General features: G+C 41.6%; 7 non-coding genes across 7 annotated transcripts; all 7 read right to left on the reverse strand.

Moving 5' to 3' along the window:
• Positions 1-23,918: 23,918 nt before the first annotated feature.
• On the reverse strand, positions 23,919-24,000 carry trnal-cag (transfer RNA leucine (anticodon CAG)). The gene has a single exon. It is a non-coding gene; the product is annotated as a tRNA-Leu (tRNA).
• Positions 24,001-25,650: 1,650 nt separating this feature from the next.
• Positions 25,651-25,723, reverse strand: trnav-cac (transfer RNA valine (anticodon CAC)). Its single transcript has one exon. It is a non-coding gene; the product is annotated as a tRNA-Val (tRNA).
• Positions 25,724-27,248: 1,525 nt separating this feature from the next.
• Positions 27,249-27,330, reverse strand: trnal-cag (transfer RNA leucine (anticodon CAG)). The gene has a single exon. It is a non-coding gene; the product is annotated as a tRNA-Leu (tRNA).
• A 1,650-nt stretch (positions 27,331-28,980) lies between these two features.
• Positions 28,981-29,053, reverse strand: trnav-cac (transfer RNA valine (anticodon CAC)). The gene has a single exon. It is a non-coding gene; the product is annotated as a tRNA-Val (tRNA).
• A 1,525-nt stretch (positions 29,054-30,578) lies between these two features.
• Positions 30,579-30,660, reverse strand: trnal-cag (transfer RNA leucine (anticodon CAG)). Its single transcript has one exon. It is a non-coding gene; the product is annotated as a tRNA-Leu (tRNA).
• A 1,650-nt stretch (positions 30,661-32,310) lies between these two features.
• trnav-cac (transfer RNA valine (anticodon CAC)) lies at positions 32,311-32,383 on the reverse strand. The gene has a single exon. It is a non-coding gene; the product is annotated as a tRNA-Val (tRNA).
• Positions 32,384-33,908: 1,525 nt separating this feature from the next.
• On the reverse strand, positions 33,909-33,990 carry trnal-cag (transfer RNA leucine (anticodon CAG)). Its single transcript has one exon. It is a non-coding gene; the product is annotated as a tRNA-Leu (tRNA).
• Between the last annotated feature and the right edge of the window lie 38,099 nt (positions 33,991-72,089).

Consider the following 72,089-nt stretch of genomic DNA (forward strand, 5'->3'; position numbering starts at 1 on the left):
AACTTGCCCATCGTTAGGCATTAGCCTTTCACACCCATGTCTTATTGATGAGGCAGGGCGGCAGCACGGAATGAAAGAAAAGAAAGTAATTCTTGTTCCCCATATCTCACTGAGGCTTGGATCATTTTCTCCAATGTGTCAAAGATTAGGGGGTTAGATAGGGTTGACAGTGAGAACCTTTTTCCACGTATGGAGTCAGCGATTACAAGGGGGCATAGCTTTAAATTAAGGGGGGGTAGATATAGGACTGATGTTAGGGGTAGGTTCTTCACTCAGCGAGTCGTAAGTTCATGGAATGCCCTGCTAGTAGCAGTAGTGGACTCTCCCTCTTTATGGGTATTTAAGCGGGCATTGGATAGGTATATGGAGGATAGTGGGTTAGTGTAGGTTAGGTGGGCTTTGATCGGTGCAACATCGAGGGCCGAAGGGCCTGTACTGCGCTGTATTCTTCTATGTTCTATGTTCTAACTGCTGTGTTCAGTCACATGAGCTCTCCAGTTGGAATCTCCTAGAAACCCACAGATGTCCCTCTGAGTTGACTGTTGATGCCCTCAAGGGTAATATGTACAGTAATCCTGGGCCACGAGGAGGGGATGGTGTGGGTTTCTAACTTGAACTGAGAGTGACAGATTTTATAAACTTGTATTACAGGATATTACAGGTGGACATTCAGATGGTAATCTCAGTAAATATTCTTCTAAACTCTGATTGAATTACTCAGTATATCAGGATCTGGATATTCACATTGTGTGTGTGAGTATTGTGTTCCAGATCAATCCCATTTGCTGCTTAAAAATTCTCCTTTGAATCATCGCATTCTCTCAAAAGGTTTCCCCAAACCTTCAGTGAGTCATGTAATCCTTTTATGATGACCTGATGTCTGTAAGGTTTATTATTCGAATGTGTAATTTTTGTATAAGGATTTCTCAGAGAGGGAGCAGAATATTCTTAAAGGGGAGAATAACCATTTTGAGGGGAGGCTATTGTTTATTGGTATCAATGACACAGGAATAGAAGAGTTCACATTATTGGATCATTGGAATCTCTTGTGCGGTAGAATTGACCTCCATCAGAAGGATGGATTGTACTGGCACTGGAAGGGAACAGTTGCTAGTGCTATTCAGGAGGCATTAAACCAGTGAAGGAATGTGGGTAAACCTAGAGAGAGAGAGTGAGGGAAGAGCTCAGTCTGACGCTGGTACAGTTCAGATGTCAAACAGTCAAGGCAGACAAGGGCAAGGCACAGAATGAGCAGTTACACTGCATTTATTTCAATGCAGGAGGCCCGATAGGTCGGGCAGAGGAGCTCAGGGTATGGTTTTGAACATCGCACTGGGATATTATAGCAATTACAGAGGCATGACTTAATGATGGATAGGACCAGCAGCTTAATGTTCCAGTGTATAGATGCTATAGCAAAGATAGAAAGGGGGCAACAGAGCAGGGGGAGAGGTATTTTTGATTAGGGATAACATCACAGCTGGGCTTCAAGAGGGTATTCCTGGGAGTACATCCAGGCAGGTTATACAGGTGGAACTGAGAAATAAGAAAGGGATGATCTCCTTATTGGGATGGTAATGTTGACCCCCTTCCCCAATAGTTAGCAGGGAGTTGAGAAGCAAATTTATTAAGAGATCACTTATCTGTAAGAACAGTATAGTTGTGGACAAGACTTGACCTTCTTTGTTATTCATTCACAGGATGAGGGTGTCACTGGCTGGGCCCAAAGGGCAGTAAAGAGTCCACTACATTGCTGTGGGTCTGGAGTCACATCTAGGCCAGACCAGGTAAGGATGGCAGATTCCTTCCCTGAAGGATATTAGCGAATCTGATGGGGTTTTTTTTTTTGCAATAATCAACAATGGATTCATGGTCTTTAATAGATTCTTAATTCCAAATTTTTATTGAATTCACAGTCCACTGTCTGCCGTGACGGGATCCAAACCCTGGGCCCCAGAACGTTATCAGGGTGTCTGGATTATCCATCTAGTGATAATCTCACTCGGCCATTTGGCAGGGTGAGTGACTGAGGTATCCGTGGGGCAGCACATCAGCACCAAAGATCCCATGGTCTCTGCGGAAGATAGAAAGGGCTGGGGAGGGAGATATATCCCTGGTGGTGGGGTCTGACTGTAGGTAGCGGACATAGCAGAGGTTAATGGAGATTAGTGGGTGGCAGGTGAGGACCGGGGGATTATATTCTTATTGTGGTTGGAGGGGTGGGAGGAAGGCGGAGGTACAAGAAGTGGAGGATATGCGTTGGAGTGCATTGTTGATCAAGTGGGAGGGAAATGCGGTCTTTGAAAGAGGAAACCTTTCTGGGATGTCCTGGAGTGGAATTGCTTCTTCTGGGAGCAGATATGGCAGAGGCAGCGGAATTGGGAGTACAGGATCACGTTTTTACAGGAATATACTCGAGGGTAATCAGGAGAGCAAAAAGGGGACTTGAAATATCTCTAGGAAATAGTTTTAAGGAGAATCCAAAGAGATTCTACAAATATATTAAGGATAAAATAATAACCAGATAGAGAATAGGACCCCTTAAAGATCAACAAGGCCATCTATGAACAACAGGAGGTGGGAGAAATACTATGCTCTTCTATTCTGGAGAGTTTGGAGAAATAAATAGTGATAACTTGAAAAGTGTCTATATTACAGAGGAGGAAGTACTGAAAGTCTTAAACAGTAGCAAGGTGGATAAATCCCTGGTACCTGATCAGGTGTATCCCAGAAATTTGTGGAAAGCTAGGAAGGTGATGGCAGTGCCCCTCCCTGAGGTATTTATATCATTGTTTGTGACAGGTGAGGTGCTGGAAGATGGGTGCCATTATTTAAAAAAGGTGGTAAGGAAAGGCCAGGGAACAAGAGAACAGTCAACCTAACGTCAGTGGTAGGTAAGTTGTTGGAAGGGATTCTGAGGGACAGGATTTACATGTATTTGGAAAGACGAGGATTGATTAGGGATAGTCAACATGACTTTGTGTGTGGGAAATTCTCTCTCTCTAACTTGATTGAGTTTTTTTGAAGATGTGACAAAGATGATTGATGAAGGCAGACTGTGGACGTTGTCTTTATGGACACTGAACGATGTTCCACAGAGCAGACTGGTTAGCAAGGTTAGATAACATGAAATGTTGGGAGAACGAGTCATTTTGGTACAAAACTGGCTTGTAGGTAGGAGGCAGAGGGTGGTGATGGAGGCTTGCTTTGCGGACTGGAGGCCTGTGAGCAGCATTGTCCTGCTGGAATGGATATTGGGTCCTTAAATAAATGACTTGGATGTGAATATATGAGATATGGTCAGTGGGTTTACAGAAGACACCAAAATTGGAGGTGTAGTGGACAATGAAGAAGGTTAGTTCAGAATGCAACAGAATCTTAACCAGATGGGCCATTGGAGCGAGGAATGGCAGACTGGGTTCAATTTAGACAAATGTAAGCTGTTGGATTTTGGAAAGGCAAATCAGAACAGGACTTGTACACTTCATGGTAAAGTCCTTGGGAATGTTGCTGAACATAGAGACCATGGAGTTCAGGTTCATTGTTCCTTGAAAGTAGAGTCGCAGGTAGGCAGACTAGTGAAGGTGGTGTTTGGTATGCTTATATTTATTGGTCAATGCATTGACTACAGAAGCTGGGACATCAAATTGTGGTTGGACAGGACATTGATTAAGCCATTTCAGGAATTATGTTTTAAGTTCGAAATTCCATGTTCTGGAAAGGATGTTGTGAATCTTGAAAGAGTTCAGACAAGATTTACAAAGACTTTGCTAGGGTTGGAGGATGTGGGCTACAGGGAGAGGGTGAATAGGCTAGGGGTAATTTCCCTGGAGAGTCAAAGACTGAGAGGTGACTTCATGGAGATTTATAAAATCATAAGGGGCATGGATAAGGTGAACAGCCAGGGTCTTTTCCCCCCAGTTATGTGGGTTCAAAACAAGATCACATGGACTAAAGTTGAGAGGGCAAGGATTTAAAATGGATCTAAGGGGCCAAGTTTTCAAGCTGTGTGTGGTGTATGTGTGGAATGAGCTGCCAGATGAAGTAGTGGAGGCTGATACAATTACAACATTTGAAAGGCATCCGATTGGGTACGTGAATAGGAGGAGTTTCCAATGATACGGACCAATAGCTGGCAAATGGGGCTCCGTTTGTTGAGGATTCCTCGTTGTCATGGACAAATTGGACCAAAGGTCTGTTTCTGTGCTGTACATCTCTATGACACTAATAAATGAAAATAAGATATGTTCCTCTTTTGTGGAGAGCTAGCAGAAGCACAGATAATTGTCCTTGGAGCTGAGAAGGTTAAGCAGTGATTTTGACCAGGTGCAAATTTGTTTCTAGGATCTCTAATCTGCAGAGAGAGGGGAATTGTTAACAATGTCACAATTTTAGTAACTATTTTCAGGTAATTGGCAAATAATGTGAATATGTGAACATTATTTTATTCAGAAAGTTCTGAGTATCTGGAAAAGTCTGAATGGCAGCTGGACACAGACTCAGCAGTTATTCATAAACAGATTTGGAATTTTGCTTTTTAAGGGAAGATTTGGGGGCTATGGGCAAATGGGAAGGGAATTGGGACAGATTTGCAGCATCTCCAGAGGGAGAGGGTACATCCTAAATGGGCTGAATAGCCCCAGCCCCTGTGCTCTGTGATATTGCCCCATTGACTGTGAATGTTGAAGCTCATCCCAGGGCAGAGAGAGGGAGGATCCCACCACCCACCTCGCAATGGGCCTCGATGATTGATGTCAGCGCAGGCCAATAGGGGGCAGAGAGCAGTACTGGAGGACCAGGTTGTACCAGTTTGTCCTCCAACCAATCTGAGTGAATGAGGACATCCTCAAGGCTGGAACTAAAGAAAGGCACATATCGCAGAGATCCTAGAAACTGGAGGACATGAGATAGGGAGCGTTCTGTGGCTGGTGAGGAATTATATAAATAAGGAAGAGTTGTGAGGCTGGATGAGGTGACAGTGATTGGGAGAATGGAGGAATTTAGAGTTAGTGAGGATTAGAGCCCTAATGTTATACAGCAAGGAAACAGGCCCTGTGGTCCAACCAGTCCATGCCGACCATAATTCCAAACTGAACTAATTGTACCTGCCTCCGCTTGGTCCACATCCATCCAAATATTTCCTATTTATGTACTTATCTGAATGTCTTTTAAATATTGTAATTGTACTCACAGCTACCACTTCCTCTGGAAGTTCATTCCACGTGTGTAATTTTTTTTTTTAAAAACCCTAATGTCTTTCCCCTCAAATCTTTCTCATTTCTTCTCAAAATGAATGCACCCGAGTTTTGAATCCCCCTCTCTCCTGGCTATTCACCTTATCTACACTCTTTCTGATTTTGTAAACCTCTAATAAGGTCACCCCTCAACCTCGTGCATGCCAGTGAAGAAAATTCCCAGCCTCTCCTTAGAACACAATCCCTCCATTCATGGCAACATGCTGGTAAATCTCTTCTGAACCTGCTCCAATTTAATAACATCCTTCCTATAACAGCACAACCTGAACTGGACAGAGTATTCCAGAAGAGGCCTCCCCAACGTCCTGTACATCCTCAACATATCGTCCCAACTCCTGGACTCAAAGGTCTGAACGATGAAGGTAAGTGTGCTAAGCACCTTCTTAACCATTCTGTCTTCATGTAACACACACTTCAGAGATCTGAAGCCCTCGGTCTCTCTTTGTTCCCATATCACTACTCAAGGCCCTACTTTTATTGAGTGTAAGTCCTACCCTCGTTTGTTTTGTCAGGATGTTATATTTTTTATTTATTCCAATCCAAAAAATTTTTGAGTATAAAGGCAGTCGGAGTATAATTAAGAGGGAAATCAGGAGGCAAAAAAGGGGCGTGAGATAGCTTTGGCAAATAGGGTTAAGGATAATCCAAAGGGCTTTTGTAAATACATGAGGAACAAAAGGCTAACTAGGGAGAAAATAGAGACCCTCAAAGATCAGCAAGGCAGCCATTGTGTGGAGCTGCAGGCGATGGGCGAGATAGGAAACAAGTATTTTGCATTAGTGTTTACTGTGAAGAAGTACATGGGAGATATAGAATGTGGGGAAATAAATGGTGACATCTTGAAAAATGTCCATATTACAGAGGAGGAGGAGGAGGTGCTCAATGAGTGGCTAAGGAGCTGGTGCAGGGGAAAAGGATTCACGTTTTTTGGATCATTGTGATCTCCTCTGGAGTAGAGTTGACCTGCATAAGAAGGATGGATTGTACCTGAATTGGAAGGTGTCTAACATCGAGGCAGGGAGACTTGCTGGTGATACTCGGGAGGCATTAAACCAGTGAGGGAGTGGGTGTAAACCCAAGAAGATAGTGAGGAAAGAGATATGTCTGAGGCTGGTACAGTTCAGAAGTCAAATAGTCAAGGCAGGCAAGGGCAAGGCACAGAATGAAGTCGGACTGAGCAGTTGCACTGCATTTACTTCAATAGAAGAAGCCTGACAGGGAAGGCAGATGAGCTCAGGGTGTGGTTTTGAACATGGCACTGGGATATTATAGCAATTACAGAGGCATCACTCAGGGATGGATAGGACTGGCAGCTTAATGTTCCAGGGTATAGATGCTATAGGAAGAATAGAAAGGGGGACAAGAGAGGAGGGGAGTGGCATTTTTGATTCGAGACAGCATTATGTTTTTGCTTAGGGAAGATATTCCTGGGAGTACGCCCAGTGAAGTTATTTAGGTGGAACTGGGAAATAAGAAAGGGATGATCACCTTATTGGGATTTTCTGCAAGGATTTCGTCCGGGTGCTCTGGTTTCCTCCCACAGTCCAAAGATGTACAGGTTGGGTGGATTATCCAGGTTGAATTACCCACCGTGTTCAGGGATGTGTAGGTTGGGTGGATTGTCCAGGCTGAATTGCCCACAGTGTTCAGGGATGTGTAGGTTGGGTGGATTGTCCAGGCTGAATTGCCCACAGTGTTCAGGGATGTGTAGGTTGGCTGGCCCTGGGAAATGCAATGTTACAGGGGGAGGTTAGGAGGCTCTCCAGGTCAGTATCAATGTGATGGGCTGAATGACCTGCTTCCACACTGTTGGGAGTCTCTAATAATTCTACTAGTTTTAAAATAGATACAGAAAACAATACACCAGATCTAAATGTTAAGGTTCTGAATTGGACAAAGGCCAATTTTGATGGCACAAGGCAAGAACTTTCATCTGGCCCCTTAAGCCTGCTCTGCCATTCAATAAGATCAGGGCTGATCTTTTCATGGCCTCAGCTCCACATTCCTGCTCTCTCCCCATAACCCTTAATTCCTTTCCTGTTCACAAATCTACATTTTGCCTTAAAGGCATTCAAGTTGAGAACGTCAAATGCTGCACTCGGCAGGGAATTCCACAGATTCACAACCCTTTAGCTGAAGAAGCTCCTCCTGAACTCAGTCCTAAATCTGCTCCCCCTTATTTTGAGGTAATGCTCTGTAGTTTGACCTGCCCTCAGTGGAAATAGCCTCCCTGCTTCTGTCTTATCTACTCCCTTCATAATTTTATTGTTTCCTCTCCAACCTCCCATTCTTCTAAATTACAATGATTATAGAACCAGTTTTCTCAATCTCTCCACATCCACCAACCCTCAACTCCCAACTCAAACTAGTGAACCTCCTCTGTACTCCCTCCAGTGTTAGTACATCCTTCCTGAAGTAAGGAGACCAAACCTGTACACAGTACTCCAGGTGTGGCCTCCCCAACACCCTGTACAGCTGCAGAATAACCATCCCTCTAGCAATGAAGGACAATATTCCCTTCACTGCCATAATTACCTGCTGCACCTGCAAACCAACTTCCTGTGATTCATGCACAAGGACACCCAGCTCCCTCTGCACAGCAGCATGGTGAACGTTTTCACCATTTCATCATCCAGTTAGCTGTTAGTCCGACCAAAATGGATGACCTCACATATCCCAACATTGAACTCCATCTGCCAGATCCTTACCCACTCACTTAACCGATCTGTATCCCTGTGCAGACTGACAGTGGCCTCTGCAGACATTGCTCTACCTCATCTTTGTATCAAATATGAACTCTGACACCGTACACTTGGTCCTCAACTCCAAAACATTTGTGTAAATTGCAAACAGTTGTAGTGCCAACATTAATCCAAACACCCGTTTATTCCCATTCTTTATTTTTTGTTGGTTAACCAATCCAGTATCAATGATAATACATTACCCACAATGCCATGCATTTTTACCTTATTCAGCAGCCTTTTGTGTGGCAACTTGTTGAATACCTTCTGGAAATCCATGTACACCACATCCACCGAGTCCGCCTTGTCCAACACACTCGTCGTATCCTCAAATAATTCCAGTAAATGCGTTAAACGTGACCTGCCTTTCATGAATCAATGCTGTGTCTGCTCAATGAGACAATTTCTACCCAGATATCTCACCACTACTTCCTTGAGAGATTCAAGCATTTTCCCCACTACAGAAGTTAAGCTAACGGGTCCTTTTTGAAAAATAGTGGCACCACATTTGCAGCTTCCAGTCTGTCAAAACCATCCCAGAATCCAACAAATGGTAGTGAATTATCACGAGGTCTATTTGTTCTCCCCCCACCATCTCTTTTAGTCCCTGCGATGCATTCCATCAGAGCCTGGATACCTATCTACCTTTAGGCTGTTATCTTTCCCAACATTACCTCTTTACTGAGAATGATTGCTTCTGTATCCTCATCTGCCATTGCCTCCATAGGCCTGCGACAATGAGAGTACACTGACAGTATGTTCCTGTTAAGGCCAAGGCTGGGAGGTGTAAAGAATGCTGCCTGACGGAAGATATTGTGGGTCTGGTCAAGAAAATGAAGGAGGCATATGGCAGGTACAGAGAGCTGTGTTAGTGTGAATCCCTAGAGGAGTATAGGGGCAGTAGGAGTATACTCGAGGTAAACCAGGAGGGCAAAAAGGGGACATGAGATAGCTTCAGGAAATAGGCTTAAGGAGAATCCAGAGTGATTGTACAAATACACTTAAGGACAAACGAGTAACCAGGCAGAGAATAGGTACCCACAAAAATCATCAAGGCTGTCTGTGGAACCGCAGGAGGTGAGAGCGATTCTGTCTGAGCGGAGAGGTTTTACAAACAAACTGTGCACGTTGGAAAACACAAATTTGAACGTCCCAGTCTCGTGTTTTCAGTAAACGGGGAATTGCCTCAGTGTGGCTGAAGGCATGAGTGTGTGCCGCCATCTTTATTCGGGGCAAGAATTCTCTGGACACATGTGGAGTCACCAGTTTTGTAGGGGGCAAGGTGCAGCCAGGCGCATGTGCAACCTTTCTCTGGTGCAGAGTCATTGGGCAGGATTTACACAGAGCACATTCAAACTCTGAGAAATGGATGTTTATTTCTGGATTTGTTTCGTCATTCATTTAAATAATTTGGTATCGTAAATGAGTTTACAGGTCATACAAAATTGGAGGTATTGTGGATAATGAAGAAGGTTACCTCAGATTACAATAAGATATTGATCAGATGGGGTTTAATTTAGGTAAATGTGATGTGCTGCATTTTGGAAAAGCAAATCAGGGCAGGACTTGTACACTGAATGGCAAGGCCCTGAAGACGTTTGCGCAACAAAGAGAGCTTGGACGGCAGGTTCATAGTCCTTGCAAGTCAAGTTGCAGGCAGATAGGATGATGAAGGTGTTCACTATGTTTTCCTTTATTGGTTTGAGCATTGAGTATCGGATGTGGGAGGTCATGTTACTGTACAGGACATTCGTTAGGCCACTTTTGGAATCGTGTGTGCAGTTCTGGCCTGCCTCCTATCAGAAGGGTGCTGTGAAACATGAAAGGTTTCAAAAAAGACTTACAAGGATGTTGTTAGGGTTGGAGGATTTGAGTTGTAGGGTGAGCCATAAAAGGCAAAGATGCTCCGGTGTTAGAATCATGAAAGTGTTGGCCCCTTAACAGCGCATCAATGAATATTCATGGGCTATGCATATATCTACATGAACACAGGCCACTCACAATATGAACACCTATCTCCCTCTCTGTGCCTACATTCCTTGTCTATGTGCCCTTTCCTGCTTCCCTTGTAACATTGTGGGTCTCATTACCCTCCCTGTACTGCAGCTATTCCCCTGTGTTTCTGTGTTTGCCTCAGCTCTCATGGCCCAATTCAGAGAGTGGTTAGAATTATCTCCCACTGGGAGTCCCATGTTTATAATTACAGTTAAATAGGGTCCCATGTCATCTTTTAAATGCATCAAACCGATTTCATCATCACATGTTGTGGTTTGGTAATCCCCCGTGGTCCGTACATACATCAGGCTTCCTCTCTGTATGATCCTCGATATTACCCTTGGTTCCCTGAGACACCAAGGTTATTTCAGCCCATTCAGCCTGTCCCCTCCCCAGTGTGTCCCTGTAATATCTGTAAATGCCTGGAGCCACTGATCGGCTGTGCATTGGGGGAACCGACTCTCACCCTCACCCTCTCATTGCAGGGACAGATTCTGCTGTACACGTCAGGGCATCTTGGCTCGAGGGAGGGTCCGTACATCATCTTCGGTGAGACTGTGTACCTCTACTAATTCATCCATATTGTCCCAATAAGGCCCATTGTTACCATTTCTCTATCAGGCTGGGTGTTCATTCACCAACATCTGTTATTCAGCGGGTAAACGGTTCAGGTTTCGTTTCTGTCAGTTCCCCTTGTTGCTCCCTACTGTCTGTCCAAGTTTGAGCTTTGATGCCCAGTGGAGCCATAGACAGGGCCTTCTGGGCCTTACAGGGTGGTGGGTGATCCCACCCATTGCCGTCCCTCTGTCCATTCGTGTGCGCTTTGTCATCATCCTCACTGCCTTCTGAGGAGAGCGGGGCACTAGGTACCTCCCCCCACTGTTACTACCACCTGGCCCTTGGCTTTAAGGCCTCACGTCTGAGAGCCACCACCTTCACTTGTTCCTGTTTCCCATAATAATTCAACACATCCTGTCATTCCTGGAATAAAACAGAGCAAAATGTGAATTTGGTTTTACTTGAAATAATTTGACATTCACTTTGACATATCTATAGAGGTGAGATTGTACTGTGATTATTTAAGTGAATTTAACGTGATCATACAATGAAAATAACTCTGATAATCAACGACAATGAATGAACAGAATAATATGTGATTATTTGTACCACTTCTTGCATTGAAAATTCAATTTTATTTTAATGCTTGTCACCCATATCACCGTGGGCATTGTTATTAGGGAATAAAGTAATGGAAGGATATCAGAGAAAATAAATAGACTTTAATTTTAGCTTCACTGCAATAATGAACCAAAACAATATTTGGAAATATGGTTAAACTACATAACAAAGTTTCCAGTGTCATTATTGACATGAAAACTATTTTAGTTTGCAAGTTGCTTTGCTCTAAAAATAATTGGAAATGAATTGTGATTATGAATTGACCATTTAAAATATATTTTGAAGAGAATAGTCAGATATATAGTTTTGGAGGCAACTTAGGAAAGGAAATAAATATGTATACATTGGTATTAATAGTTTTAAAATGTTTGGAAGTTGACTAGAATTATTTGATTGAGAGAGGCTGCATGATTATAAAGACTAACTCACCTTTTTCATCGCATTGTTGGTTTCACTAGAATCTGTTATGGTCTAAGCTCTTGTTGTGTGCAATGGACTGTCACTAACAGCTTAATTAACCGTCGAGTCCCTGATCAGGTTTCCTTTGTCTGTAAGTCAGTCTGTAAGTGAGCAACACACCTCCTTTTCTGAGGGGAAACAGAGATTCTTTTCAAAGGAAATAAGTGGCAGTTCTCACTGAGAATGGTTACTACCACACACCATAAACAGGGAAGGGTTTTTCTGAAGAATTTCATTGTCTATCTATAAATCTAATGGTATCTGTGTTTGTCAGTTTATGGAGGATTCCGCCCCTTTGTTCTGAGCTGTTTTTATACAAGCAGTTGGTTCATTCTGTCTTTGCCAAGAATGTTGTTTACTTTCCCCTTTTACTGTGATTCTGCAGGTTAGAATATTCTGAGAGTCAGTAATATTCAATAACTGAACGTTGAATGATTTTGACTCTAACAGAGCAGTGGCATCTCTCCCTACCTTCCCACTCTCTGTGGGTTAATTTTAAGCCTGGCCTGCCTGTTTAATATCTGAGGTCATGAGGTGTTGGAAAGATCAATGTGACTAACTCCATCAGCCATATATCGGTGGGATATAGTGGAATATTGTGGGATCCCTGAGGTAACTGGATCCAGGAGTACTGTTTTCCTCAGCCAGTAAATGCCAGCCTATTCTGGGATTCCAGGTCCACAGGTATGGACCAGAACCCATTCACAACATCAAGGACTTAGACTATATCCTGTTGCGATTTCAATCCATTAAATACAGTGGTGTGGTTCGCTAATGTAGGATACTCTTTAGTGGCGGATTCACTGAGGGACGTATACTCAATAGTGAGGTGGGATGAGCTGTCCGGCTTCTGTGAGTTAGTCTGGGATACTGCTGGTCTGACTATTCACTGCTTTTGTCAATCTGATACTGTCACAATTACTGCCTCCTCAGCTTTAATGGGATCCGGTTTGTGTGGGGAGTGAGAGGGCCCTTGATCTTTACAGGATCTACAAATAATAACCCACATTCCTGTTTGAGTTACCCAAACTGCTGCTTGGGTCCTAGCTATAACTCCCCAGATTCCCTGACTGTTCCAGTCTCCCTGCAAGGTAACTACTCTGGAGATGTCGACTCTCCTTTGCTTCCTGTCCCAGGCCTGTTCAGGTTGTTCCCATATTACAGTTTGTGTCTCTACATCAATAGTTGGTCCTAACTGTTCGAAATGGACAACTCCCAGAGTGGTCCCTTCCTCAGTTTCCCACAGCCCACATCTGAATATATTTTGCCATATGAATGATCTGCGTCGGGAGAAGTTTATTTCATCCAGCTTCCTTGATTCCTTCTTCGACTGCTCTCATTTTAGTAATTGAGGTGGTAAGGGACAAATCCATATCAGTCATTGATATAGATGCTCCTGTATTAATATTTGTTCTGCTGGTTCGCAAACACAGCATCAAAGAATATTCATGTGCCTACGTGAACACATGCACACACACAATGTGAACATCTATCTCCCTCTCTCTGCCTACATTCCTTGGCTATGTGCCCTTTCCTTCTTCACTTGTAACATTGCCAGTCTGGTTACCCTCCCTGTACTGCAGCTATTCCCCTGTGTTTCTGAGTTTGCCTCAGCTCTCATGGTCCAATTCAGAAAGTGGTTAGAATGATCTTCCACTGGGAGTCCCATGTTTATAATCACAGTTAAATAGGGTCCCAGTTTAAAAACAAAAAAAATGATATCATCATCACAGATTGGGGTTTGGTAATCCCCCGTGGTCCTTACACACCTCAGGCTTCCTCTCTGTATGATCCTCGATATTACCCTTGGTTCCCTGAGACACCAAGGTTATTTTAGCCCATTCAGCCTGTCCCCTCCCCAGTGTGTCCCTGTAATATCTGTAAATTCCTGGAGACACTGATCGGCTGTGCACTGGGGGGGACCAGCTCACACCCTCACCCTCTCATTGCAGGGACAGGTTCTGATGTACACGTCAGGGTATCTTGGCCTGAGAGATTTTGGCCTGACACCATCATCGGTGAGACTGTACCTCAACTAATTCATCCATATTGTCCCAATAAGGCCCATTATTACCATTTCTCTATCAGGCTGGGTGTTAACTCACCAACATCTGTCATTCAGCGGGTGAACTGTTCATGTTTGGTTTCTGACAGTTCCCTTTGTTGCTCCCTACTGTCTGTCCAAGTTGAGCTTTGATGCCCAGTGGTGCCATGGACATAGCCTTCTGGGCCTTACAGGGTGGTGGGTGATCCCACCCATTGCCGTCCCTCTGTCCATTCGTGTGCACTTTGTCATCATCCTCTCTGCCTTCTGAGGAGAGCGGGGCACTAGGTACCTCCCCCCACTGTTACTACCACCTGGCCCTTTGGCTTTAAGGCCTCACGTCTGAGAGCCACCACCCTCACTTGTTCCTGTTTCCCATAATAATTCAACACATCCTGTCATTCCTGGAATAAAACAGAGCAAAACGTGAATTTATTTTTACTTGAAATAAGAATAATTTGGCATTCATTCGACATATCTATAAAGGTGAGAATTGTACTGTGATTATTTAAGTAAATTTAACTTGATCATACAGTGAAAATAACTGATAATCAACGACAATGAATGAACTAAATAATATGTGATTATTTGTACAAGTTCTTGCAATGAAAATTCAATTTTATTTAATGTTTGTCACCCATTGCACCATGGGCATTGTTATTAGGGAATAAAGTAATGAAAGGATATCAGAGAAAATAAATACAGTTTAATTTTAGCTGCACTGCAATAATGTACCAAAACAATATTTGGAAATATGGTTAAACTACAGATCAAATTTTCTAGTGTCATTATTGACGTGAAAACAATTTTAGTTTGCAATTTGTTCTGCTCTAAGAATAATTGGAAATGAATTGTGATTATGAATTGACCATTTAAAATATATTTTGAAGAGAATTATCAGATATATTTTTGGAGGAAATTAGGAAAGTAAATAAATATGTACACATTGTATTAATAGTTTTAAAATGTTTGGAAGTTGACTGGGATTATTTGATTGAGAGAGACTGCATGATTATAAAGACTAATTCACCTTTTTCATCACATTGTTGGTTTCATTAGAATCTGTTGTGGTCTAAGCTCTTGTTGTGTGCAATGGACTGTCACTAACAGCTTAATTAACCGTCGAGTCCCTGATCAGGTTTCCTTTGTCTGTAAGTCAGTCTGTAAGTGAGCAACACACCTGCTTTTCTGAGGGGAAACAGAGACTCTTTTCAAAGGAAATAAGTGGCAGTTCTCACTGAGAATGGTTACTACCACACACCATAAACAGGGAAGTGTTTTTCGAAAGAATTCCAATCACTATCTATAAATCTAATGGTATCTGTGTTTGTCAGTTTGTAGAGGATTCCGCCCCTTTGTTCTGAGCTGTTTTTATACAAGCAGTTGGTTCGTTCTGTCTTTGCCAAGAATGTTGTTTACTTTCCCCTTTTACTGTGATTCTGCAGGTTAGAATATTCTGAGAGTCAGTAATATTCAATAACTGAACATTGAATGATTTTGACTCTAACAGAGCAGTGGCCTTGTTTTCAGCTCATTATTCACTTTCCATTTCCTGGTTGTGTTGAATGTTACAGAAACAGGCTCTGAGCAATGTTTCCATTCCCTTGTGTTGGAGTCACTGACAGCCATGTGGTCAGTCAGTTTCAGGCTGATGGATCAGTTTCTCTGTCCTATTAGATGGTGGTCACTTGCTCAGTTTCCGATGGCTCACCTCAGTGTCAGTCCATCAGCTGCTGAAACCCTGCATCCAGCATTTGTTCCCTCTCACCGTGACTACTCCAATACAGTCCCAGCTTGTCTCCCACATTCTACCTCCACATACTCATGATCACCTCAGATTCTACTGTCTGTGTCCTTGTAGCAAGTTGTGTAAAACACCTACTTCAGTTTTAACCTGATCTATATTATGTTTGGAAAGATCATTTCAAAATTTGGTTCACTGCTTCTTCAGGACCTTCCTGAAGCAGGGCTCATGCCCGAAATGTCGATTCTCCTGCTCCTTTGATGCTGCCTGACCTGCTGCGCTTTTCTAGCAACACATTTTCAGTTGTAATTGTATTAACCAGTTTATTACAAGTTACTGACAAAATATTTTAAGAGGAGCTGCTATTGGTGTTGGAAATGCTGCTGGATGGTATAATAGAGGGCTGGAGGAGAAAGTGAGGACTGCAGATGCTGGAGATCAGAGCTGAAAATGTGTTGCTGGAAAAGCGCAGCAGGTCAGGCAGCATCCAAGGAACAGGAGAATCGACGTTTCGGGCATGAGCCCTTCTTCAGGAATGAGGAACGTGTGTCCAGCAGGCTAAGATAAAAGGTAGGGAGGAGGGACTTGGGGGAGGGGCGTTGGGAATGCGATAGGTGGAGGGAGGTCAAGGTGAGGGTGATAGGATTCGAATGGAGTGGGGGCGGAGAGGTCAGGAAGAAGATTGTAGGTTAGGAAGGTGGTGCTGAGTTCGAGGGATTTGATTGAGACAAGGTAGGTGGAGGAGAAATGAGGAAACTGGAGAAATCTGAGTTCATCCCTTGTGGTTGGAGGGTTGAGGTGAATACAGTACTCGGTTTTGATGAGAAAGTTGAGCAATGTAAGATTCTTTTATCTTTGTTAATAAGAAGAGGCAGAGATTGCAGGTAGGACATCCACAAGCATCCACCCTCACCACCACTGATGCTCAGTAGCAGCAGTGCCAATCAAGCGGGCTGCTTTATTCCGGATGGTATCAAGTTTCTTAAGTGTTGTTAGGGCTGCACTCATCCAGGCAAGTGGGGAGTATTCCATCACACTCCTGACTTGTACTTGGTAGCGTTTGGACAGGATTTCAGGAGCCAGGAGTTGAATTACTCTTGTAGCCACTGTGTTTATGTGGTGAGACCAGTTCAGTTCCTGATCAATGATAATCCACAGGATAATGTTGATAGTGGATGTTCAGTCATGGTAACACCATCGAATGTCAAGGGATGGTGGTTAGGTTATTTCTTATACGTGATAACCTGCATTTATGTGGCATGTATGTTACTTGCCTCCTGTAAGCCCAAGCCTGGATACTGTCCAGGTCTTGTTGTACTTGGACTTGGACTGCTTCAGTACCTGAGGAGTTATATTTTATTAACATTAAATACTCATAAGATTATGCGAATTCCTTTTTCTATCCAATATCACGGACTGTATCTTGTGGTCACTCTCATATTCATTTTCATTATCTTTTTATTTACTTCCTAATTCAGACACAAATGTTTGAACATCGATCACAATAAAATTTCATAAATTAAGAACACATGTTTCTACAAGTAAACTCATTGAATGAAATGCATTACTTCTGTATTGTCTGCATTTTGACAAAAATATAAATTCTTTTCAATAACTATTGAATGGCTCATTTATTGTCCTCAATCCATCAATCTAGGTATTATAATTCAGTCTTCAGTTTACCGATCTTAGTGTATGTCTAATCAACATCAGAGCAAAGTGTTTTTAAAATATTGAGTCAATTTATTTGTTCAGAATACAACTTTTATTATGAATTCATTATCCTTATAATACTTGCAGAATAATTTGTTTGTCTTCCTAACATGTATCGTCAGATCCATATATTATTTTAATCCATATTTTAATTTAATCCATTGCAACAATGCTATTGTTTTCAGGTCAACTATCCCACAATGGAACCAATCATTTTGCATCCAACACGCTTTGTAAACTGACTTTTGCTCATTTGAATAATCACAGTAATTTCAGCCTTATGAATTCAGAGAACTGTAACTACTTTTCACTGCAAAAATTCCTGTTCATGTCTGCGCATTGCACAGTCATGTAGTGAAATTGAATCTCTCCTTCTTCTAAGTGTACTGATAGATTTTCGAAAATCTGAGTGTTGCTAATATCTAATTATTGTTCAGTTCAGTAGGGGGTATAAATGTGTAATAATGGCTCAGTACATGAAGTAATGTGAAGATATTGCAATGTACAAACTCACAATGATTGTGAATATCAATTTTTATGTTAACCATGGAAACACAGTTGAATTGATTTAATTTTATTTCACTTCAATGCTCACAATCATTGTATTTCTTATCACAATAAGAGCGAACTATTTCATGTGACAAAATTATTTAAAATGCATTTCACTTTTTTATGGACACTAAATAGAATTAACATCCGTTTGTTCTTTCCTTTACCAATCACAGTGAAGTTTGAGTTGTCGAATGCTAGACTGATACAGCATGGAAACAGGACATTCAGCCTAACTTGGCATTCCGGCCAGGTTTCCTAAACTAAACTAGTCCCATTTCCCTGTGTTTGTCCCATACCCCTTTGGACGTTTTCTATACAATAAACAGTCCAAAAGTCTTTTAGATGTTGTATTTGTGCCAGCCTCTGCCCTTCCTCTCACAGCTCATCCTAAAATGTGAAACACACTGTGTGGAAACGTTGCCCCTCAGACCCCTTTTAAATCTTTCCCCCTCACCTTAAATCGTAGAATCTTTAAGACTGCAAAGTTACTAAAAGTTGAGAGGTATTTAGAAGCAGCGTAATAACATTCATACTTTAATCAGTGATGTGAAGCAAATAAATTCAAGATGTTGTGATCATTATAATGACAACAGTTACAAGTTGAGACAATGTTGGTTGAAAAGCAGTTCAATCGACACTTAGATATTTTCTAATCAACTCTGAGGTGATTTGACACACCTCTGTTGAAGGTGGGAATTGAACCCATGCCACCTGGTCTACTAGTACAGACATTACCGGAGTCCTCCATAATATTCCCTTGCAGGAAGGGCAGGACTATAATCACATACTTACTGTGTTTATTCACAGGGAAAACTACTGAGATATTTATTGTTATAATTGGTCTAGGCTTGTATTAGACAGTTCCAGAGTGTAATGGATCGATAAAAAGAATTAGTTATTTCTAATAATGAAGGAACGAAGCAACAATGATCTTAAATAAACATAGATCTCATGATAATCAAGTAAGTCAATATGTTTGAAGCAGTTACTCATCTGCATAAATAAAAATTAACACGCTTTGTAATGCACATGAAATGGAAATAAAGCATTAGTCTTTCAATGTGACTATTCAGCGAAAGATAACTTTCCTCATTTTCAAAAAATTGTGATTGCTAAGAATTCAAGATTTATTGTTATAGCATAGAGCAAACATTTGTTAATTCTGGTTTATTTAAACAAGAAACTCGGAAAATTTAAATCATGTTTAACATGAAAAATATTTAGCTCTTATTGTCATAATCAGATATATAGAAATGTTAGAATTGAAGTGAAATATAATCAATACAAGAATGTAAACAAAACTGTGGATGCTGGAAATCACAAGCAAAATCAGTAATTGCTGGAAAATAACTCAGCAGGTCTGGCAGCATCTGTGGGGAGAAATCAGTGTGAAAACTTTGGGCCAGTGACCTTTCTTCAGTCTGCATTTTTGCTCACAACCAATTCAATCCATCTAAGCGTAAACACTTAAAATTATTTTTGCTAAGATTAAGAGATTGCAGAGTGCAATATTGTTTACGTCAGTTGATGTATTGAGCCATAGCTCCACATCGACAGCTGGAGATATTGGATTTCAACAATGTTTGCCGGTTAGATATTGTCCATAATTAGTTTTAAAATGGCTGATAACAAATTTAATAATGATAAGAAAACTCTTTTTGCAATGTAATTGTGCAATATGTTGGAAAAAAATGAAATATTTATATGAAAAATAGTTAGCCATCTCTTAATTGATAAGACTGTTTAATGATCCTTCCATTAATATGAGAACTCAAATGAAAGAGAATGAGATAGTTAGATGTTGGATGAGAAAACTTTGGTTGATTGCAGGTGAGTTGACCTGAAAAGAATGTTAATATTTCATTATGATACTGGCACTAAGAAATAATGGATTCAACTAAAATGTGAATCTCCTGATGGTGTGAGAATTGAAATAACAATTAAACAATAATTAACGTTAGAACTCAACACTTAAAATGATTAAATATTAACAAAGCAGCTTGTACTGGATATTCATTAAGATCAGTAAACTGAGAATTAAAACATTGGGTTAATTTAAAAACAAAAATCACACCTTAGAAGATTATTCATCAGAATTGTTCTGTCATTGAAAAAAAACCTCATTTCGTCAAGAATTCTGCATTTCCCTCATTACCTGTCTTTTTTCCACAGGTACCTGTACTGGAACCCTTCTGTTTGTGATACAATTATATAGAAGTGAAATGGATTATAATCGAATTGGGGGAGTTAATAAGTTCAGTGCAGTTGGGGACAATGTAGAGGGTTGTCATATAATGCAGCAGGAAAAAGATAAATTGCAGATATGGGCAGAGTAATTAAAGGTGAAGTTTAATCCATACAAGTGTGAGGTGTTTCACTTTGGAAGCTCAAATGTTAAGGAAAAGTAGATAGTTAATAGCAGGACCCTAACAGCTTTATTATTGAAAGGGATCTTGGTGTTCAAGACCATGGCTCCCTGAAAGTGGTTAGGAAGGCAAATGGTATGCTTGCCTGTATTGGTCAGAGAACTGGTTACAAGTGTCAGGAAGCCATGTTGTAAATTTATAAGACTGGTTAAGGCATACTTGAAGTATTTTATTCACTTTTGTTCTCCACATTACAGGACAGGGATGGAGGATTTGGAGAGGGTACAGAGGGCGTTTACCAGGATGCTGCCTGGATTCAGAGAGGCGAGAAAAAACTCAGATTGCTTTTTTGTGGAGTGGCGGAGACTGGGGGAAGACTTGATGGAAGTCTCTACAATCATGAGATACGTAGATAGGGTTGACGGTCAGAAAGTTTTTCCCATAGTTGAAGCATCAAAAACTATGTGACATGCATTTAAGGTTAGGGGGAAAGTTCAAGGGGCATGTAACGGGCAATTTGTTTTTACACAGGGAGTGGTAGGTGTCTGGAATGAACTTCCATGGTTGGTGGTGGAAGCAGATACATTAAGGCTCTTTAATGTTCATTTCGATAATTTGGAAGGATATGGACCAAGAGTTGGCAGAAGGGATGAGTTTCTTTAGCATTATGTTCAGCACAACGTTATGGGCCAAATAACCAATTCCTGTGCTGCACGGATCTGTGAGAGAAAACGAACGTCTAACTCATATGACATTTAATCTAATCCATATTTAGCCAATGGTGTCAGAAATAGGAAGGAAATAAGTAGAGAACGAACTTGACTACAATCTAAAAATATAGTCAACTAAATTTACAGAGGTAAGTTTTTGATATTTGTTCTGAATTATCAGATTAATAACTTTGATGGAGATGTGTCGAAATTGTTTGCAGTTACTGATGTTCTGACCCAAACTTCCCCTTGTTAAACTGAAGATTGGACCAGAAGCCTTTTAGAAAACTTGAAAATATTCAGTAAGGTGATATGCACATCATAATTTAATCCATTATTTCTTACTGCCAATACTACAATAACAAAATCTTTCAGCTCTGCACCAAAAAGCAGTGATTTCCATCCAATGCTCTTTATAAGTAACTGAATGCTACTCGTTTCAACAATCAAAGTATACATAGCCTCATTGATTAAGAGATGTCTAAGGCATTTCACTAAGAATTACTGTTTATATCGACACATTGCTCTTTCAAACAGCAATATGAGATTTCTCATTAATATTCAGTTCACTGACAGCATATTAATAATTTAGTTATTGCTAATATCTAATAATTGATCATTCCAGTAAGGGGTATAAAAGTGGAATTATGGCTCAGTACATGGAAAGATATTGTTGTGTCTACTCTCCCAATTGTTGTGAATATCGATATTTATTTTGATTTGAATTGATTTGATCATATTTTTCTTCAACATGAAGATTTATTGTATTTCTGATCACAGGAATAGTTAAATACTTTAAAGCTAAAAAAAATTCAAATTTGTGACTTTTTTGTCAACAAGAAAAAAGAATTTACATGCGTATGTTCTTTTCTTTATCAGAGTAAATTTTGAATTGTTGGAAGTTATACATATGTGTAAGGAAGGGGAGCTGCCTGCAGCTGAATAGTCACATTGAATGTTTTTTTTGCGATTACATCCTGCTGCTAAGCATTCTAGCTATCGTTTCATTATAAGAAAAACGGCTTTAAACACATTCCGCAGTCATATTTTTCATGAATTTACAATAAGCGCATGATATGTGCATTTATCTTTCTTTCAATTGTCATGATTTTAATTTTTAAGTAAGTGCATTTCTGCTTAGTACCATCATTATTGGGAATTATTATTTCATTCTCAGTCCATTACACACAGAAACAGTCTAATTAATTCCCAGCCCAATTATCGGAATGAATATTGATTAGTTTTCATTTGAGTCATCACAATTGATTATAATCCCACCCTTCCTTGTTAGGAACATAATGAAAGACACTTGTGGATCTCTAGTAGTGTCACTCTTATGAGACTAGGAGGTGTGGGTTCGGTTCCCTTCTCCAACAGAGATATGCCAGAGCAGCTTGGAATGGTGATTAGAATATATCTAAGCAGAGTTTGAATTGATTTTCAATCCAGTTTTGGATCTGCTTCTGTCTGTTGTTCATTCCAATAATCTCTTAATCTGCAATTTATTATTTTCAGGTCATTAATAACATTATGTATCATATTACATTATATCCAAATTTTAGATTTGAGGACACTGCAGTTTTTAAAATTTTAAAGTATCTAAGTAATGAAATTCATTTTATTAAATCAAAATACATTCGGGTATTATTCATATGGTGGGCAACAGGATTTTACTTCTAGTCAGCTCAAGAATGTTCAAATATTGTTTATTCTGTGAACTTAATTCTGCAGAAGAGTTTCAATAAACATTTAACACATCATTATGGTGCAGTTCAACTCCTCACGTACACCAATCCTTATTCTCTAGTCCGAGCGGATGAAGAGATGAAGGTCGCCCGATGAAGAGGCATCACCTTGAAAGTTAGGGCTTCCCAATAAACCTGTTGGACTATAACATAGTGTCACGTGATTTTTAACTTTCCTCACCCCAGTCCAACTCCGGCATCTCTAAATCACTGTTTCACAAAGGAATTCTCATAATTTTAAAAAAGAAAATATGACTTTAATTACGAACTTTACGCGATTATGAATCCCTTCCTGTATAAGCAAAATATCTCAATGTCAATGAAATCAATGGCACACAACATGGCATGGGTTTAGAGAGTTTGAGGCCAAATACTGGGGAACCGGACTTGTTTATATTTGGCTATGTGCTGAGCATGGACGAGATACACCGAAGTATCTGTTTCCACGCGGTGTCCCCCAAAAACGTTGTGTTGCTCACACCTGCTTTAAATGATTACTTTTTAGCGGAGCTTGCCGTCGCAGTCTGTGGCACAATCCTTTACTGTGTTCGATGCTCACGGGAAAGGTAGTATTGCGAAACACTGCAGAAAGGAACGACTTCCTTACTTTTGCTCCGACTGACCATACTCTGTGAAATTTTCCCAGATCCTCAGTTAAGGACTTTTGCAGCTGGAAGTTTCCTCAGAAACGCTGTTAACTCGTAAAGTATTGAGCGAATCGCAAAACAGAAAGCATTTGACACGGAACACAAACAAAGCTGGCATACCTAATGCATTTTCAGACACAGAGATGCATGAATGCTAAATGTGAGACAGTCCGAGGGCATGATTTATAAAGTAATCTCACAACTAACAACAGGACAATTCCAAACTACTCTTTCACACATACTGCAGCCTTAGGGAACCACCACTTCCCAGACAATACTGAAAAGAGAGAAAGAAAGAACCTAATAAGAATGGGCCATAAAAAGTGAATTTCACCAATCACAGTCTCGATTAGATTACCTTTCCCTTCCGATGTCTCCAGGACGGAAACGAAGGAAATGGGAGAAATTCAACAACATATCACATCGAAATTCGTTGGAACGATTTTCCCATTGGCCGAAAAACCAAATAACGACGAGTCGAGTCACCCCAGGACTTTGTTTCACAACAGCGATGAAATACCGGTCTCCATTCGGTTCCAGGACAAGCTCAACTTGCCTGGAAGAGCACAGCTGCTTGCGATTTTCTGCGCGGGAGGCGAACACGATCATGACAGACAGAGACACTTTGAAATATTCGGCACTATCCCACACCACAGTTAATTCCCCGGGAAGCAAAGCCATTTTACTTTTGTTTTCAACATCAATACAGTGGGGACAGAAACAGCATTTTAACAAAAAAGCTGCAGCGTTGGAGTTGATCTGCAGAAATGGCAGTGGTGGGATTCGAACCCACGCCCCTTTCGAGACTGGAACCTGGATCCAGCGCCTTAGACCGCTCGGCCACACTACCAGCCGGCCGCGCGCACCATTTTCTTGCGTTTCCAACTGTGCTCTCCTGCATAACAACAGATGCCAAGTCACATGAAAATGGTTCCATGATCCCTCTCCGACTCGCACAGCTGCTGGGATGTGCCCGTCTACAATATCAATTTCGCAGCAGATAATGAGAGCCCATCAATCCAGACAAAAATCAATGGTAAGCTGAGTCTATCTTCTCAGACTCCTTTCAGCTCCAAATGTATCTGTGAGAATATATGTTCGGTTATGATTTGGTCAAATAACCACGAGCTGCTTGACATTACTGCAATTTCGATTCTTGCTTTGCTAAATGATTTCACCCATTGCTTGAAACAGGGCAAGTTTCACGTTTACGCGGAACATGAAGCACACCGGACTACAGGGAAAATGCACAAAGCCGTGTTCCACATCATACCGTGCAGCGTAATTTCAGTCACTGTGTCTGTTTTGCAGAAAAAGAGTCCCAAACAATGTACTCCACCCTAAAACCGGAGGTCGCATTCCTATTCGAGAACGACAGATCGCATTGTGACGATGCTCTGACCTCGGAGCCAGTTCTAGATGCCACTTTCCTTGCCTTTTACCCTAACCGTGCAATTTGCTGCAGAGATGTTCACTCCTGGACATCAGCCACATGGATAGCTACTGAGTTGGAAACCTGTGTGGGAATCGACGAGAAGCGACTCAATAAATTTTGCTCAATTCCATGGTGCTTATTAGAAATGCATTTTCTGTTCACCTCAATCTAAAAGGCAGTTTCTCAACATAGTAACAAAGTCAAAAGGTAATTACCTCACCCCACCCCCACTCCGGAAGAGGTGCTAACTGCCCTTGATTGCTTTCTGTTCTCGATGTGAAGAGCTCTCACGCCTCTGAGTCACCTTCACGTGTCTGGTTGCTGAGTGAGTCACAAAGAAGGAGTTTCTCCAGAGCTGCAATTGCCTCACTTCCCCACTCGACTTCGCCGTTTACATTTTCCTGCTCCTCAGTGATTTCAAGAAAACCAAATGGATGCGATGTCATTCTGTAACCTCTCTGTCGATTCCTCCGTTTCAGTTCCAACGTGGCTTAGGTCTCGGGGCGCACCTTAATACTAGCGACACCATGAAAGCACAGGTCCAGAGGTTCCTCTGAGAGTGTAATTTCTTTCATTGCTGTTGCTGATTGAAAGAGCCACTCAAGTGCGAACTGCTCCAAAACATGATTCAGGACCTCTGGTGCCAATTCTCGTACGTTGAATAACGACAGACAGCTTCCAAACGAGGCCTTTCAGAGACGCCTTTGGGGTACATTTAACAGACAGACAAGTTCAGGAATCCGTGGTGCACTGTGACACCAGCGCATCAGCTTCTTCCCTGTCTTTGAACCGGGCCGCCTGCGCAAGGAATGCAAATGCGGTACTGCTTTTCGTAGAAGAATCAGAACGCGGCAAGGACACTCTCAAACAGAATGGCATATGCATCAGAACCAGTTTGGATAAAAACTTTACAATTCTTTGCACAGTCATTAAATGGAATTGCATTACATTTCACTACGCGAGCAGATTTGTTCAAGCAACTTCGAAGGCAGGTTTGCAGATGGGAAAGCAAGCAAGAAAGCACCGTTCTTGTCCATGTAAAAGGCTGCCGATGAAGAACAAAGCAGTTTCTGCCCAGTTTCGAACTGGGGACCTTTCGCGTGTGAGGCGAACGTGATGACCACTACACTACAGAAACAAGCCGCAGCCGCCCATCCGGCAGCTCAGGGGCATCCAGCACTGAAAGTTGAAGCCATTCTTCGTTTCACCTTTCTGTTTCCAATAGCTCGTTGTTGTCCAGCGTAATTGACATCTTCAAAACATAAAAAAAAGACACGTGAAATTGATGATAAAATATAGACAAGGATGTGGTCAATGTTTGGACCGTAGGGCGAGGTCGACTAAGCTGGGACGACTTTCCCTGCAGCGTAACGACTGCGACATGATCTAATGGAAGGGTTGGAAACTGAGTATTTACGTGTTTTACCCAAGTTGGGGTGAGTTGAAAACTCGAGAGCATAGGTTTAAGGTGAGTGGGCTGAAATTGACAAAGGACCTGAGGCACATTTCCCACACAGAAGGTTGTGCGTGTATGGAATGAGCTCCCAGAGGAAGCGGAGGAGGCTCAGAAAATTGCATGAGTTTCTGGATAGGATGGGTTGAGAGGGTTTGGGGCCAAATACTGGGGAACCGGACTTGTTTATATTTGGCTATGTGCTGAGCATGGACGAGATACACCGAAGTATCTGTTTCCACGCGGTGTCCCCCAATAACGTTGTGTTGCTTACACCTGCTTTAAAGGATTACTTTTTAGCGGAGCTTGCCGTCGCAGTCTGTGGCACAATCCTTTACTGTGTTCGATGCTCACGGGAAAGGTAGTATTGCGAAACACTGCAGAAAGGAACGACTTCCTTACTTTTGCTCCGACTGACCATACTCTGTGAAATTTTCCCAGATCCTCAGTTAAGGACTTTTGCAGCTGGAAGTTTCCTCAGAAACGCTGTTAACTCGTAAAGTATTGAGCGAATCGCAAAACAGAAAGCATTTAACACGGAACACAAACAAAGCTGGCATACCTAATGCATTTTCAGACACAGAGATGCATGAATGCTAAATGTGAGACAGTCCGAGGGCATGATTTATAAAGTAATCTCACAACTAACAACAGGACAATTCCAAACTACTCTTTCACACATACTGCAGCCTTAGGGAACCACCACTTCCCAGACAATACTGAAAAGAGAGAAAGAAAGAACCTAATAAGAATGGGCCATAAAAAGTGAATTTCACCAATCACAGTCTCGATTAGATTACCTTTCCCTTCCGATGTCTCCAGGACGGAAACGAAGGAAATGGGAGAAATTCAACAACATATCACATCGAAATTCGTTGGAACGATTTTCCCATTGGCCGAAAAACCAAATAACGACGAGTCGAGTCACCCCAGGACTTTGTTTCACAACAGCGATGAAATACCGGTCTCCATTCGGTTCCAGGACAAGCTCAACTTGCCTGGAAGAGCACAGCTGCTTGCGATTTTCTGCGCGGGAGGCGAACACGATCATGACAGACAGAGACACTTTGAAATATTCGGCACTATCCCACACCACAGTTAATTCCCCGGGAAGCAAAGCCATTTTACTTTTGTTTTCAACATCAATACAGTGGGGACAGAAACAGCATTTTAACAAAAAGGCTGCAGCGTTGGAGTTGATCTGCAGAAATGGCAGTGGTGGGATTCGAACCCACGCCCCTTTCGAGACTGGAACCTGGATCCAGCGCATTAGACCGCTCGGCCACACTACCAGCCGGCCGCGCGCACCATTTTCTTGCGTTTCCAACTGTGCTCTCCTGCATAACAACAGATGCCAAGTCACATGAAAATGGTTCCATGATCCCTCTCCGACTCGCACAGCTGCTGGGATGTGCCCGTCTACAATATCAATTTCGCAGCAGATAATGAGAGCCCATCAATCCAGACAAAAATCAATGGTAAGATGAGTCTATCTTCTCAGACTCCTTTCAGCTCCAAATGTATCTGTGAGAATATATGTTCGGTTATGATTTGGTCAAATAACCACGAGCTGCTTGACATTACTGCAATTTCGATTCTTGCTTTGCTAAATGATTTCACCCATTGCTTGAAACAGGGCAAGTTTCACGTTTACGCGGAACATGAAGCACACCGGACTACAGGGAAAATGCACAAAGCCGTGTTCCACATCATACCGTGCAGCGTAATTTCAGTCACTCTGTCTGTTTTGCAGAAAAAGAGTCCCAAACAATGTACTCCACCCTAAAACCGGAGGTCGCATTCCTATTCGAGAGCGACAGATCACATTGTGACGATGCTCTGACCTCGGAGCCAGTTCGAGATGACACTTTCCTTGCCTTTTACCCTAACCGTGCAATTTGCTGCAGAGATGTTCACTCCTGGATATCAGCCACATGGATAGCAACTGAGTTGGAAACCTGTGTGGGAATCGACGAGAAGCGACTCAATAAATTTTGCTCAATTCCATGGTGCTTATTAGAAATGCATTTTCTGTTCACCTCAATCTAAAAGGCAGTTTCTCAACATAGTAACAAAGTCAAAAGGTAATTACCTCACCCCACCCCCACTCCGGAAGAGGTGCTAACTGCCCTTGATTGCTTTTTGTTCTCGATGTGAAGAGCTCTCACGCCTCTGAGTCACCTTCACGTGTCTGGTTGCTGAGTGAGTCACAAAGAAGGAGTTTCTCCAGAGCTGCAACTGCCTGACTTCCCCACTCGACTTCGCCGTTTACATTTTCCTGCTCCTCAGTGATTTCAAGAAAACCAAATGGATGCGATGTCATTCTGTAACCTCTCTGTCGATTCCTCCGTTTCAGTTCCAACGTGGCTTAGGTCTCGGGGCGCACCTTAATACTAGCGACACCATGAAAGCACAGGTCCAGAGGTTCCTCTGAGAGTGTAATTTCTTTCATTGCTGTTGCTGATTGAAAGAGCCACTCAAGTGCGAACTGCTCCAAAACATGATTCAGGACCTCTGGTGCCAATTCTCGTACGTTGAATAACGACAGACAGCTTCCAAACGAGGCCTTTCAGAGACGCCTTTGGGGTACATTTAACAGACAGACAAGTTCAGGAATCCGTGGTGCGCTGTGACACCAGCGCATCAGCTTCTTCCCTGTCTTTGAACCGGGCCGCCTGCGCAAGGAATGCAAATGCGGTACTGCTTTTCGTAGAAGAATCAGAACGCGGCAAGGACACTCTCAAACAGAATGGCATATGCATCAGAACCAGTTTGGATAAAAACTTTACAATTCTTTGCACAGTCATTAAATGGAATTGCATTACATTTCACTACGCGAGCAGATTTGTTCAAGCAACTTCGAAGGCAGGTTTGCAGATGGGAAAGCAAGCAAGAAAGCACCGTTCTTGTCCATGTAAAAGGCTGCCGATGAAGAACAAAGCAGTTTCTGCCCAGTTTCGAACTGGGGACCTTTCGCGTGTGAGGCGAACGTGATGACCACTACACTACAGAAACAAGCCGCAGCCGCCCATCCGGCAGCTCAGGGGCATCCAGCACTGAAAGTTGAAGCCATTCTTCGTTTCACCTTTCTGTTTCCAATAGCTCGTTGTTGTCCAGCGTAATTGACATCTTCAAAACATAAAAAAAAGACACGTGAAATTGATGATAAAATATAGACAAGGATGTGGTCAATGTTTGGACCGTAGGGCGAGGTCGACTAAGCTGGGACGACTTTCCCTGCAGCGTAACGACTGCGACATGATCTAATGGAAGGGTTGGAAACTGAGTATTTACGTGTTTTACCCAAGTTGGGGTGAGTTGAAAACTCGAGAGCATAGGTTTAAGGTGAGTGGGCTGAAATTGACAAAGGACCTGAGGCACATTTCCCACACAGAAGGTTGTGCGTGTATGGAATGAGCTCCCAGAGGAAGCGGAGGAGGCTCAGAAAATTGCATGAGTTTCTGGATAGGATGGGTTGAGAGGGTTTGGGGCCAAATACTGGGGAACCGGACTTGTTTATATTTGGCTATGTGCTGAGCATGGACGAGATACACCGAAGTATCTGTTTCCACGCGGTGTCCCCCAATAACGTTGTGTTGCTTACACCTGCTTTAAAGGATTACTTTTTAGCGGAGCTTGCCGTCGCAGTCTGTGGCACAATCCTTTACTGTGTTCGATGCTCACGGGAAAGGTAGTATTGCGAAACACTGCAGAAAGGAACGACTTCCTTACTTTTGCTCCGACTGACCATACTCTGTGAAATTTTCCCAGATCCTCAGTTAAGGACTTTTGCAGCTGGAAGTTTCCTCAGAAACGCTGTTAACTCGTAAAGTATTGAGCGAATCGCAAAACAGAAAGCATTTAACACGGAACACAAACAAAGCTGGCATACCTAATGCATTTTCAGACACAGAGATGCATGAATGCTAAATGTGAGACAGTCCGAGGGCATGATTTATAAAGTAATCTCACAACTAACAACAGGACAATTCCAAACTACTCTTTCACACATACTGCAGCCTTAGGGAACCACCACTTCCCAGACAATACTGAAAAGAGAGAAAGAAAGAACCTAATAAGAATGGGCCATAAAAAGTGAATTTCACCAATCACAGTCTCGATTAGATTACCTTTCCCTTCCGATGTCTCCAGGACGGAAACGAAGGAAATGGGAGAAATTCAACAACATATCACATCGAAATTCGTTGGAACGATTTTCCCATTGGCCGAAAAACCAAATAACGACGAGTCGAGTCACCCCAGGACTTTGTTTCACAACAGCGATGAAATACCGGTCTCCATTCGGTTCCAGTACAAGCTCAACTTGCCTGGAACAGCACAGCTGCTTGCGATTTTCTGCGCGGGAGGCGAACACGATCATGACAGACAGAGACACTTTGAAATATTCGGCACTATCCCACACCACAGTTAATTCCCCGGGAAGCAAAGCCATTTTACTTTTGTTTTCAACATCAATACAGTGGGGACAGAAACAGCATTTTAACAAAAAGGCTGCAGCGTTGGAGTTGATCTGCAGAAATGGCAGTGGTGGGATTCGAACCCACGCCCCTTTCGAGACTGGAACCTGGATCCAGCGCATTAGACCGCTCGGCCACACTACCAGCCGGCCGCGCGCACCATTTTCTTGCGTTTCCAACTGTGCTCTCCTGCATAACAACAGATGCCAAGTCACATGAAAATGGTTCCATGATCCCTCTCCGACTCGCACAGCTGCTGGGATGTGCCCGTCTACAATATCAATTTCGCAGCAGATAATGAGAGCCCATCAATCCAGACAAAAATCAATGGTAAGATGAGTCTATCTTCTCAGACTCCTTTCAGCTCCAAATGTATCTGTGAGAATATATGTTCGGTTATGATTTGGTCAAATAACCACGAGCTGCTTGACATTACTGCAATTTCGATTCTTGCTTTGCTAAATGATTTCACCCATTGCTTGAAACAGGGCAAGTTTCACGTTTACGCGGAACATGAAGCACACCGGACTACAGGGAAAATGCACAAAGCCGTGTTCCACATCATACCGTGCAGCGTAATTTCAGTCACTCTGTCTGTTTTGCAGAAAAAGAGTCCCAAACAATGTACTCCACCCTAAAACCGGAGGTCGCATTCCTATTCGAGAGCGACAGATCACATTGTGACGATGCTCTGACCTCGGAGCCAGTTCGAGATGACACTTTCCTTGCCTTTTACCCTAACCGTGCAATTTGCTGCAGAGATGTTCACTCCTGGATATCAGCCACATGGATAGCAACTGAGTTGGAAACCTGTGTGGGAATCGACGAGAAGCGACTCAATAAATTTTGCTCAATTCCATGGTGCTTATTAGAAATGCATTTTCTGTTCACCTCAATCTAAAAGGCAGTTTCTCAACATAGTAACAAAGTCAAAAGGTAATTACCTCACCCCACCCCCACTCCGGAAGAGGTGCTAACTGCCCTTGATTGCTTTTTGTTCTCGATGTGAAGAGCTCTCACGCCTCTGAGTCACCTTCACGTGTCTGGTTGCTGAGTGAGTCACAAAGAAGGAGTTTCTCCAGAGCTGCAACTGCCTGACTTCCCCACTCGACTTCGCCGTTTACATTTTCCTGCTCCTCAGTGATTTCAAGAAAACCAAATGGATGCGATGTCATTCTGTAACCTCTCTGTCGATTCCTCCGTTTCAGTTCCAACGTGGCTTAGGTCTCGGGGCGCACCTTAATACTAGCGACACCATGAAAGCACAGGTCCAGAGGTTCCTCTGAGAGTGTAATTTCTTTCATTGCTGTTGCTGATTGAAAGAGCCACTAACGTGCGAACTGCTCCAAAACATGATTCAGGACCTCTGGTGCCAATTCTCGTACGTTGAATAACGACAGACAGCTTCCAAACGAGGCCTTTCAGAGACGCCTTTGGGGTACATTTGACAGACAGACAAGTTCAGGAATCCGTGGTGCACTGTGACACCAGCGCATCAGCTTCTTCCCTGTCTTTGAACCGGGCCGCCTGCGCAAGGAATGCAAATGCGGTACTGCTTTTCGTAGAAGAATCAGAACGCGGCAAGGACACTCTCAAACAGAATGGCATATGCATCAGAACCAGTTTGGATAAAAACTTTACAATTCTTTGCACAGTCATTAAATGGAATTGCATTACATTTCACTACGCGAGCAGATTTGTTCAAGCAACTTCGAAGGCAGGTTTGCAGATGGGAAAGCAAGCAAGAAAGCACCGTTCTTGTCCATGTAAAAGGCTGCCGATGAAGAACAAAGCAGTTTCTGCCCAGTTTCGAACTGGGGACCTTTCGCGTGTGAGGCGAACGTGATGACCACTACACTACAGAAACAAGCCGCAGCCGCCCATCCGGCAGCTCAGGGGCATCCAGCACTGAAAGTTGAAGCCATTCTTCGTTTCACCTTTCTGTTTCCAATAGCTCGTTGTTGTCCAGCGTAATTGACATCTTCAAAACATAAAAAAAAGACACGTGAAATTGATGATAAAATATAGACAAGGATGTGGTCAATGTTTGGACCGTAGGGCGAGGTGGACTAGGCTGGGACGACTTTCCCTGCAGCGTAACGACTGCGACATGATCTAATGGAAGGGTTGGAAACTGAGTATTTACGTGTTTTACCCAAGTTGGGGTGAGTTGAAAACTCGAGAGCATAGGTTTAAGGTGAGTGGGCTGAAATTGACAAAGGACCTGAGGCACATTTCCCACACAGAAGGTTGTGCGTGTATGGAATGAGCTCCCAGAGGAAGCGGAGGAGGCTCAGAAAATTGCATGAGTTTCTGGATAGGATGGGTTGAGAGGGTTTGGGGCCAAATACTGGGGAACCGGACTTGTTTATATTTGGCTATGTGCTGAGCATGGACGAGATACACCGAAGTATCTGTTTCCACGCGGTGTCCCCCAATAACGTTGTGTTGCTTACACCTGCTTTAAAGGATTACTTTTTAGCGGAGCTTGCCGTCGCAGTCTGTGGCACAATCCTTTACTGTGTTCGATGCTCACGGGAAAGGTAGTATTGCGAAACACTGCAGAAAGGAACGACTTCCTTACTTTTGCTCCGACTGACCATACTCTGTGAAATTTTCCCAGATCCTCAGTTAAGGACTTTTGCAGCTGGAAGTTTCCTCAGAAACGCTGTTAACTCGTAAAGTATTGAGCGAATCGCAAAACAGAAAGCATTTAACACGGAACACAAACAAAGCTGGCATACCTAATGCATTTTCAGACACAGAGATGCATGAATGCTAAATGTGAGACAGTCCGAGGGCATGATTTATAAAGTAATCTCACAACTAACAACAGGACAATTCCAAACTACTCTTTCACACATACTGCAGCCTTAGGGAACCACCACTTCCCAGACAATACTGAAAAGAGAGAAAGAAAGAACCTAATAAGAATGGGCCATAAAAAGTGAATTTCACCAATCACAGTCTCGATTAGATTACCTTTCCCTTCCGATGTCTCCAGGACGGAAACGAAGGAAATGGGAGAAATTCAACAACATATCACATCGAAATTCGTTGGAACGATTTTCCCATTGGCCGAAAAACCAAATAACGACGAGTCGAGTCACCCCAGGACTTTGTTTCACAACAGCGATGAAATACCGGTCTCCATTCGGTTCCAGTACAAGCTCAACTTGCCTGGAACAGCACAGCTGCTTGCGATTTTCTGCGCGGGAGGCGAACACGATCATGACAGACAGAGACACTTTGAAATATTCGGCACTATCCCACACCACAGTTAATTCCCCGGGAAGCAAAGCCATTTTACTTTTGTTTTCAACATCAATACAGTGGGGACAGAAACAGCATTTTAACAAAAAAGCTGCAGCGTTGGAGTTGATCTGCAGAAATGGCAGTGGTGGGATTCGAACCCACGCCCCTTTCGAGACTGGAACCTGGATCCAGCGCATTAGACCGCTCGGCCACACTACCAGCCGGCCGCGCGCACCATTTTCTTGCGTTTCCAACTGTGCTCTCCTGCATAACAACAGATGCCAAGTCACATGAAAATGGTTCCATGATCCCTCTCCGACTCGCACAGCTGCTGGGATGTGCCCGTCTACAATATCAATTTCGCAGCAGATAATGAGAGCCCATCAATCCAGACAAAAATCAATGGTAAGCTGAGTCTATCTTCTCAGACTCCTTTCAGCTCCAAATGTATCTGTGAGAATTAACCATACAACCAGAAAGACACTCGTATACCTGCACCATGGGAAACACTATGAAAACGGGATTGTTGTCAAGGAGTTCATTCTCGATCATGGATTGTAATCGATTTGCATTGTCATGTCGGTTCCAGCACCGTGGGGAAATAGTGAGAATATGATGAATGTAATGTATTTTCCTGTATGAAACAGTAAAAAGTGCAGAACATTTTAAAAGGATGTTGCCAGCGCTTAGGGGTCTGTGTTATAGGGAGAGGTTGTACAAGTGAGGATTTTACGTTTAGTGCAGAGGAAACTGAGTGGGTTATTTTCTAGAAGTGTATAAGACCATGAGGGTCATGGATAAGGTGAATGCACTCATCCTTTTCCCAGGAACTCAAGGATTGGACGGCTTGATTAGATCAGTTTAAGGTTAGAGGAGAAAGAATAAAAGGGAAGCTGAGGGGCAACTGTTTTAGACAGAGGGTGGTATGTATATGGAATGACCTGCCAGTGGAAGTGGGTCAGGTAGGAACACTCACAACAGGGAAAAGGCATTTGGACAAATACATGGATAGGAAAGGGTCAGAAGCAAATGGGCAAGTGCAGCGAAATGGGGTTAGTGTGGATAGACATTCTGGTCGGCATGGGCCAGTTTGGGCCAAAGGGCCTATCTCTGCTGTAAGATTCTACAATTCTAAGTGCATTTCCTATTTCTCCCACTAACTCTGGTATCCTGGGATGTATTCCATCAGGGCAATGAGACTTGTGTACCTTTCGCTCCATTAACTTGCCCAGCTCTAACTCTTTCACGATAATTGTTATTATCTAGGTCCTCACCTTCCTCAGTCTCCTTATCAATTCCTGTCCTGTTCTTCGTATCCTCCACTGTGAAGGCTGACTGCTGTGTACTCATATTCCTGAACCCTGCTGGATAGGAATAACTCGGCACAGAACTGTGAGAGGTCTTCTTTGAATCTTCATTTATGAGACATGGCAGATACCTGGATAGTGTACATACAAAATACCTCCAGACAGCATCAGGTAACTCCCTGCCTGTCGGATGTACAGCTCCCATTCGTATACCGTTGTGGTTTGGGACTTTGAATAGAGACTGTCTCTCAGTATTATCTCCATGGCAACGGCAGTTAGAAAGTCTAGTTCAGTTCAGCACTTTGTGGTTAAACCACATACCCTTCCCCCACACCCCTGTGACTCCCTCAAGTATCTGACAGGCGCTTCAGTTTCAGTGGGGTATCTCTCAGGATTCTGATGTCGAGGAGCCGGTGGTGGGGTGGACAAAGTTAAAAACCACACATCACCAAGTTGCAATCCAACAGGATTATTTTGAGGTACAAGCCTTTGGAGTGTGCTGTGATTTTTAACTTGATCAAGATTATCCTGGCGGATAGGATCAAGGATAACCCCAAGGCATTCTATGCGTACGTGAGAAACCTGAGAATGACGAGAACGAGGGTAGGTCCGATCAAGGACAGTGGTGGGAGACTGTGTATTGAGTCGGAAGAGATAGGAGAGGTCTTGAACAAGTACTTCTCTTCAGTATTTACGAACGAGAGGGACCGTATTGTTGAAGAGGAGAGTGTGAAACGGACTGATAAGCTAGAAGAGATACCTGTTAGGAAGGAAGATGTGTTGGACATTTTGAACAACTTGAGGATAGACAAGTCCCCCGGGCCTGACGGGATATATCCGAGGATTATGTGGGAAGCAAGAGAGGAAATTGCAGTACCGTTGGCAATGATCTTCTCGTCTTCACTGGCCACTGAGGTGGTACCAGGGGACTGGAGAGTAGCGAATGTTGTGCCCCTGTTCAAAAAAGGGAATAGGGATAACCCCGGGAATTACAGGCCAGTTAGTCTTACTTCTATGGTAGGCAAAGTAATGGAAAGGGTACTGAGGGATAGGATTTACGAGTATCTGGAAAGACACTGCTTGATTCGGGACAGCCAGCACGGATTTGTGAAGGGTAGGTCTTGCCTTACAAGTCTTATTGAATTCTTCGAGGAGGTGACCAAGCATGTGGATGAGGGTAGAGCAGTGGATGTAGTGTACATGGATTTTAGTAAGGCATTTGATAAGGTTCCCCATGGTAGGCTTATGCGGAAAGTCAGGAGGCATGGGATAGAGGGAAATTTGGCCAATTGGATAGAAAACTGGCTAACCGGTCGAAGTCAGAGAGTGGTGGTAGATGGTAAATATTCAGCATGGAGTCCAGTTACAAGTGGAGTTCCGCAGGGATCAGTTCTGGGTCCTCTGCTGTTTGTAATTTTTATTAATGACTTAGATGAGGGAGTCGAAGGGTGGGTCAGTAAATTTGCAGATGATACAAAGATAGGTGGAGTTGTGGACAGTGAGGAGGGCTGTTGTCGGCTGCAGAGGGACTTAGATATGATGCAGAGCTGGGCTGAGGAGTGGCAGATGGAGTTCAACCCTGCCAAGTGTGAGGTTGTCCATTTTGGAAGAACAAATAAGAATGCGGAATACAGGGTTAATGGTAGGGTTCTTGGTCAGGTGGAGGAACAGAGGGATCTTGGGGTCTATGTACATAGATCTTTGAAGGTTGCCACTCAGGTGGATAGAGTTTGTAAGAAGGCCCATGGAGTATTATCGTTCATTAGCAGAGGGATTGAATTCAAGAGTCGTGAGGTGATGTTGCAGCTGTACAGGACTTTGGTTAGGCCACATTTGGAGTACTGTGTGCAGTTATGGTCGCCTCACTTTAGGAAAGATGTGGAAGCTTTGGAGACGGTGCAGAGAAGATTTACCAGGATGTTGCCTGGAATGGAGAGTAGGTCGTACGAGGATAGGTTGAGAGTTCTCGGCCTTTTCTCGTTGGAACGGCGAAGGATGAGGGGTGACTTGATAGAGGTTGAAAGATGATCAGGGGAATAGATAGAGTAGACAGTCAGAAACTTTTTCCCCGGGTACAACAGAGTGTTACAAGGGGACATAAATTTAAGGTGAAGGGTGGAAGGTATAGGGGAGATGTCAGGGGTGGGTTCTTTACCCAGAGAGTGGTGGGGGCATGGAATGCACTGCCCGTGGGAGTGGTAGAGTCAGATTCATTTGCGACCTTTAAGCGGCATTTGGATATGTCCATGGATGGGTGCTTAATCTAGGATAGAAGTTCGGCACAACATCGTGGGCCGAAGGGCCTGTTCTGTGCTGTATTGTTCTATGTTCTATGTTCTAAGATTATCTCAATGGTAACAGTTAAGTACTTCAGCAATTACAGAGGCCATATATTCCCCACACAATATGTTCCCCTCAGCAGGGTAAACTGCTATTCCAGCCCAAGGGACAGGTATTAATCACTTTTCTCCGCCAATTCCATCTCGCTTTCTGTTGATCTTTAAAGTTTTTCTAATCTCCTTGGTCTTTGCCAATATTTATGTATTTTATTTCATTTTGATAGACTACCTTATTTCCTGAGCCACCCTTGCCAGATGACTCCTCTTCCTACAGTCCTTCCTTTTCCCTGCTATATACTTTTGCTGAGCACTTCGAAAAATGGCTTTGATATTCCTGCACTGTCCGCCAACTTTCCCACCATAAAGTCTTTGTTTCCAGTCCACATTAGCCAACTCCTGCCTCATTCTATTGTAGTCTCCTTTTGTTTAAGCACTGGATCTTGGGAGTGGATCTAATCTTCCAGCTTTCCATCTGTGTTCTAAGTTCAACCAGACTTCTCAGAATTCTTTTATCAGATTAAGAGGGGAGGCGATGTTTCCTGGGTGTTTTGGTTTTCATTGTCAGAGACCTTGGCTGTGTAATAAAGTACAGGATAGGTAATCACAACAGAGTATTCTGGACGGTGTGAATGTACCACACAGTCTAAAACCATAAATCACTCTCTCCCCTGAGTTTAAAATTGCAAAATCATTATCTCCTACACACTTCCTCACTATCTAAGCTTGGTATGCTAATGCACTTGACTATCTGTCATTTTCCGAAAATCTCCTTTGGTGAAGTTGGTGATTTTTGGATTCAGCTTTCCAGTTATTACCGTTAGAAGATAAGCACTGGGCACTGGAGAACCAGCCCCACCATTTAATACGGTGATGATTGAGCTCACATCGGTCTCAGCTGGATTTTCCAGCCTGCTCTCTCACCCTTCATCTCATTGCAAATTAAACATCTGTATCTCTTCATTAAATTGGCTCATTGTCCTGGCATCCACCGCATTTTGAATAGGGAATTCCACAGATTGAGATAAGTACCTTCTTCCTCATGAGAAGAGAATAGAGCCCCTGTTGTGGTTCTGTTGTGGAGCTGGGAATTTGTCTTGCAAACGTTTCGTCGAGTTGACATCCTCAGTGTTTGGGAACCTCCTGTGACGCGCTTCTGTGCTGTTTCTTCCGGCATTTATCGTGGCCTGTCTCTGCCGCTTCCGGTTGTCAGTTCGAATGGCCGGTATATTGCAGTGATCACAGTGTGTCTGAGTTTTGCGTTTATTTTGGGTGAGGGTAGTCTGTGTCTGAGACGAGCGCTTAACACCCAGACAACGGGAATGGTATCAGATAGCGAAGTTAGGACGGGCTGAAGTGAAGTGGAAAATTCTGTCAGAAGGTGGGTCAATACAAATGCATCACATCACCCAGACTGTAAAAGATTCGCAGAAGGAGCAAAGCAACTTCAATGCAGGCACAATAACAGGTAAATTAGAAAGAAGACAATTGAACACACTGAGATGGAGTGGAATTATTTATGAGAAAGGATTAAATTTAGAAGCTATTTTACTTACAGACTGTCGTCACATTGGAAAAAGGAATTTCCTGCAAAGTAACGGTGATATTTGCCTGCGACATCACAATTGCGAGAGACACTGACATATTATCTTCTGCAACAGCGTGGCCTAGTGAAAGCATGATCGGCCCATCAATCAGAATTCAATACTTCAAAGTTCTCCTATGCGCTATACAACCTATTTGCTGCTCCTGTAGTCAGATCCTAATCACTGCTTCCTGCCTCACGTAAATACTTGAAACATGATCCAATCCCCAGTGTTTCTGCTTTAACCCATATTTTGTAACTCCCGAGCTGACACAGGTACGAGTGACCAATTGGCCTTTTCGAGCGCTCTCACTCTGTATGATCTGAATGATAAAATGTACTGCATCTGATCCGCAGGAGACACTGCAGAAATTAACCCATCCCAGCGGACTGAGCTGCCTCTATTGATCGAGCTGTTTCCATTGGTATAGTATCACACAGTAACAGCCAACGTCTTTTGATGTCATCCGCGAAGGTACTTGCAACAAAAAAGCGGAAGACGGCTGGAAACAGCTGTCGTCAGTGCGATATACAGAAGCCCAGCGGGATCCTAGCTAGATTACTGTGTGCAGTTCTGCAATTCAGACTACTTTATCTTTTATGATTTTTAACCCATGAGAAGTTTGTTACCACCTTCGATGACAGCCATAATGCTCTGACCACTTTGACGGAGCCAGTACAAGTCAGTTCTAATAGTTATCAATAGATTGAATCTAAACAGGATGCCCCACAACAGGAAGTGCTCTGACACTCAATGCCGGTAAGCCAAGGTAATTTTCCTAAAACCACTCCCGTCTGGTAATACCATTGAAGATATTTTATACAGTAACCTTTCATTCTCAATTGCCAGTTCCAGTCCATGAAGCAGCCAGTAACATGCAGCAGTGAATTTAAATCTAACAGCAGCATTGCCCTGGCAGGAGAGATTAAGGAGCTTGAAGCTGTCTTCTCTGGAGTATCTAAACATGAAACACTTCAAAGGAACAAAAATCTTCAAGAGCTCGAGAGGATACATACAGGAAGGATGTGCTCCTAGGCTGGTGTGCCTGGAATAAAATAAACGCGAACTACAGTATCTTTACCCAGCATCCCCTTTAGCTGCGTAACTGTTTAAGATTTATTTGCTGCTCTAATTAGACTCCCAGTTTTAACTGCTGTCATGTTGATGACTATGCAAATGTATAAAATTTAATTTAATCTATCCCAAAACCTCTCTGTACTTGTGTCTCACTTGTGCTCACTGAGACCCTCATTCAATCTGACCTCTTTACAAACCCTGCCCAGATATTTCCTCATAAGGCTCAGAATGAAATATTCACAGAATTGTTACTGTGCAAAAGGAGGCTGATTGGCTCATCAGCTCTCCAAAGGATCACCTCACTGAATGCCAGTCTTCTGCCTTTACCCCATAAACCTTCCCATTCATCCTCTTCCAATAACACCGGCGAGTTCACAAGTAACCACAGCGATCAGATTTGTTTTGTTTGTTCGTGGGATCATGGCATCACGTGCTGGGGCAGCATTTATCATCCATTCTAACTGCCCAAGAGATGGTTCAGAGTCAACCACGTTATTCAATGTCTGGATTCACTTGTAGGCTGGACCAGGTCAGAATTAACAGTTTCTCAGACCCAATGACATGAAGAGTTGATTTCTGGCCTATTATCTTATTTCTGAAATGATAATGAATAATTTTTGCAGTTGAATTAAAAGTGAAAGACCAAAATGTGTTTTATTCTGATTGAGCACATCCTCCTATTTTCTAAATTGTTATTGACTGTCTCATTCCACTCGCACCAGAACCTATTCCAGAGAGTGTTGCAGAATGGTCAGCTGCAGGTGATCACTTGACCGGTCGCTGGACCCAAAGGTTCACTCTCCACAGATGCTACCAGATCTGGTTTTTTCCAGCAGTTTCTGGTATTGTTCCTGATTTCCCAGCATTTGCAGATGTTTAGTTTTTGAATATTGATCTTGTCTGGTGCAGAGTAGTTAATTGATGTGTTTGAATGGTTTTGAAAATTCCAACTTAGGCCACAAATCAGCCATGATCTATTGAATGGCAGAGCAGGGTTGAAGGGCTGAATGACTTCCTCCTGTTCCAATGAAAGTGATCCATCGTCAGCTTGTGGTAACATTTCCCCTCACTGCTCACTTCCCCTCCATGTCTAACACACTGTTACCGACTGAACAAACCTCCTGTGTTTGAACTAAACCTGCTCATGTTCAGTGACTCCCTCTCCTGCCACCCGGATTTAACTCTCATCATGGAATGCTGTCTCGTGTTACTGCGGGAATGCCCACAGGGAATAATCCTGGAGTCTGTATCCCCTGGGATCCAAAAATACTGTTTATTTCCTTCTTCCTATTTCATTCCGGCATTGAACTCTCGGTTTCAATCCATTCTCCTGTCATGCTCTTCAACATGCCCATGTGGGTGGACTCGAGGCAGCTGGCACCTGAAATTGTGGGAGGAGGCAGATTCAATCAGGGATTTGGGAAAACACTCAGACAATGACATATCCGTCTGATTGTTGACTCAGACAGATAGGCAGTAAGAAAGATGCACATTTAGATCGTACCTTTGATGACCTGGAGCAATGAAACATGCTTCAAACGCAATGATTTCAACCTCAAATCTCTTAAAACACAGATACAAAGCTTTCTACTTGTACCAGGTTGTCTCTCAGCCTCCTGTTTTCTTAAGAAAAGATTTTTAAGCTGTTATGCCTTTCCTGGTGATTATACCCACTGTTTCTCTGTCAGATTTATGACTGAACCTTTATTTTCCTGTTGTGAGTGATGCTCGTACCAGAAACAGTTCCTGACTTGTGAGGGGGTTCGGTTGGAGTATTTATATTTACATAAATTCCCACCCTCACACACAGTGTGAATTTGATGTAAAACAGAAGGAAAGGATTGATTGAGCACCCACAAAAACACAAAAGGCAGCATGTGTACCTGAGTTGAATGAACCTGGACTTAGGAAAATGTGACAACAATCACAACTAGTTAGAATTACAGAATCCCTTAGGCGCACAAAGAGACTATTTGGTCCATCCAGTATGCAATGACTTGCTGTCCTACCCTACCTTCATAACCCCACATTTAGCCTGGCTAACTCAACCCACCTAACCTACACACTATTGGCCATGTTAGCATGGCCAATCCACCAAACCTGCACATCTGTGGGAGGGTCACATATTATGTCTAAGTGCTCAGGATTGTGGGATGAAGGCTCAGAAATACTTGACTTTGACGCAAATCCTCTTTTTTTTCAAAATAAAATCTGGGAGAAACTGCAGCCAGAAAGATTTCCGATTATCTCATGAGAAATAGAATTCAAAACTCGTGCCACTGACCCAGGGGGCGCAGTGAAGTCACAGAGGTCTGGGAACAATCAGAACTGAAACAAGATGTGAGCAAGGTGGGAGGGAGACAAGGACAAAAAGACACTCTGTCACACGGGGGAAGACAGGAGAGATTAAATTACAGAAATGGTAGTCCCTCAAGGCCATGGGGAATGGAGTTAGAGCTGGGAAAGAAACCAGGAAACAAGGTGAGCAGCTGTCAAAGAAATACATTGAAAAAGCAGATTATAACAACATTGAGGGCAGAGTACACAGTCTGAAATTGTTGCTCTCATTGGTGAGTACAGAACGCTGTAAAGCCTGGGTCATTCTATTTCAGCCAACATATGCAGGATAGGCCAAGTGGCCTCTATCTGTGCTGTAACTTTCTGATAAATTTATTCTGACATTTGGAATTCAGGTCGAATGATGTTCATAAATTCTCAAATTGGACTTGAGTTTAATATTCTGGAGAAATGTTAAATAAATCACAATGATGCCATTCTGCAGACTTTAGTCCACAGCCCTTAATGTTCCAGCATCGCAGTTACATCCATGTCCTTTTATTCTAATGTGATGCTGGTTACTGCCTCTGCCACCCCATCAATGATTTCCTGCTCCCCACCATCTCTGAGTGAAATGAATTCTCCTCTCCCCTTCTTTCTGGGAATTTGTTTCAATCTAAATCGTCCAGTTTCTGACCTCTCAGTTAATGCATAGCTCCTTCCTAGACACTCGATCTGGATTCCTCAGCATTTTATCACTTCAATTAAATCTCAGGTCATCCTCCTCGGAAATCATCCCCAGCCTATCCAACCTTTCCTCAGAGCAGGAATTTTCCAATTGTAGAAACATTCTGATCAATCTCCTCTGTATCCTCTCTGGTGTGATCACATTAACCCTGGAATAAGGGGATCAGAAGTGTGTGCAGTACATTAACTGCAGTCAAATGAGTGTTGCTGATATTTCCCATGTCACCTCCGTGTTCTTGTGGTTGTCGATCACACAAGACGTGTCCTGGTTTCCCACTTGGAACTGGATTTGCACTCCATGGGGCTGGGATTCCCTACCATGTGTTTATTTGTTAACACATCCTAAATTAACTTCAGATTAAAAGAACATTATCAGCTACCTACCAATCAACTGCTTCCATTATACTCAAGTCACCTTACTTTTTAAAATCTCTTTAAAAATATTACTATCTAAACACAATAGGCTTTAAGTTGCTGACCAAGTATTCAGATGTCTCCATCGTGACAATTACTTGAAGATTATCTTTACCTTCAGCTACATTTGGTGAATTGAACACTGATTGTAAATATATGAATATCAAACGGACTTGAGTTTTACGATAATTAATCCAGTCTGACATTCTTGTTGGTTAATATCTTGAAGAGAACTGTCCTCAGAACTCCAGCTGTGCTCTGACTTCCTTCACAACTGGATTTGGTTGGACTGCAAATCTTAGATCTGTTCTGTTGTTTCCCGGATTGCTTCACTCTGTCTATCACTTGCTGCTTATGCTGTTAGGCACACAAGTAGTCCTCTTTGGGAACTTCATCAGGTTAACACCTCATTTTTAGGTATTCATGCTGCTTTTACTGATATGCCCTCCTGAATTCTCACAGTTGAATGAGGACTGATACTCTGGTTTGATGGTAAGAGGCAAGTTGGGTAATATGCGGGGCCCTGATTGTATATGATTTGTTGGAGTACAATTCTACTGCAGTTCTTGGAAGGAATGAGCTAAACTCTTACACTGTTGGCCCCATATAATACATGCAGTATCATGAACACTGATAGGCCAAGTCATGAAATACAAGAAACACTGTACAATGATGCAGGACCACAACTGCAGCAAGGGGAGTTTAAGATCCAACTTGACATAGGAGCTGGGGAAGAAGCAGCTGATCAGATTATCTCATTCATAGTCACAAAGAGACTGTGAGATTATTGTATTGCTGGAGGTGAGGATGAAGGAGGTTGGGGAGATGGAGAGCCCTTCAAAAGAAACTAATGTGCCTGTGAGTTGTGAGATAGAATTGATTGCCATGCATTTAGCAGAAAGCTAATTGAAACTGTTTTTACCCCCAAAAGATAACAAGACTGATGATGCTTCCAATCATCATCAGAAAAAAACCCCAGAATACATGGTTCGGAGATGGATGTCAATAGCCAATCAACATCCAACTCCTGCAATCATTGAGCAAACATATGTGTGATTACCAAGTTCTGATGAACCAGAAAATCACTGTTCACTCTGTGCAGATGGACAGCGATGTGGGGAAGTATTGGTCTCGTGGTATTGTCGCGAGGCAGTTAATCTAAAACCCCAGATCGTGTTCTGGAGACCTGGGTTCAAAGCCTATTGCAGCAGATGGGGGAATTTGAATTCAATAAAAAAACTTGTGAAATTAGAGTCTAATGATGACCATTAATCGATTGTCAGAAAAACCCATCTGGATCACTAATGCCCTTTCAGGAATGAAGCTGCCATCCTTACCTGGTCTGGCCAACATTGTGACCTCAGATCCACAGTAATGTGGTTGACTCTTACCTTCCCTCTGGGCAATGAGGTATGGGCAGTAAATGCTGCCGGGCCAGCGGCACCCTCATCCTGTGAATGAATAAAGGAAAATAAAAATCTGTACCCAGTGTGAATCTGTGCATGTTCAACAATGTTGTGAACATTTCCAAAGCTAATTTCTGTGTGCACAACTTTATGAGCTGTCAAAACCATTGTTCATTACTTGGCGTGAAAAAGAGGAAAAAGTCCTTCAACTGTGGTTATCAGTAAATTGACTGGTGTCTCAGCAGGATGGATGCCTGAGTGAATCCCTTCCCCCTCACACACACAGAGCAGGTGAACGGCCCCCCAGTCTGACTGGTTTGGCCAGTTTCCAGGTGGGATGGGTAAAGAATTCCCTTCTGGCATTCCCCACATTTCCAGAGTCGATCCCTGGTGTGGCTGCACTGGTGTTGAGCCATTTCAGATAAATGTTGACAGACTGTTACACACACCGATAGCCCGTCCCCATCACCCCCCCCCCCCCCCCCAAGAACCCAGTATAAAGCAGTAAACATTATCTCCTGTTGTGGAGGGACAGCCTGTATTGGTCTGAGTAGGAACACTGAGAAGATGTACCTCAATGACAACTTAATCGGTGACCAGAGCAAGTTGAGCAAGTCCAAATAAAATGCATTATAGCACAGAAAGAGGCCCATCAAATCCAAGCTGTCTCTCTGTAGCAGAATCCCATATTCTCATTCCCCATACGTAACCCAAACTCTGCAAGTTTATTTCCCTCAGAACTGATCTAATTGTTTTTATCAATCATTGATCTTCTCTCCTTGCACCAACATAGTAGGCAGCATGTTCTGCATATTTCCAGCCAATACAGTCAGCAGAAACACTTACTCATCTCCCGCTGTCTCAAAACCTTACATCTGACCTTAACTCTTGTGCCATCACCTATCGAATGCAGATATTTTTGTCTGCTCTATCTAGGTGTGTTATAACCTTATACAGCTTTATCAAAAATATATCCAACTTCTTCACTTCAAAGAAAATCGCAATTTTTTCAAATCAATCCAGTGACTGCATTTTCTTCATCAGTGAGCCACTCCAGTAAGCCTATATGCCACAGTCTGAAGATCACTCATATCCTTCATTGTTGATGCCTATTTTGTTCCACAAATCCAGACGATGCAAGTTTTCTGCACAACAGCAGTAACTTTATTATTGGACAGCCGGCGAGAGTTTCAAAATGTCTCTAAAGTAGCTGAGTGTCTACTTGTAGACACTCTTCTTCACGAATCTCTGCCTTACCCACAGAGACAGTATATTTAATAGGAATTAGACAAAGGCATATCAATCACATGGACGATTGTCTTTGCATAGTTTAAAGTCGGTAATTATGACCTTACAAAGCGATGTCTGTGATAACGTGTGATGGATTACAGAAACTGATGATCGTATTGTTCATGATTATGTGTTGATTATGTGTTGATGGGAGGAGATTAAGGCAGAATGGTTCTTCCTTCAGTAAATAAGGGATTCACTTACCTATGCCAATATGGAGGGGAGGTAAGACAATGGGAGTGGGAGGCAGTTTAACAGAGTTGTGCCCAGGGCTACCAGTCTTGTCTGAAAAGGGCAAATTCCTCTGTCTGGGATTACGGGGCAATCCACATGTCTGGCTGCAAGAGGTTCTATTTTGAGATACTGTCAGCCTCCACCATTCTGAGGTGTTCTGTCTGTATTCTAAGAGTACAGGCCTTCAGTTGATGAAATAAGGCCTTTTGCAAGGTAATGTTTAACCCTTGAGACCCCACGGTGTCCTGAAAGAGAAGCAAAATGTATGGAACTGGTCCCTCTATGGTATTTTAACTTCCTCGTTCTGACCAGGAATATGTTGACCAGAATTGAATGCAATGATTGACTGTGACCTAACTCAAGCTTTGTCAAGGGTCAGAATCTTTTCCGTGAGTTTGTTATCATTCCTCCATTAATGGAGCCCAGCATCCCATTTGTTTTACCCAAAACACATAATGTTTTCTCTCCTTTAAGGATTGGTACACATTGTCCCCCATTCCTGCTGTCCTGCTCTCTGTGTCTGTGCCATGCAAATATATATTCCCTTTCTACATTGCTTCTCTCAAAATGTATTAACTTACTGTGTGTTCTAAAGAAGAGACATATTCCACTCAAAATATTATCTCTCGCTCCACACATTCTACCCCCTAGAAAACAGAACAGGACAGCACCGGAATAATTGGCCCACCATGTCTGTGCGGTCCATGATGCCATTCCAAACTAATTCCATCTGCCTGTACATGGTCCATATCCCTGCCAATCCATGCCTGCTTATCTGTCTGTCCAAATGCCTCTGAAACATTGTGATTGTTTCTGCTTTTCCCATCTCTCAGGAAAGTACATTCTTGGCACTTACCAGCTTCTGCATAAGAAACTTGTCTGACACAACTCCCTTTAAGCTTGCTCAGGTGTTGTTGGAAATGCTTAGCAGATCATGCAGCATCTGTGAAGAAAAATGAGTTAATATTTCGGGTCTGGTCACCCCTCCTCAGAAACGTTGACTTTAATTTATCTTCATAGAAGCTGCTAGACCTGCTGAACTTTTCCAGAAAAATTTTTTTGTTTCTGGTTTACAGCATCTGCAGTTGGTTCAGTTTTCATTTCCTTTAAACTTGCCCCCACTCCCCTTAAAACTCTGGCCTGTAGAATTTGCCGTTTTCACCTTGGGAAAAGATTCAGATTATTCACTCTGTCTGAGCCTTTCGGATCACCCACAGCCACTGACTTTCCCAACGCAAAAATCCAAGTCTTTCCAACCTCTCCCAATCCAGGCAACATCCTGGTAAACCTGTTTTCACGCTGTCCAAAGCCTCAACATCCTCCTTTTTATGTGGTGATCAAAACAGCACACAATACTCCAAAGGTTGCCTAATGACAGTTTTATATTCAGTCCCTGACACAAGAAGGCAAGTATGCCATCCACCTTCTTCACCACTTTCAGGGAGCTGTGAACTTGCCCCTAGAGAACCCTGTGTACATCAATGCTGCTGAGAGCCCTTCAGTTTAGTGAATACATTCCTCTTGCAATGAGCCTCACAAAATACATCACCTCACACTTGTCTGGATCAATATCTATCTCCGTACAGGTTTTCCTACTGATCTCTTTCTTGCTGTATCCTTGGACAATATTCTTCACGATTCACAACTTCATCAATTTCTTCCATCTAAAACCTGCTAATCAAATCGTTTACATTTCCATGCTAAGCATTGATGTATGTTGCAGACAATGATGTTCCAATTCTGATCCTTGTGGAACAACACTGACCACAGAACTCCAGCCAGCAACATGTTGTGGAAGGAACATATTTCATTTAGTCATTCAGTCGGAAAGTATTTCAGGTATTGGTGTGGCACTAGATGTTCCAAGATATTCACAATCCTGGTTAAAACACCCTGGAGCAGATTTTCAGTTCTGGGTACCCTACCTGGGGACTCCCCCAGAACCAATTATAAAGGAGTAAACATTATCTCCTGCTGTGGAAGGACAACCTGTGTTGGTCTGAGCATGAGCACAGAGCAGATTTACCTTAATGATAATTTAACCCCTGAAGACAAATAACCAGACCAAGTTAAGCAAGTACAAAAAAATGTGTTATAGCACAGAAAGGGGCCCATCAAATTCAAGCTGGTTCTCTGCAGCAGAATCCCTTATTCTCATTCTCCAACTGTCCTCAAAACCCTGAAAGTTTATTTCCCTCAGATCTGATATAATCGTATTTGTGAATCTTTGATCATCTCTACTTGCAACACCATAATAGGCAGCACGTTCTGCATATTTCCAGCCAATACAGTCAGCGGAACATTGCAATCTTCCACTTTCTCAAAACGTTATATTTGATCTTAAGTTTTGAGCCATCACCTATTGAGTGCAATTTATTTTATTGTCTGCTCTATCTAGGTAGTTATAATCTTATCCATTTTAATCTATTAAGATATATTCAACTTGATTTCTTCAAAGAAAATAACAATCTTTTTTCCAAATCAATCCAGTGACTGCATTTTCTTCATCAGTGCACCACACCAGTAAGTCTGTACTGCACACTCTGAAGATCACTCAGATCCTTCCTGAGCAGGAATTTGTTGACCTGAATTGGATACAATGATTGATTGTGACCTAATCAGTCACTGAAATTGTTTCCATGAATTTGTTCTCATTCCCTTTATTAATGAAACCCAGGTTCCCATATATTTTGATCAAAACACTCTGATTATGTTTTCTCTCCTTTAATGAATTATACACATTCCCCCGCCCTTCCCTCAGTCTCTACTCTTTGTGTCTGTGCTATCTAAATATATATTTCCTTTCTACATTGCTTCTCTCAAAATGTATCAACTCACTGTGTGTTAGAAAAAAATATTACCTCTCGCTCCATGCACAGTACCCCCTGGAAAACAGAAAAGTACAGCATCTGATTAATTGGCTCATTATGTCTGTGCAGACCATGATGCCATTCCAAACCATTTCCACCGGCCTGGACATGATCCATATCCCTGCCAACCCCTGTCCACTTATGTGCCTGCCCAAATGCCTCTAAAGCATTGTGATTGTTTCTGCATTTACCACCTCCCAGGAAAGTACATTTCCAGTCATCTATCACCTTTTGCATACGAGACTTGCCTGATATAACTCCCATTAAACTTTCACATGTTGTTGGAAATGCTCAGCAGGTCTTGCAGCATCTGTGAAAATAAAAATCCGTTAATGTTTCGGGTCCTTCTTCAGAAATGTGACCTCTGATTTCTCTTTACAGATGCTTCCAGACTTGTTGAGCATTTCTAGACACTTCTGTTTTTGTTTCTGATTTACAGCATCTACTGTTCTCCCGGTTTTTATTTTCTTTAACTTTCCCCCTGTCCCCTGAAAGCTATGGCCTCTAGAATTTGTCATTTCTACCTTGGAAAAAGATTGAGTTTATAGAACATAGAACATAGAACAATACAGTGCAGAACAGTCCCTTCGGCCCTCAATGTTGTGCCGACCTGTGGAATTTTCTCAACTCGTCCCCCTACACTATCCTAAAATCATCCATGAGCATTTCTGAGGATTGTTTAAATCTCCCTAATGTGGTTGAGTTGACTACCTTAGCAGGTAGGGCATTCCACACACTTACCATTCTCTTTGTGTAAAGAATTTGTCTCTGACTTAAATCTATCACCCCTCAATTTGTAGTTATGACCTCTCATACAAGCTGTCCTCATCATCCTAAGAAAAAGACTTTCACTGTCTACCATATCTAATCCTCTGATCATCTTGTATGTCTCTACCAAATCCCCCGTTAGCCGCCTTCCTTCCAATGAGAACAGATCCATGTCTCTCAGCCTTTCCTCTTCAGACATTCCCTCCACACCAGGCACCATCCTGATAAATCTCCTCTGCACCTTTTCCAATGCTTCCACATCCTTTTTGTAATGGGGCGACCAGAACTGTACACAATATTAAAACTGTGGCCGCACCAGCATTTTGTATAGTTGCAGCATGATATTGTGGTTTAAGAACTCAATCCCTCTCCCAATGAAACCTAACATGCCGTATGCCGCCTTAACAGTACTATCAATCTAGATGGCAACTTTCAGGGATCTATGTACATGGACACCAAGATCCCTCTGCACACCCACACTACCAAGAATTTTTCCAATGACCCAGTACTCTGCCTTCCTGTTATTCCTCCCAAAGTGCATCACCTCACATTTCGCTGCATTGAACTCCACTTGCACCTCTCAGCCCAATTCTGCAGTTTATCTAAATCCCCCTGAAACCTGTGACATTCTTCCAAACTGTCTACAACTTCACAGACTTTAGTGTCGTCTGCAAATTTACTAATCCATCCACCTATGCCTGCGTCTAAGTCATTTATAAAAATGACAAACAGCAGTGGTCCCAAAACAGATCCTTGTGGAACACCACAAGTAACTGGGCTCCAGACTGAATATTTTCCATCAACCACCATTCGCTGCCTTCTTTCAGAAAGCCAGTTTCTAATCCAAACTGCTAAATCACCCTCAACTCCATACCTCTGCATTTTCTCTAACAACCTACCATGTGGAACCTTATCAAAGGCTTTACTGAAGTCCATGTATACCACGTCAACTGTCCTAGTCTCATCTAAATGCTTGGTCACCTTCTCAAAAAAATCAACGAGGTTTGTGAGACACGACCTGCCCTTGACAAAACTATGTTGACTATCTGAAATCAAATTGTTGCTTGTTCGATGATTATAACTGTTATCTCTTATAATCCTTTCCAAAACATTTCCTACAATGGAAGTAAGGCTCACTGGTCTATAATTACCTGGGTCATCTCTGCTGCCCTTCTTGAACAAGGACACAACACTTGCAATCCTCCTGTCCTCGGGTACTAAACCCATTGACAATGATGACTCAAATACCAAAGCCAAAGGCTCTGCTATCTCTTCCCTAGCTTTGCAGAGAATCCACGGATAAACCCCATCCGGGCTGGGGACCTGTCTACTTTCACTCCTTCTAGAATTGATTGCACCTGTGCATAACTAACCTCAATCCTTTCTGGTCTAGTATCGCGTACCTCATTTTTGTCCTCTACAATATTCTCCTTTTACTGTGTAAGCACCAATGAGAAATGTTCATTTAGCACTTTTCTGATCTCTGCAGGGTCCACACTCAACTTTGAAATTAGATTGCTTACAGTGTGGAAACAGGCCCTTCGTCCCAACAAGCCCACACCGACCCCGCTGAAGTGCAACTCACCCAGAGTCATTCCCCTACATTTCACCCCTTCACCGACCGCTACGGGCAATTTAGCAGAGCCAATTCACCTAACCTGCACATTTTTGGACTGTGGGAGGAAACCGGAGCACCTGGAGGAAACCCACGCAGACACGGGGAGAATGTGCAAACTCCACACAGTCAGTCGCCTGAGGGGGGAATTGAACCCGGGTCTCTGGTGCTGTGAGGCAACAGTGCGAACCACTGTGCCACCGTGCCACCCATAAAAATAACAATACATGAAAAACATTAAAACTTCCCACTTCTGTCTTTGATTAGCCCTATTCCTACCCTAAACATCCTTTTATTCTTCACATACCTATTGAAAATCTCAGGGTTATCCTTTGTTCTATTTGCTGAAGACTGCTTGTGTCCTCCCTTTGCTGTCCCTAACTCTCTCCTTAAATCTTTCCTAGCTGATCTGTAATCTCTATTGCTTCATCTGTACCATTTTGCCTCATCAACACATAAGCCTCTTTCTTCTTCTTAACAAGGGATGCAATTTCTGTAGTAAACCATGGTTTACAAACTCTGTCTGTGCCAGTTGTGTCACCCCACAGCCATTGACTTTTCAAAGACAACAATTCAAGATTTTCCAACCTCTCCCAATCCAGGAAACCTCCTGGAAAACTTGCTTCCACCTTCCCAAACGCCTTCACATTTTACCTATAATGTGGTGATCAAAACGGCACACAATCCCCCAAAGGTGGCCTGATTATAGTTTTAAATTCACTCCCCTGACTGAAGAAGGCAAGCCTGCCATTCACCTCCTTCACCACTTTCAGGGATCTTTCAGCTTGCAACTGAAGATCGCTCTGTATATCAGTGCTGCTCAGGACCCTTCCGTTTATAGTATACATTCCTCTTGCTATGTGTCCTCCAAAACACATCACCTCACACTTGTCTGAATTAAAATATATCTGCAGTTTCTCCACAAAACTTTCCGACTCATCTTTTTCTTGCTGTATCCTTTGACATCATTCTTCACAATTCACAAGTTCAACAGTTTGCGCCATCTACAAACTTGCTAATTAAACCCCAGTCCAACACCGGCATCTCCAAATCATGCTAATTAAATCATTTACATTTTCAAACTTTTCATTTATATACATTACAAACAACAGATGTCCCAGTTCTGATCCTTGTGGAACAGCACTAGCCATAGACCTCCAGCCAGCAACATGCCCCTGCACAACTATTGCTGAGAGAAATATCAAAGAGGAGCCTTGAGTTCTGCGTTGAGCAGCACGACCAACGTTTATTCAGAGCTCCTTACTAATACATGATGGGAGATGTCCCTCTCCGGCTCCCCCAGATAAGTCCAGCATTTTGATGTGTTTACTTCATATGTTCCAGTAATATTTGCCCCCTGACCTGAACTCCAGGGTTTGGAATGTCAGCTCCGATATTTCCGCGTTCCCTTTCACAGTCTGATTCTCTCAATTCATGCAGCTGCTTTGTTAGCTCTTTCACAAATGGTTTAACCCTAACCTTATCATTGCACATCTCCAGCCCTCCCACTACCACACATCTCCGGTTCTCCCACTACTATACCCTGTGCCATCTGCATCTTCCATCCAGTTATTAAGTCAAAGGGGGACAGCCCCGTCCCCTTTTCTGGGCTTGTCCTCAGTTTCATTAGGCTGGTGGGGAGTACTCTAACCCATCGCTGTACTGTCTCTGAGAGAGCCTTAGTCAGACGAGCTTTAAGTGTCTGCGTCATTCCTTCTACTGTCACAGAGCTCTGGGGGTGGTATGGTGATGGGATTTCTGTTCAGTATTAAACAGGGCACATAGCTTTTTAGCTATGTTCCCTGTAACATGTGTCCCTTGGTCAGAATCTGCAGGGGAATGATTCCACCCACTGAGTTAACCTATTTATTAAAACCCAGCAGGACCTCCTTCCCTGGGATTGGGGTGGGTGTGGGTGTGTAAAACCCATCTGTACTTGTTCCCATGGGCCTCTGGGTCGCTGCTGCTGCCTCCATTTTATCCTGATTGCTTTCCCTGGCTCACACTGTGAACAGACTACACACCTTCGACAAAACCTTGCTGTATTTCTCCCTGTTCCAGGCAAGGATTGTAGTGGATCATCTGATATTGCATTTTATCCTCACCAGTATGGGCCAGCCCATGATATGTTTTAATAATGTTTGTCTTATACAGTGTAGTGGCACTGCTGGGTCATCGAGACTCTGTTGTGTCATATTACTGCCCCACCCTTTTCCCATTCCTCATTCTCCTGTTGTGGGGCTGTATCTGCGAAGGTCTTTAAACTTTCCTTACTCACTTCTGCAGTTACTGCCACTGCCACTTCCCCAAATGTCTGCACTGTTTCAGTCAGTATTTCACTCGCGTTCCCCACATACTTACTGCCCCGTTGGTGTGGGGTTTCTACTTCCCTGTGAGCTCTAATCTTTCATTATTGCTGCTTCACTGGGATAGTTAACTGCTCCCACTAACTATCTGACCTGTGCTTCGTGCTCTATGTGACCCCGAGACAGGGTGATGTACCCTCACCGAGCACAGGCCAGCACATGGTCATGAACAATACCAAAGGCATGCTGACTGTGTGTGTAGATGTTGACTCCCTGACCCCTGGCTAATGTCCGTGCTTCTGTCAGGGTTTGTGATGATTCTGCCAATTCTGGAGAATTCTCCACAAACTTTCCACAGTAATTAAACAATCCTAATGTTTGCCTTACCCCCTTCACGCTGTGGGGGTGGATAGTTTTAAAATCATGGTCTGTCGTTCCACTGGGATTGTCCCCTCTCCCTTCCTGATTTGATCTCCCTGATGTGATGTCCCAGGTCCCCTACCTTCCCACTCTCTGTGGGTTAATTTTAAGCCCGTCCTGCCTGACCTGGCACTATATTCTGTTTAATATCTGGATATGTTCTTTCTCACCAACTGAGGTAATGAGGTGTTGGAAAGATCAATGTGACTAATTCCATCAGCCATATATCGGTGGGATATAGTGGAATATTGTGGGATCCCTGAGGTAACTGGATCCAGGTGTGCTGTTTTCCTCAGCCAGTAAACGCCAGCTTATTCTGGGATTCCAGGTGCACAGGTATGGACCAGAACCCATTCACAATATCAAGGGTTGAGACAATGTACTGTTGCGATTTCAGTCCATTAAATACAGTGGTGTGGTTCGCTCATGTAGGATACTCTTTAGTGGCGGATTTACTGAGGGAGGTATACTAAATAGTGAGGTGGGATGAGCTGTCCGGCTTCTGTGAGTTAGTCTGGGATACTGTCCATCTGACTATTCCCTGCTTCTGTCAATCTGTTACTGTCGCAATTACTGCCTCCTCAGCTTTAATGAGATCCTGTTTGTGTGGGGTGTGAGAGGGCCCTCGATCTTTACAGTATCTACAGGTAATAACCCACATTCCTGTTTAAGTTATCCACACTGCTGTTTGGGTCCTAGCTATAACTCCTCAGATTCCCTGACTGTTCCAGTCTCCCTGCAAGGTAACTACTCTGCAGATGTCGCCTTTCCTTTGCTTCCTGTCCCAGGCCTGTTCAGGTTGTTCCCATATTACAGTTTGTGTCTCTACATCAATAGTTGGTCCTAACTGTTCTAAACTTGCAACTCCCAGAATGGTCCCTTCCCCAGTTTCCCACTCCCATATCTGAATATATTTTGCCACATCCGTGATCTGCGTCGGGAGAGGTTTATTTCATCCAGCTTCCTCGATTCCCTCTCCGACTGCTCTCATTTTAGCAATTGAGGTGATATGTGGCAAATCCATATTGGTAATTGATATAGATGCTCCTGTATTAATATTATGCTCTGCTGGTTCCCAAACACAGCATCAAAGAATATTCATGTGCCTAGGTGAACACATGCACACATACAATGTGAATATCTATCTCCCTCTCTCTGCCTACGTTCGTTGGCAATATGTCCTTTACTGCTTTACTTGTAAAATTGCCAGTCTGGTTACCCTCCCTGTACTGCAGCTATTCCCCTGTGTTTCTGAGCTTGTCTCAGCACTCATGGTCCAATTCAGAAGGTGGTTAGAATGATCTCCCACTGGGAGTCACATGTTTATAATTATAGTTAAATGGGGTCCCAGTTGAAAAACAACAAACTGATATCATCATCACAGATTGGGATTTGGTAATCCCCCGTGGCCCTTACACACCTCAGGCTTCCTCTCTGTATGATCCTCGATATTACCCTTGGTTCCCTGAGACACCAAGGTTATTTTAGCCCATTCAGCCTGTACCCTCCCCAGTGTGTCCTTGTAATATATGTAAATGCCTGGAGACACTGATCAGCTGTGCACTGGGGGAATCGGCTCGCACCCGCACCCTCTCATTGCAGAGACAGGTTCTGATGTACATGTCGGGGCATCTTGGCCTGAGAGTTTTTGGCCTGACACCATCATCGGTGAGACTGTACCTCAATTAATTCATCTATATTCTCCCAATAAGGCCCATTATTACCATTTCTCTATCAGGCTGGGTGTTAACTCACCAACATCTGTCATTCAGCAGGTGAACGGTTCATGTTTGATTTCTGTCAGTTCCGTTTGTTGCTCCCTACTGTCTGTCCAAGTTGAGCTTAGATGCCCAGTGGTTCCATAGAGAGGGCCTTTTGGACCTTATAGGGCAATGGGTGATCCCACTCATTGCCGTCTCTCTGTCCATACGTGTGCGCTTTGTCATCTAACCCGTTCCAGTCAGTGTCACCATCCTCACTGCCTTCTGAGGAGAGCGGGGCACTAGGTACCTCCCCCACTGTAACTACCACCTGGTTCTTTGGCTTTAAGGCCTCACGTCTGAGAGCCACCACCTTCACCTGTTCCTGTTTGTCATAATAATGCAACATATTCCGTCATTCCTGGAATAAAACAGAGCAAAATGTAATTTGGTTTTACTTGAAATAAGAAAAATTTGACATTCACTCGACATATCTATCGAGGTGAGAATTGTACTGTGATTATTTAAGTGAATTTAATGTGATCATACAATGAAAATAAATGATAATCAACGACAACATGTGATTATTTGTACCAGTTCTTGCAATGAAAATTCAATTTTATTCAATGCTTGTAACCCATTACACCATGGGCATTGTTATTAGGGAATAAAGTAATGGAAGGATATCAAAGAAAATAAGTAGACTTCAATTTTAGCTCCACTGCAATAATGAACCAAAACAATATTTGGAAATATGGGTAAACTACATAACAAAGTTTCCAGTGTCATTATTGACATGAAAACTATTTTAGTTTGCAAGTTGTTTTGCTCTAAGAATACTTGGAAATGAATTGTGATTATGAATTAATCATTTAAAATATACTTTGAAGAGAATAATCAGATATTTTTTGGAGGAAATTAGGAAAGGAAATAAATATGTATACATTGGTATTAATAGTTTTAAAATGTTTGGAAGTTGACTGGGATTATTTGATTGAGAGAGGCTGCATGATTATAAAGACTAACTCACCTTTTTCATTGCATTGTTGGTTTCACTAGAATCTGTTGTGGTCTAAGCTCTTGTTGTGTGCAATGGACTGTCATTAATAGCTTAATTAACCTGCGAGTCCCTGATCAGGTTTCCTTTGTCTGTAAGTCAGTCTGTAAGTGAGCAACACACCTGCTTTTCTGAGGGGGACATGAGACTCTTTTCAAAGGAAATAAGTGGCAGTTCTCACTGAGAATGGTTTCTCCAACACACCATAAGCAGGGAAGTGATTTTCTGAAGAATTTCATTGTCTATCTATAAATCTGATGGTAACTGTGTTTGTCAGTTTGTGGAGGATTCAGCCCTTTTTGCTGAGCTGTTTTTATATAAGCAGTTGGTTCATTATGTCTTTGCCAAGAATGTTGTTTACTTTCCCCTTTTACTGTGATTCTGCAGGGTAGAATATTCTGAGAATCAATAATGTTCAATAACTGAACATTGAATGGTTTAGACTCTAACAGAGCAATGGCTTTGTTTTCAGCTAATTAATCACTTTCCATTTCCTGGTTGTGTTGAGTTGTACAGAAACAGGCTCTGAGCAATGTTTCCATTCACTTGTGTTGGAGTCACTGACAGCCACGTGGTCACTCAGTTTCAGGCTGATGGATCAGTTTCTCTGTCCTATTAGATGGTGGTCTCCTGCTCAGTTTCCGATGGCTCGCCTCAGCGTCAGTCCATCAGCTGCTGAAACCCTGCATCCAGCATTTGTTCCCTCTCACCATGACTAATCCAATAAAGTCCCAGCTTGTCTCCCACATTCACCTCCACATACTCATGATCACCTCAGATTCTACTGTCTTTGTCCTTGCAGCAAGTTGTGTAAGACACCTACTTCAGTTTTAACCTGATCGATATTATGTTTAGAAAGATCATTTCAAAATTTGGTTCACTGCTTCTTCAGGACCTTCGTGAAGAAGGGCTCATGCCCGAAACGTCGATTCTCCTCCTCCGTAGATACTGACTGACCTGCTGCGCTTTTACAGTAACACGCTTTCAGTTTTAATTGGAGCAATCAGTTAATTACAAGTTACTGACAAAATATTTTAAGAGGAGCTGCTATTGGTGATGGAAATGCTGCTGGTTAGTATAAAAGAGGGCTGCGGTGAATACTGTACTCGATTTTGATGAGAAAGTTGAACAATGTAAAATTCTTTTATCCTTGTTAATAAGAAGAGGTAGAGATTGCACCACTGATGCTCAGTAGCCGCAGTGCCAATCAAGTGGGCTGCTTTATTCCGGATGGTATCAAGTTTCTTGAGTGTTGTAAGGGCTGCACTCAACCAGGCAAGTGAGGAGTATTCCAACATACTCCTGACTTGTGCCTGGTAGCGTTTGGACAGGATTTCAGGAGCCAGGATTTGAATTACTCTTGTAGCCACTGTGTTTATGTGGTGAGACCAATTCAGTTCCTGATCAACGATTATCCCCAGGACAGTGTTGATAGTGGGTGTTCAGTCATGGTAACACCATCGAATGTCAAGGGATGGTGGTTAGGTTATTTCTTATACGTGATGGACATAGCCTGCATTTGTGTGGCATGTATGTTACTTACCCCTTGTCAGCCCAAGCCTGGATATTGTCCTGATCTTGTTGTCGTTGGACTTGGACTGCTTCAGTACCTGAGGAGTTAATTATTTATGAACATTAAATAGTCATGAGATTATGCAAATTCCTTTTTCTATCAAATGTCATGAACTGTATCTTGTGGTCACTATCATATTCACTTTCATTATCTTTTTATTTGCTTCCTAATTCAGACACAAATATTTGAACATCGATCGGAATAAAATTACATAAATTAAAAACACATGTTTCTAAAAGTAAACTAATTGAATGAAATACATTACTCCTGTATTGTCTGCATTTTGAGAAAAAAATAAATTCTTTTCATAAACTAATGAATGGCTGATTTATTGTCCTCAATCCATCAATCTAGATTTTATATTTCAGTCATCAGTTTACCGATCTTAATGTGCGTCTAATCAACACTAGAGCAAAGTGTTTTTAAAATATTGTGTCAATTTATTTGTTCAGAATACAACATTTATTAGGAATTCATTATCCTTATAATAATTGCTGAATAAGTTATTTGGCTTTCTAACGTGTATCGTCAGATCCATATATTGTTTTATTTCATATTTTAATTTAATCCATTGCAACAATGTTTTCAGGTCAACTATCCCACAATGGAATCAATCATTTTGCATCCAACACGCTTCGAAAACTGACTTTTGCTCATTTGAATAATCACAGTAATCTCAGCCTTATGAGTTCAGAGAACTGTAACTACTTTTCTCTGCAATACTTCCTGTTCATGTCTGCGCATTGCACAGTCATGCAGCAAAATTAGATTTCTCCTTCTAAATGTACTGATAGATTTTAGAAAATCTAAGTGTTGCTAATATCTAAGTATTGTTCAATTCAGTAGGGGGTATAAATGTGTAATAATGGCTCAGTGCATGAAGTAATGTGAAGATATTGCAATTTACAAACTCACAATGATTGTGAATATCAATTTTTATCTTAACCATGGAACCAGTTGAATTGATTTAATTATATTTCACTTTGATGCTCACGTTCATTGTACTTCTAATCACAATAAGAGCGAAATATTTCATGTGACAAAATTATTTAAAATTCATGACACTTTTTTATGGACACAAAATACAATTAACACCCGTTTGTTCTTTCCTTTACCAATCACAGTGAAGTTTGAATTGTAGAATGCTAGACTGACACAGCACAGAAACAGACCATTCAGCCCAACTTAGCATTCCGGCCAGGTTTCCTAAACTAAACTAGTCCCATTTCCCTGTGTTTGTCCCATACCCGTTTGTAAGTTTTCTATCCAATAAAGTGTCCAAAAGTCTTTTAGATGTTGTAATTGTACCAGCAACTGCCCTTCCTCTCACAGCTCATCCCAAAATGTGAAACACACTGTGTGGAAAAGTTTCCCCTCAGACCCCTTTTAAATCTTTCCCCCTCACCTTAAATATTATTTACACCGCAGAATCTTTAAAATTATTAAAGATAATTTTTAATATCTTTAAAATTTATTAAAATTATTAAAATAATTTAATAATTATTTTATTAAATAATAATAAACGCATGTCACATAGTTTTTGATGATTCTAACAGCCATTGGTCTTGATCTTATTTTTACTGAGTGCAATAACCACAGTAAACATTCTTGCCAATAAATACAAGAGCGATCACCTTATTTTTCAATTCAGTAATTACACATGATACTTTCTGCTGAAAGTGGTGTTTATTCTTTCTGAAAATTGGCCGAGGACACTGAGAGCAAGACATATTGATAGTCTTGATTTGTTCATGTTTTCAAACAGGTTTTCAGGCCATGTATTTCAAAAAGAAGTTATTTGACTTCATTCAAATTTGAATGTAAACATTTTCAGATATTTTCCATTCAAAATGTTTATTTGCTTATTCAGATAAATTTTGAATCTTGCCTCTGCAAAGTGAATTTATTGTGCTTTCCATTCATGGAAGTACTCATTAATTGATCCTCGTTTCATCTTAGATCTGACGGAAATTTGAAATACTGATTACAGTGAAAATTGTGTGAATTTTACATGAGAAAATCTAGAAGAAAATCAAGAAAGGCGCGATAGAGTTATTGAACAGCCTGTATATTTGAATAAAGAAAACATTCCTTCCAAAAAACAAAGTTAAAAATCGCACAACACCAGGCTATAGTCCAACATGTTTATTTGGAAGCACTGGCTTTCGGAGCGCTGTTCCTTCAAACAGCTGATGAACGCTGGTTCTTCTGAAAGCGAGTTCTTCAAAATAAACATATTGGTTAATAAACTGCTGGTGTTTGATTTTTAACTTTGTACAGCCCAGTCCAACACTGGCGCCTCCAAATCATTCCCAAAATAAAACCCTTAAGTCTGTGGTTGAACAATTCAACAATCCTGCAACTAGATTATAATTCTCAGTTTATCTATCTTAATAAATATCTAATCAATGTCAGTGGAAATTCCTGGAAAACAACAAATCGTTTTGTTTGTTAACACACAAACTTTAATTGAAAATTCGTTGTTATCACAATATGAGAATTATATTTTAAACCTCCAGTGATGTGAAGTGACCCATGGACAGAAATTGGACGTTGTAAATTCACCCACAGGCAGAGAAATCGGGACAAATACAAAATCAATCAACCTCAATCAAACAGCAGTTAGAATCAATCAGCTCCAGGGTGAATCAGATTTTCTTCCACCTTGACTTCCAGCCAGTGCCTGAGCATTATACACCTCGCTTGGAAATGTCAATAATGAAGGGTTTTCACACCAACACATTGGATTCTTTGAATCCAGCTCATGACCACATGTGGATGTTTGTCACAAAATTATTAATCATTTTACAAATCATGGAAAATATGATTGCTATTGAAAAGCTCTTGTAATAAATTCATCACTGCACATAAAGCCACACGATGGGATTCAAGGCCACCTAACTACTGTTCAGTGCAAAATCTTTTGTCAGTATTGTATTGTTCTCAAGATGAATAACCACAACAAACATCACGCTTTCACACCATCCCAAATATATGCAAGAGATTCCTTCTTATCATATACACACATCTTTCCCACACCATTAAATAGACTTCACTTACGACAAAGGATGCTGATAGTAACATGTTTTGAGATAAAGGAATTCCTAAATATAGGCGAGTTTTCTGATAGGTTCCCCCAATCATCGTGCTAAAAATGTAAATGCGGCTCAATACATTGTAACAGATCCCCATTCAACCTTTTTATGTATTCACTCAGAGACAATGTTTAAAAATTTTCTCTATAAATGCTGTTGACTGTTTTTTGCTATGATACCCATGTTCCTTGTCGATTTATTTTCTTTGTAATGCCGACACAAATGTCTGAATATTGATGACATGAAAAGTTGCATGGATTATATATTGTATTTCTACAGAAGAAAAGCTGAGACAGCAATTACAGATTGCAGTTTTATCTGAGAATGTTGAATGATCAATAATCACTGCATATCGAAAATATTTTCCAAAACATCATGCCAGCATTCTAACTCTCAGTTCACTGATACTAATTATTATGTAATCAATATCACAGCAAACCCGTTTGGAAATATTGAATCACTTAATGTGTCAGTGTTCTAAAATAGATTACCAATTCATTGTTAGTCCAACAATCACACAGTAATTCAATTTAGGTTTTGTAACAAATATCGTGAGATTCACAGTTCAATTTAATCATTATTTAGTAGTGCCAATTTTACAAAGAAAAAATTATCTTTTATTCCAGGTCAACACAACCACAAACCAAGCAATGATTCCTCATCCAACACTGACAGGAAATATCTGATACCTTCTCATTTGAATGTTCACAGAAATCATTGGATTCATATTCGCCTTACAAATGAAGATACGTCTGATTGTTTTAGACTCCAATAATTAATGTTCAATTCTACATGTGACGGATTGTAATATGACATTTATAATTATTTTAAGTTTACCGTGACTAGTTTTAACACTAAATGTTACTTATATCTAATATGTAATCATTGATCAAATCCAGTATAGTCGGCTTTAAGTGTGGAATTAAGTCTCAGTGACGTAGGCATATTGCATGGTACTGTTTCCTAATGGTAGCGAATGCTAATTTTTATTTTAGTGCTGAAATCCTTGTAGATTTGCTGCTGTAGGGAAGCCCCGAGCAGCCTGCCTTGGAATTAAAACACAAAATGGTGGAGGGGAGATAAATGAGACGAACAATCTGTTTCAGTCGTAAGTTGAAAAAGAACATTTAGTACAATCCTACTCCAAGTCCATAAGTATGCCATTCCAGACAGTCATACACCAGATAGTGATAAGAGAATGCAGGCATACAGAAAAATGACCAACCCTGACTTTCATTAATGAAAGAATAATTTTCCCAGTGAATGAATAAACACCAGCTGTAGGATAGAGCCCAGCTAACTTCCACAGCTGCTATCAGGGAAACAGACAGGGTTTGATTGCCAGAAATAGTTACTATTTTTTTTGGAGAATAGATAGATAACTTTCAGTGTGGAAACAGGCCCTTCCGCCCAACAAGCCCACACCGCCCCGCTGAAGCACAACCCACCCATACCCCTGCATCTACCCCTTAGGTAACACTATGGGCAAATTAGTATGGCCAATTCACCTGGCCTGCACATCTTTGGAATGTGGGAGGAAACCGGAGCACCTGGAGGAGACCCACGCAGACACGGGGAGAATGTGCAAACTCCACACAGTCAGTCGCCTGAGGCGGGATATTGAAGCCGGGTCTCTGGCGTTGTGATGCAGCAGTGCTAACTACTGTGCCACCATGCTGCCCACTAACGTTGCTCAGAACATTTAAAAAGTTTCTAATTACATATTCTTGAGAATCGTAAATAAGGCAGAGTGAGAGGCCCAAAGGACTGCAACAATTAATTTTGTAATCTGAGGAAATAAAATGCACAGAGAGATCCCAAGGCCTGGAGATTATACCACCTGTAAAACACCATGAAGCTATAGGAAGCTCGGGCTATCCATAGCGATGTTCATCCAAGATTAGTTGTTCTACAGGATCGGGTGTCTGTATAATGAGGGAAGGACTGTAACTACATTGCATGTGGACATTGTAATACAGAAGGTGTGTAAAAATACTGTTTTTTACTGTACACGTTACAGTGTGTCATGCATCTCCCTTCCTAGATTTGCCTCGGGGGATGATCCCTGCATTAACTGATTGCAGCATGAGTAAACATCTTCCACTTGCCTGAGTTCGGCCTATCTCCTCAATCTTCATTCCTTGTCAGGGGAAATCACTCCTACAGCTATGGTGACATTTTAATTCAATATAAACACTTATTATCTGTGAAGCTATTCCTTGCAGAGCGATATCATTTTCATGTTTTTTTTTAATTTTTTGTGTGCAAGAAAATAATGGAGGAATATCCATTTGTTATTTAGTTCAACTTAAGCTAAATTTTAAATTATTGAAAGGACTACACATGGGGGTGGCGGGGGGAGGGGGGAAGAACGATTCTTCAGCTCAAATGTCACATTAAGTGACAATGTCCACTTTTCAAATCATGTGACCTCCAAAATGATATTCATTTTTTGGTTTCATTTTGAGATAGTTTTATTTTCTTCCAACAGTAGTTGTCAATGATCAATAATCAAAGAATTATTAGTTTTTTGCGACAAAATGACTTCCTGTACCAAAGGTCATTAACTCGATGTTTAGTTCATGATAATACTCACTTTCCTATCCTCATTATTTTCTTCCTAGTGCTGACATTTATCTAAACATTTATCATGATAAAAGTTACATTAATAAAATAGACATGAACCGACCAAAAAAAAGTTGAACGATGTTCAATTGTTGCTGAGATTTTTTAATTATTGAAGCCAAGTTTTATATTTTAATTTTCAGTTTATTAATCTTAATGAATATACAATCGACATCAGTGCAAAGTGCATTCAAAATATTAAGTCAATTTATTTATCAGGATTTTAGAAACAATGATCAATTACAATAATTACGCAATACTTTAACTTCGGCTTTATAACAAGAACAATGTGCTTTTAATACCTTCCATATTTCTTAGTGTGACTGCTACAATATTAAAACCTGTTTGATCAGGCCAATATACCCACAAAAGACCAATAATTGCCATTGCAACATCATTTGTAAATATATGACTTTTGCTCAGTTGAACGATCACAGTCTTCTCAGCCATTGGAATTCAGAGAACACCAGTTATTTTACACTGCAATATTTCTCTTCGTTTCTGAACATTACTCAGTGGAATAGGAAGAGGAGATACTTCATTATTCTTAAATTCATTAATAAAAGTTTTCAAATCGATTTGTTGTCAATACCTAATAATTGTTCAATTCGGTAAGGGGTGGACATGTGGAACTATGTTTCCATACAATAACTAATGCAAGGACATTGCAATGTACAATCACTCAATCATTCTGGATATTGCTTTTCAGTTTAAACTTGGAAACACTTTTGAATTGATTTGATTGGAAATCACTTTAATGTTAACATTTATTGTGTTTTTAATCACAATAACAATTGAATATGTTTCATGTGCAAAATCATTCAAATCCCCATGAATTTTTTGAAGCATACAAAAAAGGGTTGGCATCTATCTTATTTCATTAAACAATCACAGGAAATAGTGACTTCTTAGAAATCGTACATTTTCAGAAAGAATGAAAGTTGTCTTCAGCTGAATAGGCACATTGACTGACCAATTCATCATTTTGTTCCAATTTACATGTCTATCAAAAACATTCTAATCTGCATTTCAGAAAATGAGAAACTTCTGACCATATAGAATAATTAAATTCATTTTTTATATATAATGCACACTAATCACACCATCCTGTCAAGCTGTCGTTCCCCAAGTGATCATAAAAATCATGTTTAATTAAGACATTTGTTAACTCCCATCATTATTGTAAATTGCTACTGAATTTTAAGTAGATTACACACAGTATCCAACCATTTAATTCCAATCCAATTATTACAATAAACATCTGATTAGTTTTCAGCCCTGCCCAGCCTGGTTGGGAATGTTATGAAGGAATCTTGTGCAACTCTGGTCGTGTCTCTGTTACCAGACCAGAGGGTACAATTTCAATTCCCACCTTGCACAGAGCTGTGCCAGAGCAGCTCTGAATGTTGATAAGAAAATATCTAAGAATCGAATGAATTGCCTTTCAATTCAACATTAGATATGTTTTCATTTGTTGTTCATTCCAATAATCACAATATCTGCTATATATTTTCTTCAGTCCACGAATAACAGAATGTATCTAATTCCACTCAATCAATATTCTTTGCAAAATATTTGATAATGTTGCACTCACAAAGATGAAATATGCAAAGTACAGATATTCCTTGATTTTCTTTTGTTCTGAAGAGCTGAGTTCAGACTGCACATAGAACTTGATGCTTCAAAGGTGTAAATACGAGAAAAAAATCAAGTTCTTCTTCAGTTAAATAAACAAATGCCACTTCCTACTATATATAAATTTTTAGTTATTCATCTGTTTATGAGTTGTCTTAAATTTGTTTTTAGTTTTCCATTCATCTATTTATATTGAATGTAAGATTGAAATGTTGTGAAAATATCCGAGTGCATCCATTTGAAATTGAATTTTGCATATTTCTCTCTAATCCAGTTTATTGCATGATGACTTAACTGTGTTTTGCTCAGCAAACCTAGAGAATACTCAAAATTGTCTAATCTTAAATAAGATCTTTCACACCCAGTTATCAGCCTGTTCCTAATTCATGTAAATATCTAAATTTATTGAAATCAATGTTCACACAAAACAGTGCACATAAAGCGACACAAAATATTCATCATCAGCTGATTACTATTCAGTGGAATAACCTGAGTAAGTGTCTTATTGTTCCTGGGACAAATGACAACATTAAGCATTTATTTACTATTCTATGCAGTTTATGCAATTGATGTGTTATATTTCAGTTCAGTCGTTCATGTTGATTTATATTGTTTAAACCAATAATTCTACTTTATCACAGATATTGAGGATACTACAATAACGTTGGGAAGCAAATTTTTGTCAATCTAACAATCTTTAAGCTCTTTTTTTGTTGTATGTTTACAAGAGACAATTCAAATTATAACCATTTTATTACAATTTGAACAAATACTGCATTTTAAATTCGTGAAGTTCCTACATTTTTGAAAAAGGGTTAGTCTTCACTGTATATGTCATATTTAAAAAACTGCTATTTCAAATCATGCGTGCTACAAAATGATTATTGTTTTCATTTCATTGTAAGAAAAGAACTGCTTTGACCATGTTGATGTTTTTGGCATTTCTATTCCAACATTATTCATCATTGTCCAAAAATGACAATATTATTAAAATCGCATATATGCCACATGTCATTGACTACATTGTTCAGTTTCAAGCTCACTTTCATGACTTACGAATTCTCTTCCTAATTCTGACACAAATCTTTCAACATTGATCATAATATTGATGTATCATATCTCTACAAGGAATCCGGTGTATGGAAATTCACAATTCTTGTATTATGCACATTTTTTACTTAAAAAAAGAAGAATATTGCTCAATAATCACAGAATGGCTCATTTTTCTTCAATCCATAAAGCTAGGTACAATGTTTTATGCCTCGGTTTACTGATCTTAATAAATATCCAATCAACATCACAGCAAAGTGCTTTTGAAATATTGTATCATTTTAATTCTTCAAAATACAGCATTCATTATCAAGTCATTGCCATTACAGTAATGGCACAATTATTTATAAATAAGTCTTTTGAACAAGTATAATGAGATTCACATTTAGATTTAATCCATTATTTCTGAGTACGAATAGTACAGTATGAAAATGCCTTTATTTTTCAGGTCACCTACCCCACAAAGAAACCAATGACTTCCCATCCAACGTCATTGAAAATATCTGATGTTTGCTCATTTGAATGATCACGGTAATCTCAGCCTTAAAATTCAGGGAAATGTAATTACTTTTAACTGAATTAATTCCAGTTCATTTCCAGACATTGCTCAATCACTTGCAAAAAGAGATTATTCATTATTCTTTAATGCATTGACAGACTTTGAAAATTAAATTGTTGCTGATTTAGAATAAAAATAATAATTATTCAATCTAGTAGGTTGCACAAATTTGGATTTACGGCACAGTACATGAACCACTGCAAAGATATTGCAGTGCACAATCTCTCAATCATTGTAAATATCAATTTTTATTTTGCCTGTTGAAACATCGTTGAATTCAATTAATTATATTTGACTTCAATGCTCACATTTATTGTGCTTGTAATCATAATACGGCTTACGGATGTTTCATGTAACAAAATCAAATGAAAATGAATTAGCATCTCTATTCTTTCATTCAACAATGGCAATAAATTCTGATTTTTTAAAATTTTGAACATTTTTGTAAAGAAGTGATGTTGTCTTCAGTTGAATTCTTGCATTGACTCAACGAATTCACAGTGTCCGCTACTTATTCTCTTTGGGTTCCTATGAAAAGAAGTTAACTAGTTCTTCTGGTTGTAAATTCCTGGAAAATATTTGACAATGTTGTGGTTTTAAAGGTGACAAGGCTAAGTGATCGTAAGTCATCAGTTATTTTGTGAGAAAGAGCTTGATTCAAACATTTCGAACACACACACACACACACACACACACACACACACACACACACACATACATTGTTATGCTGCTGTGTAACAAAGGGAAAACAAGTCGCTTTCTTCGGCATTAAGTAAATATATGCCACTTCCAATTATTCATTAGTTAGCTAATTACCTACATGTGTCATTAAAAATTGCAATTCATCGAAACATTGTTATGACCTTTGATCAAATTAAACTTTTAATTATTGTATATTCATGAATTGCCGGGATTTTGTTTTTTATTGTTTTCCATACACCTATTCGTATTGAATGCAAGATTGACATGCGTTGACAATGCCGGAGAGTGTTCATTTGAAACTTGTTTTTTTCATATCTTTCACTGATTTTACTTATTGCATAAGATTACATGGTACCTCAGTGTTTAACAATGCTGCCTCACAGCGCCAGGGACATTGTTTTGATTCTCTCCTCGGGTGACTGTGGGGACTTTGCACGTTCTCCCCAAGTCTATGTGACTTTGCTGTCGTGTCCTCCCACAATCCAAACATGTGCAGGTTAGGTGAGCTGGCCATGCTAAATCGCACATGGTGTTCAGGGATATGTGTATTAGTCAGCTGTAAATGTGAAGAAATATGATCAGAAAAAGTGTTTGGGTGGGTTACTCTTTGGAGGATCATTTTATTCAAACAAATGGCCTGTTATAGCATTGAGGGAACAGGGGTGCTTTCGTGGCGTCGCTAGTATTACTGTACAGCCCGAGATATAAGCCATGTTGGAACTGAAACGGAGGAATCTACAAAGAGGCTACAGAATAACATCGCATCCATTTGGATTTCTTTAAATCACTGACGAGCAGGAAAATGTAAACGGCGAGGGCGAGTGGGGAAGTGAGGAAGTTGCAGCTGTGGTGAAAGTCCAAAGGTCCCTCTGAGAGTGTAATTTCTTTCATTGCTGTTGCTGATTGAATGAGCCACTAACGTGCGAACTGCTCCAAAATATGATTCAGGACCTCTGGTGCCAATTCTCGCACGTTGAATAACGACAGACAGCTTCCAAATGATGTCTTTCAGAGACGACTTTGGGATACATTTGACAGATAGATTAGTTCAGGAATCCGTGGTGCACTGTGACACCAGCACATCAGCTTCTTCCCTGTCTTTGAACCGAGCCGCCTGCGCAAGGAATGCAAATGCGGTACTGCTTTTCGTGGAAGGATCAGAAGGCGGTAACTACACTCTGAAACAGAATGGCATATGATCAGAACCAGGTTGGAGAAAAACTTTACAAGGCTTTGCACTGTTAGTAAATGGAACTGCATTGCATTTCACTACGAGAGCAGATTTGTTTAAGCAAACTCGAAGGCAGGTTTGCAGATGGGAAAGCAAGCAGGAAAGCTCCGTTCTTGTCCATGTAAAAGGCTGCAGTTGAAGAACAAAGCAGTTTCTGCCCCGTTTCGAACTGGGGACCTTTCGCGTGTGAGGCGAACGTGATGATCACTACACTACAGAAACAAGCCGCAGCCGACGCTGAGGCGGCCCCGTGGCACCCAGCACTGAAAGTTGAAGCCATTCTACCTTTCACCATTCTGTTTCCATGAGCTCGTTGTTTCATGGGACTTGTTTAAATTTGGCTATGTGGTGAGCATGGACGTGATACACCGAAGTATCTGTTTCCACGCGGTGTACCCCAATAACGTTGTGTTGCTCACACCTGCTTTAAAGAATTACGTTTTGCGGAGCTTGCCGTCGCAGTCTGTGGCAAAATCATTCAGTCTGTTCGACTGCTCACGGGAAAGGTTGCATTGTGAAACATTGCAGAAACGAACGACTTCCTTACTTTTGCTCCGACTGGCCAAACTCCGTGAAAGTTTACCAGATTCTCAGTTGAAGATTTTTGCAGCTGGAAGTTACCTCAGAAACCCTGTTAATTCGTAATGTATTGAGCGAATCGCAAAACAGAAAGCATTTAACACGGAACACAAACAAAACTGGAAAACCAAATGCATTTTCAGACATCGCGAGCATGAATGCTAAATGTGAGACAGTCCGGGGGCATGAGCCATAAAGTAATCACACAACTAACAACAGGGCAATTCCAAACTACTCTTTCAAACATACTGGAGCCTGAGTGCACCACCACTTCCCAGACAATGCTGCAAAGCGACAAAGAAAGAACATAATAAGAATGGACCATAAAAAGTGAATTTCACCAATCGCATTCTCGATTAGATTACCTTTCCCTTCCGATGTCTCCAGGACGGAAATGAAGAAAGTGGGAGAAATTCAACAACATATGACAGCGAAATAGATTGGAACGATTTTCTCATTGGCCAGAAAACCGAATGACGGCGAGTCGAGTCACCGTAGGACTCTGTTTCGCAACAGCGCTGAAACAACAGTCTCCATTCGGTTCCAGTAAAAGCTCAACTTGCCTGGAACAGAAAGCAACAGTAGAGCTGCTTGCGATTTTCCGCGCGGGAGGCGAACACGATCACGACAGCACAGACACTTTGGAAAATTAGGGACTTTCCCACACCGCAGTCAATTCCCCGGGAAGCAAATCCATTTTTCTTCTGTTTTAAACAGAAATGCAGCAGGTTTTGAAACAGCATTTTAACAAGCTGTGCCAATGGAGCTGTTCAGAAGAAAAGGCCGCGGTGGGATTCGAACCCACGCCTCTGCCGAGACTGGAGCCTTAATCCAGCGCTATAGAGCGCTCGGATACACTACCAACACTACCAACACGCCCAACTCGTCATTTCCTTGCAATTCCAATTGTGCTCCTGCATAACAACAGATGCAAACTTACGTGAAAAGGGTTCTATGATCCCTCTCCGACTCGCACAGCTGCTCGGATGTGCCCGTCTACAATATCAATTTCTCAGCAGATAAAGACAGCCCATCAATCCAGACAAAAATCAATGGTAAGCTGAGTCTATCTTCTCAGACTGGATTCAGCTACAAATGTATCTGTGAGTGCGTGAGAATATATGATCGGTTATGATTGGGTCAAATTACCATCAGCTGCTTGACATTACTGCAATTCGGATTCTTGCTTTGCTAAATGATTTCACCCATTGCTCAAAACAGGACAACTTTCACGTTTACACGGAACATGAAACACACCGGACTACAGGGAAAATACACAAAGCTGAGCAGGCCGTGTCCCAAATCATACCGTGCAGCATAGTTTCAGTCACTGTGTCTGTTTTGCAGAATAAGGTTCCCAAAGAATGTTCCACCCTAAAACCGGAGGTCGCATTCCAATCCGAGAACGACAGATTACATTGTGAGGATGCTCTGACATCGGGGCCGGTTCGAGATGCCACTTTCTTTGCCTTTTACCTTCACCGTGCAATTTGCTGCAGAGATTATCACACCTGGACATGAGCCTCATGGATACCAACTGAGTTGGAAACCTGTGTGGGAATCGATGAGAAGCGACTCAATAAAGTTTAACATTTTCCATGGTGCTTTTTAGAAATGCAGTTTCTGTTCACCTCAATCTAAAAAGCAGTTTCTGAACATAGTAACAGAAGTAAAAAGGTAATTACCTCACCCCACCCCCACTCCGGAAGAGTTGCTAACTGCCCTTGATTGCTTTTTGTTCACGAGGTGAAGTGCTCTCATGCCTGAGTCACCGTCACGTCTCTGGTTGCAGAGCGAGTCACAAAGAAGGAGTTTCTCCAGAGCTGCAACCGCCTCACTTCCCCACTCGCCCTCCCCGT

The sequence above is a fragment of the Chiloscyllium punctatum genome, chromosome 50, assembly GCF_047496795.1.
Source record: "Chiloscyllium punctatum isolate Juve2018m chromosome 50, sChiPun1.3, whole genome shotgun sequence".
NCBI classification, from domain to species: Eukaryota; Metazoa; Chordata; class Chondrichthyes; order Orectolobiformes; family Hemiscylliidae; genus Chiloscyllium; species Chiloscyllium punctatum.